General features: G+C 42.3%; 6 protein-coding genes and 5 non-coding genes across 14 annotated transcripts; 3 read left to right on the forward strand and 8 right to left on the reverse strand.

The window, feature by feature from the left end:
- Positions 1–317: 317 nt before the first annotated feature.
- cfap418 (cilia and flagella associated protein 418) lies at positions 318–7,443 on the reverse strand. 2 transcript variants are annotated; one of them, XM_067238433.1, is made up of 6 exons: positions 7,152–7,443; positions 6,840–6,942; positions 6,686–6,753; positions 4,675–4,740; positions 4,366–4,461; positions 318–602 (listed from the first exon to the last, which is right to left on the reverse strand). In XM_067238433.1, the coding sequence occupies exons 1-6, from the start codon at positions 7,292–7,294 to the stop codon at positions 443–445; spliced, it is 636 nt and encodes a 211-aa protein (XP_067094534.1). In that variant the 5' UTR covers positions 7,295–7,443; the 3' UTR covers positions 318–442. The 2 variants fall into 2 exon arrangements, with proteins under 2 accessions (XP_067094534.1, XP_067094535.1); XM_067238434.1 differs by having other exon boundaries at positions 6,686–6,750; positions 7,152–7,403.
- trnas-aga (transfer RNA serine (anticodon AGA)) lies at positions 2,566–2,647 on the reverse strand. The gene has a single exon. It is a non-coding gene; the product is annotated as a tRNA-Ser (tRNA).
- Positions 2,997–3,078, reverse strand: trnas-aga (transfer RNA serine (anticodon AGA)). Its single transcript has one exon. It is a non-coding gene; the product is annotated as a tRNA-Ser (tRNA).
- Positions 6,506–6,587, reverse strand: trnas-aga (transfer RNA serine (anticodon AGA)). The gene has a single exon. It is a non-coding gene; the product is annotated as a tRNA-Ser (tRNA).
- A 66-nt stretch (positions 7,444–7,509) lies between the features above and the next one.
- trnas-aga (transfer RNA serine (anticodon AGA)) lies at positions 7,510–7,591 on the reverse strand. The gene has a single exon. It is a non-coding gene; the product is annotated as a tRNA-Ser (tRNA).
- A 1,735-nt stretch (positions 7,592–9,326) lies between these two features.
- On the forward strand, positions 9,327–9,398 carry trnae-cuc (transfer RNA glutamic acid (anticodon CUC)). The gene has a single exon. It is a non-coding gene; the product is annotated as a tRNA-Glu (tRNA).
- A 1,664-nt stretch (positions 9,399–11,062) lies between these two features.
- cd83 (CD83 molecule) lies at positions 11,063–14,149 on the reverse strand. Of its 2 annotated transcripts, XM_067238272.1 has the most exons (6): positions 14,050–14,149; positions 13,527–13,651; positions 12,981–13,209; positions 12,739–12,842; positions 12,436–12,562; positions 11,063–12,378 (listed from the first exon to the last, which is right to left on the reverse strand). In XM_067238272.1, exons 1-6 carry the CDS (start codon positions 14,111–14,113, stop codon positions 12,293–12,295), a joined length of 735 nt encoding a protein of 244 aa, XP_067094373.1. In that variant the 5' UTR covers positions 14,114–14,149; the 3' UTR covers positions 11,063–12,292. The 2 variants fall into 2 exon arrangements, with proteins under 2 accessions (XP_067094373.1, XP_067094375.1); XM_067238274.1 differs by having other exon boundaries at positions 11,063–12,562.
- Positions 14,150–17,669: 3,520 nt separating this feature from the next.
- On the reverse strand, positions 17,670–29,928 carry zgc:113232 (uncharacterized protein LOC541546 homolog). The gene is made up of 26 exons (XM_067237424.1): positions 29,908–29,928; positions 27,876–27,960; positions 27,099–27,164; positions 26,693–26,865; positions 25,880–25,999; positions 25,579–25,632; positions 24,645–24,698; positions 24,367–24,420; positions 23,939–23,992; positions 23,192–23,245; positions 22,988–23,041; positions 22,705–22,758; positions 22,527–22,580; positions 22,342–22,386; positions 21,722–21,775; positions 21,580–21,633; positions 21,420–21,473; positions 21,007–21,078; positions 20,840–20,875; positions 20,477–20,521; positions 20,331–20,363; positions 19,998–20,144; positions 19,545–19,721; positions 19,223–19,313; positions 18,715–18,792; positions 17,670–18,359 (listed from the first exon to the last, which is right to left on the reverse strand). Exons 1-26 carry the CDS (start codon positions 29,926–29,928, stop codon positions 18,154–18,156), a joined length of 1,989 nt encoding a protein of 662 aa, XP_067093525.1. The 3' UTR covers positions 17,670–18,153.
- Positions 29,929–31,206: 1,278 nt separating this feature from the next.
- snrnp48 (small nuclear ribonucleoprotein 48 (U11/U12)) lies at positions 31,207–34,953 on the reverse strand. The gene is made up of 9 exons (XM_067237950.1): positions 34,740–34,953; positions 34,424–34,537; positions 34,256–34,316; positions 34,017–34,097; positions 32,956–33,141; positions 32,658–32,779; positions 32,389–32,495; positions 31,685–31,864; positions 31,207–31,577 (listed from the first exon to the last, which is right to left on the reverse strand). The coding sequence occupies exons 1-9, from the start codon at positions 34,899–34,901 to the stop codon at positions 31,493–31,495; spliced, it is 1,098 nt and encodes a 365-aa protein (XP_067094051.1). The 5' UTR covers positions 34,902–34,953; the 3' UTR covers positions 31,207–31,492.
- Positions 34,954–43,180: 8,227 nt separating this feature from the next.
- Positions 43,181–49,406, forward strand: sri (sorcin). Of its 2 annotated transcripts, none has more exons than XM_067237666.1 (8): positions 43,181–43,338; positions 44,509–44,604; positions 44,784–44,853; positions 45,087–45,130; positions 45,629–45,776; positions 45,939–46,052; positions 48,400–48,458; positions 48,611–49,406. In XM_067237666.1, the coding sequence occupies exons 1-8, from the start codon at positions 43,291–43,293 to the stop codon at positions 48,635–48,637; spliced, it is 606 nt and encodes a 201-aa protein (XP_067093767.1). In that variant the 5' UTR covers positions 43,181–43,290; the 3' UTR covers positions 48,638–49,406. The 2 variants fall into 2 exon arrangements, with proteins under 2 accessions (XP_067093767.1, XP_067093766.1); XM_067237665.1 differs by having other exon boundaries at positions 43,192–43,338; positions 44,512–44,604.
- Positions 49,407–50,079: 673 nt separating this feature from the next.
- Positions 50,080–54,520, forward strand: LOC136944711 (uncharacterized). Its single transcript, XM_067238582.1, has 10 exons — positions 50,080–50,575; positions 50,830–51,201; positions 51,312–51,674; positions 51,857–51,874; positions 52,488–52,551; positions 52,666–52,709; positions 52,850–53,000; positions 53,311–53,424; positions 53,510–53,577; positions 54,063–54,520. The coding sequence occupies exons 1-10, from the start codon at positions 50,177–50,179 to the stop codon at positions 54,084–54,086; spliced, it is 1,617 nt and encodes a 538-aa protein (XP_067094683.1). The 5' UTR covers positions 50,080–50,176; the 3' UTR covers positions 54,087–54,520.
- The last annotated feature ends 14,791 nt before the right edge of the window (positions 54,521–69,311 follow it).

Raw genomic sequence — 69,311 nt, forward strand, 5'->3', positions numbered from 1 at the left:
GTTCATTGGATCATTCGTCCGAGCTAAAACTGGGTCACTGATTGTCTATGAGACGGTGACTACCGTCCATGAAGGACTGAACACATTCTACTGCATACTACACATTCCCAGACTTCACTTAACATGGGAATTACATGGAAATTAAGACAATAGGTCAAACTGCAGTGCCAATATCAAGGTAATCCACTGTTTAACACAGTACAGTGTGTATTTAGCTGGCTCTGACGAACACAAGTCCTAAAACTGAGCTAGCTACAGTACGTTCTGAAGTTCAGACAAAGACCCCCTTAAATAAACTCAAACTCTTGATGAACAGGAGGCCCTTCAGCTGTGATGTTTTAGAAATAAAGCAAATATGTTTGCATATCTTTTGACGGAGGACTGATTCCTGATCACTTATGAAATAAGAAAGATAATGTTTAAGGAGGCTAATCCACGTCTGTCAGGCTGAGTGTTTCCCGCAGACCCACTTAAGCTTGGGCTGTTTGGTGACGTCGGCCAGGTCGCGAGCAGAGTGCCAGCTGCACTGACAGGCGTACGCCCGCGCCCCTTTCCTCCTCCTCAGTTTGGCGCGGAGCTTTAGACAGTCTGGCATGTTGTTCCTGTGGACGCACACACGCACAGGCTGAACAATTACAAACAGCAATGCAACAGCTCTTACAATGCGATACAGATACCTGAGGAATTAGTCTGACCATCTGGCCACACATTAGCTTAATATAATCAATGCTCATTGTTGGTGGTATATTCCTTTACATGGAACTAACGTCTATACTGTAGAAAAGCTTTCCCTTCTACATTGGTAGCAGAGAGGCTTTAATGCACAGGCTTACCTGGGCTTCAGCACAGGAGCCCAGAAGCTAGGTTCTTTAAATCTGTGCGCCAACTAATCCTAAATATGAAATAGTTACCAGAGAAACGGCATTGCCAGACTTATCGCTAGCTAGCTTTAACATTGTTACTGTCATTCTCATCATCACCTCCAATGCCCTCCTCTTCCTTGTCTGCCAAGGATAATGCTACAGTCATTGAGGCTGCATACAAAGAGCTAGGTGTTGTTGGTGAGTCGACCAGTCAATGTACAACTATCGATGCTGCTCCACCTGGCTGAGGCACCAAAGTGACACACAAAGTTAACAAAGATGTCAGGATGGCTCTCGATTTTAGCAAAGTCGCTGTTAATTGTGGTTGGTGCTGAATCGCGTTATGTCTTTTACTAGTGTTTTCTGATAGACAATAGGGATATGTTTACGGAAAGAATTCAGGAGTGTTATTTATGGTATCTTTTAATACATCTTTTTACTTGGCTGTGTGTGGCTACTCTCGCGCTCACTTGTTAAACCTCGAGAAGAGAAAATAACCATGACTCAATGCGTGAATGAGGTTGAAAATTTATTGAGTAAATGCAAATTGTGAATCAGTGTATCCATGAAAGATAGTGAAGACTGCGGGCTGTTAGCCGGCAGGCAGTAGGCCGATGAGGCCAAAATGGGCTTCTAAAAAACTTTGTAGCCCAGGGACCAAGGCAGGATTAAATCGCCTCTGATTGGTAGAGAAAAACACACCGTTGTCGGCCGGATTCGAACCTGCACGGGGAGACCCTAATGGATTTCTATTGTACTGATTGTGGTTGCTGTCCAATTCCTGGCGGTACTTGTTTCGGAATGTGTTTGGAATTGTATGGATTTTTGTTACCGTCCAAGTCCAGGCGATATGTATGTGTTCAGAATGTGTTCGGAATATGTTCGGATTCCATACAATTCTGAACACGTTCTAACCATTCCGAACGCAAGTCCTCACAGAGGCGGTGGCAAAGAGTCACCTGACGTAAAACTACAAAAGACTGCAGCAGAGCAAAAGGTCACTACATCAGTTACAGCACTGTACATTGAAAGCTGTCAACGGCGCAATAAGAAAAATCGGTATGTAAAAGCAAATTATGATATTGAAACATGCATTTTTGCGTTTTATTTTCCAGCCGAGCTTGGCTTTTAAATGTCTCGATAGATGTCCACCTATTGTCTGACGGCCACGACAACTTGGATTTGCACCACGTCATTAATCCCTTTAATGCCAATCCCATTAATCTCATGATCCCTGTATAATTAACTACTTTGTCAAAACTTCTTGCACTGGTTAATTAACCACACACAGAGCTTTTTACCACAAGTAATTGGTTCACTGCTGTCACAACAAGAGCAGAGGGGACCAGCAGCTGAAAGGCTGCCCACTCCATCTCCTACTGCAGAAACCACACGACACAGCCAAAACAACAACAGCTAACCAGATAGAAGAGAAGCCTGTGTTATGCAAGGTATAGTTCTACTGTGTTTATTCTACTGTGTTAGGGTATTGATTCATATTGTCAATTTATGCGTCCCTAGTGTCAACGGTTAGGTGGCCATATAATTAGCGTTGTTTCCATGGAAGTGACTTGGAAGCTATTGTTACCTATATAACTTCCTACCTGCTTCAAAGTGTGACTCTCTTGATTGATGAGAATCGAAGGCATGGCTGTCGTATTTGGACAGTTAATGTAAGAAGTGGGCCTGGACAAAAATCATTCGTTGTCGGCAGGATTCGAACCTGCGCGGGAAAATCCCAATGGATTTCTAGTCCATCGCCTTAACCACTCGGCCACGACAACACCTTCCAGATATACTTTATAGTGATATCCTGACAATTTACATAAACATGTACATAACATGTTCCACTTGTGTGGCGACCTTATCATCGAATAGTTTGCACTCTTTTTCTCCTGATTTTGCCTCGGACTCCTTTTCGGTCTTTGTGAATCCCTAGTGTCTAAGGTCAGGTGGCCATATAATTAGCCTTGTTTCCATGGAAGTGACTTGGTAGCTAGTGTTACCTATATAACAATTCTACCTATACCACCTCCGCTGCTTCAAAGTGTGACTCCTTCTCGATTGATGAGAATCGAAGGCATGGCTGTTGTATTTGGACAATTAATGAAGTGGGCATAGACAAAACTGAATCGTTGTCGGCAGGATTCGAACCTGCGCGGGAAGATCCCAATGGATTTCTAGTCCATCGCCTTAACCACTCGGCCACGACAACTGACGTACCATTTTCAATGGAGTATTTTTTTTTCATTTTGCTTTCTCATATGACCACGTTACATAAACAATAATAATAAAACAAACCCAGCCCGCAGTGGTGAGAGCAACGAATCTTAACCACTAGACTACCAGAGAACTGCTACTGTCATCAGGGTAAGGGATTGCATAGGTTCAAGCGCAGTGTGAACCGTACTGTGACAGCCACAAGGAATACCAGAGAGAGGCCAAGAGGCCTTTAAATATTGCTTAGCATTCTGGACAGGGGTGGCCAAATGTGCCTTGTTATTATCTACATAATTGCCAAAGGCAGAGGCGGGTGTCTATAAGCCTGCCAGCAAGTTTGAACAGCTCTGTGTGAATACAAATGTTGTTATTGAGCTGATTCTTTGAAATAGGGAAACAGCCAAAAGGATTGAAACAAATCAGCACTTCAGTGCTGTTTATAAATTGGTCCCTAAGCACCATTTACTAAGTTTTGGTCATACAATAGGACTACAATTTAATTCACCAGGGTTATGTCAAAATTAAGGTCTCTCTTTATATAACATTGCTAAAATGTTGATTCTAAATGATTAACCGCCTTTAGGACGTGCAGTTTATGATAGCCATAGTAGCACAGTGCAACAATGAATCTACAACAGTACAGCATTCAGATGATAGGATAGTGCAACAAACACAGCATACATTTCTTAAAGGCAACACAACAAACATTTTTGTAGGTGCAGACTTGTTCACGAGATGGTGCTTCAGGATGGCAATTGTAAATACCACAAAAGATTAAACACCACCATAGTTTTTAAATCAGAAGATATCAATTATCAGCATGGAGAACTGCAATACAACTCAACACTGCCATCTACTGACAAAATGAAATGACATTTTGAACATGTTCACACTGACTCAGTTAGCCTGGCATTGCCTGACCAATGTGTATTAGTCTGGGACCTCTCAGTTCAGTTTCAATTTCCAAGGGAGATTATCAACAGGCGCAGATAAAAATGCCTCTGTGTGCAACTGTTTCGAAATTGGACAGATACAACCAATCAGAGCTATGAAATGTCATCTTGATTGTTTATGAAAATGTCTCAACGACGCTCCTCTGTACATAACATTTGTACAGTCATTGTTTTTAACCTGCCCCAACAGTAAACGGTTGCTTTTGGTCCAGCACTATTTAAGCCAGGTGGAAATCTGTCTGAACAGGAGGGTGGCCAGAAATATCTACCAGAGCCAATAAAATATGAGCTTGCAGATTTATCTGGTTCCCAGACTCAGGGAGACTCACCTAAAGAAGAGGTAGTCACAAGAGGGGTCCCACTCATGGTCATCGAACATGGCTATCCGGAAATCACAGGAGGTACACCTCAACTGGTCACATGATCTAATCAACACAGTCATTAATGAGGAAAAACATTTAGGTTTAGTTAAAGGTTAGCAGTTGTGTTATGGTTGCTTAGAAACAAGTCACTGAGGATGTAGACACAGACACAGTACGTCTAGAAGCAGTCTGAATCAGGTACTGCTTTAGAAATGGGATGTGAAATTCATGTTAACCTGGCTGTCAATGAAATAATTTCAGCCCAAAAAATATTACCTTTGTGAGATAGCTGTCCCAACACCATTTGCAACCAAGCTTCCACCCAGGAAAACTGGACAGCATCTAAACACCAATTAAAAAGAATACACCTCAAACCACACGCAACAGAGCTTTTTACCACAAGTAATTGGTTCCCTGCTGTCACAAGAGCCGAGGGAAGCAGCAGCTGAAAGGCTGCCCACTCCATCTCCTACTGCAGAAACCACACGCATGCATCCTTAGTGTCTAAGGTTAGGTGGCCATAATTAACGTTGTTTCCATGGAAGTGACTTGGAAGCTAGTGTTACCTATATAACTTCTTACCTGCTTCAAAGTGTGACTCTTTCTTGATTGATAAGAATCGAAGGCATGGCTGTCGTATTTGGACAGTTACAGTTTTTCTCAATTGTTTACACACAAATACTGGTACTTGAAACACAATGACCACAACATGTAACTCATGCACCAACCCCATGAACCAATTGTGCTAAACTACAAGCACAATTCCTGCTTTACACTCAAATTGAAGTTCTAACACACACTTTTTTCAAAACACTACACACAATTCTCTGCATTTGGCACAATTTTCATGAAAATAATATTTTGTTTTCACAAAGAACACACTGCCATTCAAATACGCACACTGACTCATCGCATGGACAAACACCTGTCACACAGTTTTACAATTAGCAATCAGAGCTTTAGAATAAAAGGGCAACAGGTGACCTTTTCTGTTTTTGCAATGGATGCCAACATTGGAAACAGAGGCAGAGGAGTGAGAGTAAGAGGAGGAGGACAGGGAGGACGAGGATGAGGAGGGCCAAGGACCATAATCTCTGATGAGATCCGAGCCGCTTTGGTTGACCATGTAGTCAACCATGGTCTAACAATGAGGGAGGCTGGGCAAAGAGTACAGCCAAATTTGAGCAGGTACACTGTAGCATCCATCATCGGGACTTTCCGAAATGAGAATAGGTAAGAAATCTACTCTCACTACAAAATTGCAGTAGGCCTACAGCATATCAATACAGTACTCAATGAGTACAGTAGTAAAGTATTGCCTGTGGACTGTTCTGTAGGACTGTAAAAATAAAGTATGTTTCAAGTATTTGGAAAATGTATTCCTACTTTGTATTCCTACACAGTATTTACAGTATTTTACTATATGTTTGGCAGAACTGAAAGATTACCAACACAAGGTGGTCGGGAACGTCTTCTGTCTCCTGAACAGGAAACTGAAATCATGAACATGGTCCTAGAAAATAACGCCATAACATTACGGCAAATACAAAGAAAAATAATAATAATGTAACTGTATACACTATACAGTAAATTATTCTGTTATTTTGTATGTAAACCACTGTATGTTCAACTTTGTGTTGGTTGGGATGTACACTGTGTACATATATGTAAAATATATTTGTTACCGTGTATTTCTGTGTTCTGAGTATGAAAACAATATTCTCAAATATTTTACAACACACTTATGTATGTACTGTCTGTAGTAAATGTAACACTGAACTAAAAAAGGCCTAACTCACTTTGATGAATGAAGAAGAAGTGTTTTCCATTCATCATAGTGTTTTACATTGAGCACATCAGTGTTCAAATGGTTCTTATAAATGTCTATTGATATGATGGTTTGTGTTTGTCATTTGAAATGATTAAATAACATTGTTTTGAATGTTAAGTTTAATTTTGCAGGAGAAGTGAGGGGTTTTGCCCATTGTGTGTGTGTTTTTTTGATTTGTGTGTAGAGTTCTGAGAGTATGAGGTATGCATTCAGAAAATGTGTGTAACCAATCGAGAAAAACTGTAATGTAAGAAGTGGGCCTAGACAAAAACGATCCGTTGTCGGCAGGATTCGAACCTGCGCGGGAAGATCCCAATGGATTTCTAGTCCATCGCCTTAACCACTCGGCCACGACAACTCTTACGTAATACACTGTATAGCGATGTACTGCGAATTTACATAACATAACACGTTCCACTTGTGTGACAAACTTATCGTCGAATAGTTTGAACTCACTTTTTTTCTCCTGATTTTGCCACGGACCCCTTTTCGGTCTTTGTCACATTTGATAGCTGCTCTGTCTGCTAAAAAGACAGAGAACCAAGTTATCCAACATCGATTTGGCCAAGCGGTTCAGCTTCTATGGCTGTAAATCAGGATCGTGACTCACTTTTAGATCCAGGGAATCGTATTCGTCCTGAAATATGTCATCAATAAGGGCATTTATATCCTCGATGTCGGTTCTTCTCTGTGTTGATGTCGGTGAGGAGGAACTGATGTGAAAGATAACAGGACCACTTGTTAGCTCGCGACACTAGCTACATTCCAGGATCATTGCTAGCCTAGCAACTTGACGGCGTTTAACAACGCGTTAACATTACTGTTGACTTAGCTAGCGATAGCTCTTCAGATAGATATAGCTAGCTAGCTTAAATCAGACCATACCCGTTAGCTATAATCTGCCCCAATGTGTACAACATACCTCTTGTTTGCCTTTGTTTCTTTTATTTGCTTTGCGTGAATCTGAGCCGGGCATTCATCTGATGAAGCTCGAGGCGAAAGTGAAGTATTGCTACAAAACTTACTTTCAATCTCATCAAGAAGTTCGTCTAAATCGTCAGCCATGGTTGCGTCTATGCCCTAGTAGTGTACAGTATCTGTATAGGCCAAACAATTGGCGTCGTTGCCATGGAACCAATTTACTTCTCTGCTTGCTACTGCCTATACTTACTAGTATAATCTCCAAACCTGGATTTAAATCTGTACGGTTACGGTCTGATTGGAAGACAAAGTCTTTGCTAGTTCTACTGGGCTAAGGGTGTACGGACAAAAAGAATATCCGTTGTCGGCAGGATTCGAACCTGCGCGGGAAGATCCCAATGGATTTCTAGTCCATCGCCTTAACCACTCGGCCACGACAACTTACAACATAGGTAAGCGATAGTGATTATTTTACAGAAACACGTATCTGTCGATCAAAGAAATCATATTTGTGAAAGACAGGTTCAGAATGTGTTTGGAATATGTTCGGAATCCTTACAATTCCGAACACGTCCTAACCATTTCTAACCCAAGTCCTAACAGAGATGCGATGGCAGAATCACCTGCTGAGTAAAACAACAAAATACTTCAGCAGAGCAAACGGTCACTAAATCAGTTACAGCACTGTACATTGACAGTTATCAACGGCGCAATAAGAAAAGATACATCGGTATGTAAAAGCAAATTATGATTTTGAAATGCATTTTTGAAATGTGTTTAATTTTCCAGACGAGCTTGGAATTTAAATGTCTCATAGATGTCCACTTATGAAAAAGTGGTAAATCGTTTTGTTTTACAGTCACTCTGCCAATATTGTTTGGAGATGTCACAAAGTGTAGGCTATGTATTAGGATTTAGTTGTGGAAAACTATCGTAACTATATTTTTTGCGAAAACTTTCTGAAGTTCGCTACTGTAGCTCACGTAGTCTTAACTGTATCTACAGTAGTCGGCTAATATTACATATTTTACTTCACACAATATGTTTGTGTATAGTCTAAACACACAGCCTGTTAGAACTATTTATATTGCATACTCGTTACTAATATATTACATAACACTGTGTTATGTAATATGTTAGTAAGGTAGTAGGAGGAGGGAATGGTGCGTGCGGGAAAATAAATTAAGGACAATTAAACATTTCCTAACAACTACTATTTAGCTCATGGTCTGTATCTAGCAATCTAATAAATTATATATGGAGTATTTTACAATAAATAACCGTGTGTTTGGAGAGGGGATGAGTCTATGGAATCAAGAAGAGTAGTCGATTACTGAAGTACAGTAGCGTCCATGTAAATCAGCTGTTACATTTAGTCATTTATCATTTAGCAGACGCTCTTATCCAGAGCGACTTACAGTAAGTAAGTCTGCTATCTTCTGATGTTGCTCAATTGACATGGCTACATTATGAAGTGTTTTATGAGTAGGATACATTGGGAACTGTTGCAGAATTTTGAACTACATTAAATGTGTACCATCCCATGTGTATCAGTTTTATTACTACAGTATATTGTTAAATTGAAACAATCTAGATGAAAACATTTTTGTACCGATCAACATGAAGAAGTACAATTTTGTCAAAGGAAGTATGCTAGTGTCCTTCAGAAAAGGAAGGCAGCAGATGTGCCACCACAGGGGCTGCTGTGCAGGTTCTGCCACCTTGTCTTAAAACAAGGCCCAAATGGCCCACACATCCACACAGGATTCCCAGGATTGGCAGGGAAGTATTTATAGGCTACTACCCCTGCTAAGGTGTTCTCTCTATATCAGGCCCAATGCATGGAGAAGGGGCTGACCTGAGGGGAACTCAGCTCAGTATTTTATGAGACACAGAAATTAAAATGTATAAAGTGCTTTTTTTACTCATCTAACTTGCAATAGCTCTTTTTCGACTGTAGGTGGCAGCAAGAGATCGTGCTTTACCCCAAGGATTTGTAGTACATCGTGCTTCGCTGTTTTCTGATGTAGAGAAGGAGAATACAGCAAATTCCAGCCACGTCTCCCTGCCTCATTCTTTCCTGTTTTTCATCATACTTAAGTAAATCAAAGTAAAAAGCTTCTACTATTGAAAATAGTTTATTTTATAAATTGACAACACGGTGATCTTCGGAAGGTCCCTGGTGGTCTAGTGGTTAGGATTCGGCGCTCTCACCGCCGCGGCCCGGGTTCGATTCCCGGTCAGGGAACGTCTCTTTTGAAAATAGATTATTTGTCGACACTATGTCAGAGTTCTTATAATAAAAAATGAAAATGACCATTCACACACATTTTCGGAGTAGGAATGATACGGACCATATAAATTGTATCGGTTATCTTATTTTACAGGCCTTGTCCTTACTAAGTGTATAAATTATAATATCGGACTTGTGGTGTTATATAAAATGTTTTCAGGACAATTACTAGGTATGAACATTTTTTTGAACTAGTCTTGTTGCGGGGAGAATTAATGCAATATGCAATTTTCAACTTTTCTTTTTAAAGCAATCGTTACATTCATCAAGTCTTTCGCTGGACCTTGCTTACTCCCTTTCCCAACACCGTCCTTCTCAAAGATGGCCATGGGCCGGTGTTTCTTTACCACTGCTAGAGGAAGGCTGCGCTAAACTTGGGAATAGGTGCCTGTGCCTCTCGGTCTATTGTATACTGCCTTCTATAATTGTGAGAAATCTGTTTGCAAGTTTTATAGTGGGATTTGAGGCCTACGACTGTTTAACGATAAACTTGAGAACCGGGCACTGTGCACTGTTCTACATTTTCAGATGTTCATTTAAGAACCCAAGGACTTGCAGTGCCGCGTTTCAGCGTTGTTTGGAGGGATCCAGTTGTGTTCCAGGTGTAACACAAGTGTAACAAAACTGGAACCAAACTGTAGCACTCATAAACCGTGTTAAACATAACCAAGTGTTAAGAAAAAATAAGAAACCATCATATCGATATGCGATCATACATTTTATATTGAGTATTCAGAGTGCAGAGTGACCCTTCATGTCTTCATGTCCCACAATACTCTATCTATAATATCTCTAGTAAACAACCAACCTCACCAATTTTCGCTGAAGTCTTTCACCATCAATAATGCTCAGTATGTCAGTTCATACTGCAGAAGCTTTGATTGGTGGGAGGACGTCCTTCGGAAGTAGTGTTATTTACCTTAAGTATGTTCAGAACAGTTCTCACCCCGACACGGAAATCGGAACACATCACCCCAGTCCTGAGTCCTCCACTCCCTCCAATCAACCAAAGAATCATTTACAAAGTCCTTCTCCTAGTAGTTCACAAGGCCATAAACACTTCCGGTCCAACCTATCTCCAGGACCTCCTCACCCCTCATTTCACATCTAGGACACTTAGGTCCGGAAACTCAAACTTTGCAGTTCCCCGGACAAAATTGACTAAAATGGGCAACGACTCTGGAACAAGCTCCCGGAGATCATTAGGGCCTTAGATTCCCTCGCTGCTTTTAAATCACACCTCAAAACCCACTCATTTATTTCTGCCTTAACCTAAAGTCCTGGTTCCTGTTTTTGTTTATTTTCTGTGTTGTTTTTAGAATGCATTGTTTTAATTGCTCTGTCCGAAATTAAATATATAAAATGTATTTACTGTTTTTAAATACATATTATTCGATCTCATTACAATAGTATTAATTCTTTTAAATGTATTATCTTTTTGTATTTTATATTATCCTATTTTCTGCACTTCATAAGAACTTCTATTACTTTGTACTATTGTTGTTGTGATTGTCTATATCATGTTAAGCACCTTGAGACCTCTTTGTATTTTAAAGTGTGCTATACAAATAAAATCCATTATTATTATTATTACCAGGCATGTCTATGGTGGTTCGGGAAGGTTTGTATTGAAGTCAATGCAGCCCGAGGGGGACGGAGGCTAGCAGTCCTCCGGATGTACCATGGTTCTGTCACAGACAGTGCTGTTCGAGTTACATTACATTTACATTTATGCATTTAGCAGACGCTTTTATCCAAAGCGACTTCCAAGAGAGCTTTATAAAAGAGCATAGGTCACTGATCATAACAACGAGATAGCCCCAAACATTGCAAGCGGCCAAAACATGAAGCATACATTGTGGAAAACCAAATAAGTGCCAAAGGGAAGAACCATAAGAGCATGCAGTTAAACAAGTTACAATTGAACAACATGAAACTCCCCACAAGAGTGCAAGAGTGTACCTGTAGAAAAAACAATCAACAGTAAAATATTTCACAGCGAGTACAAGAATTTGAAACCGTTACAACTAACCAACAAGAGCAACAAGTCTCTCAATACGAGTCATTGTGATCCTGGAGGAAACTAACATCAGGTCCAGCCAAGCATTCCTAAGTGCCGTTGTACTCCCGAAACAAGTGCGTCTTGAGCCTTTTCTTGAAGGTGGGGAGACAGTCAGTGTCCTTGATGGAGGTGGGGAGTAGATTCCACCATTGGGGGGGCAGACAGAAGAAGAGCTTGTGTTGGGACCGGGCGCTCTTGAGCGGTGGGACCACCAGACGGTTGTCAGAAGAAGACCGTAGGTGGCGGGGGGGGGGGTGTAAGGCTGGAGGAGAGACTTGATGTAGTCGGGTGCAGTCCTGTTCACCGCTCGGAAGGTCAGTACCAGTGTCTTGAATCTGATACGGGCCGTGATGGGAAGCCAATGGAGGGAGATGAGGAGCGGGGTAACATGGGTTACCAAAGTTACCGAAGACCTTCAGTTCAATATTGTGTATTTTATAAATGTATCAGTGACATATTAATACATTTAGTATAGTTTTATCTAAAACATGTAACATGTTAATTTTTTTTAACCATTTTTAGTTTTACGAAATTTCACTGAGGAGCATGATCCTCCTCTTCCTCCTCTGATGAGCGTCCACTGATGAAGATTCATCAGGCCTTCGAAGAGCTGGAGCTGGGGGCTCGGGCAGTTGCCTTAGTGTTGAATCATCCCTTCTTCCTTCACGTGCCTTTTCCGGGGTTCCATCTCTGGTCCTCTGACTCAACTTGAGTCAGTTCATCACCCATCCGTGTCATTTTGGTTTCTGGCATTTCAGAGGTGTTCAGTTGTGTGTGCTTGAGTCACTCACAGATGGGCGATGTACTGAGGAGTCACAGTTACAGTGACAGTGGCTGTTAGTTCAGCCTGATCATGCCTCTGCCATGTCTGTCCTTAGACTTCTCCATCACGCAGGGCAAGGTCTCACACGCACACATGTTTCATGGAACCCTGTCTTGACCAATTAGGACCCAAAGTATAGATCAACATTAAATCATTCTTCTCCAGGGGCTTATCCAGAAGTACTTCTTGGGGGTTCCTCTTGTTTCTCTGCATTAATGTCTGTTTCAGGCAGGCCTATGGTTGTAACAGGTGGGAGAAGTCATTAGTGATACATTGCAAAGACACACAGATTTTTTAAAATATATTTCAATATTGTTCTACACAGATACCGGTAGCCTACCAATTGGAATGTTACACAACAGATTTTGTATTGACTTAAAAAATCATTTTGTACAGTAAAAACAACTTACATAGCTGATGATGTATATCAGAAGTGCTGCCACAAGCAATAAAATAGCATAAACGAGGTAGAAGTCAGTCTCTTTTAAGTGGTCTGACTTAATGTCAGGGCATCCTGGAAACGAATAAAACAATATTTTATTGTTTATTTTATTTTATTAAACACCTCTTAAATAAGTCGGAGTGTAATGTATAGATCTTATAGGTTTAGTAAGAAAATAGATCATGTCTTCAAGTATATACATTGACTCACCTGAAACTTTGAGACGAATCTGCCCTTCCTGATTCTGATTTCCAACTGGTGCAGCTAGTAAGCAAAGGTAGCTCCCACTGTCCTTGCCTGTCACATTAGGAAGGATAATATCCACTGAATTATTTAGAAGTTCCACCTCTCGCTCCAGACCTGCATACATCCTTGTTTTGTTAGGTGGAGTAAGATTTCTTGTGAGGAGGCCACTCAATTGATAGGGATCCTTGTTGATCTGGAATCAGAGTGTACAGTTACTTTTTAGTGAGTTTTGAGCAAGATTTCTGGTTAAGTGTTTTGGGTAGGATATTGTTCCTCACTATTCATTTAGCCAAGTAGGCTAAAACATTATATTGGCCAAATTATCATACACAAGTTATGACAAAACAGCACCACGAAAGGGAACATCTATGTCCCAAATTACTTCTGTTTTTGACCACTATAAGAAGAAGAGCATTGGATTTTCAACTAAGTCATAAAAAGCAACTCCTCTGCAAAAAAGCATTGAAAAAGGTATTTAAGCGTTTGGCTGTAATCCGTAAGTGTTCTTACCTTGTACCACCTAACTGCTCTGTACTGGACTCCACTTGCACTGAAAGCTGTACACCGTAGATGCGCGTCTTCTCCGCAGCTACACATACTTTCTTCAGCGTCCTCCATTATGTCTACACTGACAGCTAAGGAAAAGAAGTAACTTGTCACTCTTAGGAAAAATTGTTATGGTATTTGTATTTAACTGCTGGATGAATTGTATTTGACATCGAAGGCTGAAAGAATGGCCTTGGCGCCTTAAGAGCAAACACCATAGGCTATGCCCTCAGAAAGTGTCCTGAATTAGAGGTGGAATTAAGTAATGACTCCTTCAAGGATAAAGATGTTGGCCAATGAACGGTTTAACATTTCTATAAACAGACAAGGGCCCCGATTTCAAATATGAAGCAAGGCATGGACATGTTTTGGATCTAATATAGGCTACAACAATTTCCGTTTTAGGTGCTGGGCACGTCAAGGAACTCATATCGCCTGGTTATGTGCCGACAAAGTTAAAAACCCAATACAATCGAAAACAACTTACCTAATGCCACGATTTGGAGAACGACTAGAACAAGCATTGTTGCAAAGCTGTAGCCAATAATCATTCTCAGTTTTAATTGTCAACTGTTTATGAATATTCTGTACTTATAACGAAATTACTTTCGGTTTCACCTTGTTGCCCCGCCTACACGAGTCACATGTATGGGGCGCCGTTTGTTAAATGTGTATAATCGCTCAGTAAAACAGAGCGATTGGAAGAAAAAATGTGGGTGCGAATAACAACATGTATTTGGCTACTAATTTCGACAAGGAAAAGTGGTGAGTAGTATGAAGTGCAGAACTAATAATTCCAATGTAGACCACTTGTACTTGTTGCAAATGGATAATAGTAGTAGTAGCCTCCAAGACTATACGACCTATTCTCCGACATGTCAGAGAATAAGATAGTGATTGTGAATGGACCAAGAATGCCGGTCGGTGTAGGGCTAAAATGAACATGCTGGCTATTTTTATATTAAATGGAACATCTGATATTAACAATAATGAATACATCTAACCGTATTAATAATAGTTTAAAGCGTGATGGTTTCGATGAGTTGGGAAATCCCAGTAAAGCCCCGATCACGAGATCTATGACCCATGGGATTCCCCCAGTCAGGTGAATAACCATCTAAACTAACCATCTGTGGTTTAGCCAAATCCATATAGGCCTAGCCTACAAAAAAGAACATAGCCTACTTAAATCTAATTTAAATGTAAATGAGAGCCTAATAACATTTGGTTACAATGATCTCTTAAAATCTACAGATTCGTTATATGCAATATACATATATGAACCCCCAAAACTCCTATGTGATGAACCTATTTGACTTCTGTCTTCAATGGACACTGTTAAATGTACTTTCTTAATCTTACCACCTTTTTAGTGTCGGTTTCAGCGACTGTAGAGGAAGACTACAGGACTTATCCGTGCTGTAGGGATGGATCCACTCTTGAGTTGCCCATACAGCCAAAATGTGAACAAAGCTGGACAAAGGGGGATATGGTAATCTATTGCATACACTCAAAGGATCAGCTAACAATTTATGCTTAGGTTTCTGTCACAGTGACCATTTCTTTCACCAAATTATGTGATTTCTTCATAGTGTGAGTGATTATCCTTTTCTTTGACACAGCCCTTTGCAGAATACAACAGTGAGCCCAGGGGATGCCAGGACCCTTGCATGGAGATCTCCTCTGGAAAAATCACACTGAGCAAATGTGTCAACTTGACACTCATTGTCTTGTGTTCAAACGTGGGTCACTTAAGAATGACTAGATATACTAACTTTAATTCTTTATTTGGATTCCATCTTCAAAAAGTGTCTCTTTTTTATTCTTCCACATAGGGAGAGACTGGTATACTGCAGGAAAAAAGGATACACTACTGTGGTGAACGTTTTATATGATTTTAACATTGGTTTGTGTTTATTATTAGGATGTAATTTATCTGGATATAATACACGTTTCATATCTTCAATGTCAATTTGATCGTCCTTGTATTAATGCATTATTTTATTTAATATTGTGTAATCACACAGTCACTTGCTCTGTTTTCTTCAGCGGTAAAAGAGAACATCTGTCTCCAACAGCACAGCACTGAGACTCTTCTGACTGCTGCCAGATCAAGGAATTTGTATATTCGCTGTGGTATGATGGGGAGGGGATATGGACAATCATTCTAATCAATCTAATGGACCAATTGCAGTCACTAGACTGAATGTTTAGTAGAAAACTATAACATTATTATAATTGTATTTTATCATTGATCATAGTTTTAAGTTTTAAAATAAGTGAAGCATGCAGCAAGACATTTATTTTGTCAACCTACGATGATTTCAGCTATGGAAGATTGCAATGTACTAGTTGTCAATGTGCTTGATTCAGGGTTGGCAAATGTTTTGAGAAAATTTGTCAAAACAATGTCCTCTTCTGTTGTACTTCAGGAATTTTGGGAGGAATTTTCTCTGTCCTGCTTCTAGTCGTGCTGCTAGTCTTTTGTCGACGAAGACCCGAAGAGGCTCAGGCGCCATGCACAGTTTAGTACCTCAGACCACATTGTCTCTCAGGGCATTATTCCTGCCAAAGAAAACTGTTTTTAAGCTATGGTTCAGTTGTTTTTAAGATGCTCTGTGCTTAAAACTCTCTATAGTGATCTATCAGACTATAGATATATCAGTGCTCTCTTTATTTTGTTTACTGCACATTTATTTTCAATCACAATTATGTGTCATGTTGCATTGCACTGCTACATTTGATAGTGTTTTAAAGGTGCACTTGGTACGATAATTTATTTACTAAGGTTACCAATTGCAATTATTTATATATTTATTGTGAATTATACATAGCTTTACAGATGCCAAATTGTAGCAACTGAACAACAGTGTTTCATTATATTTCACTGCATTACTAATTTCACACGCTAGGAGCCAATCAAAGAAACAAGTAAATTACTTTCTGGGTGATAGAGCAGTCCAAGTTCAATTCATTTCAATTGTTTGCATATCTTCACTCAAAATTCTGCTCAATTCTGCAAATGTGAAGATTAACTTATTGTATAACTGTACTGTAAATACCTTTTATTTATATATATATATATATATGTATTTTATACCAATATAGTTTATAACAAAATGTATTTTTAAGAAATTGATTATTTATAATTAGATTATTCTTATATATGAATCTTTATTGGTAACCCTATCATTCTTAAAGACATCTATTACTGTTACTTATCACAATAATGCCTTTAGGCGTGCAACTATGAATTGCTTGTTTTATGTTTTCTCACTTCATAATGTAATACACAGCTTACTTCTCTGCACACTGTCATTTGTATTTGATCTAATATCAATCTACAATAATCGAATTGCAATGTAAATTAAAACCTGTATTTTACAATGTTAAATCCGAAGCAGCATTCTTAGTATTGTCACGGTTCACACGGTGTCTGAGCGCCAATCTGCGTCACCGGAATATTAGACGCACCTGTTTTGTGTTGACTCATTAGGATGGCTATATAAGCTGAGCTGTCTCTGACCTTGTTGTGAAGTCTTATTCTTAGTTTCTTTATCGATGGCCGTGTGGCGTTTGCCCTTTGTTCTGTAGCATCTTTATTTCTCAGTAAAGTTCTTGTGCACTTTCATCCCAAAATGCCGACTCCTTGCCTGCTTTATCACAAGTATGTATTATGTGTTGTTTAAACATACAGTAAGACTAACTTAAAATACATTCATTTAATTTAGCAGATGCTTTTGTTCCAAAGCCACCTTATGACTTTTGTTGAAGCAGTAGCCGCAATTATAACTCACATTTTAGGTTAATGACTACTATTGACATAAACATTGTTACACAAATGGATAAAAGGAATATGGTGATTCATAAAATGCTGTGCTTGTTTGACTGTGATGTCTATTCTGTGCTGATAAAAAGATGGAAGGGTTCATTTGGGAAGTAAATAATGACACAAAACAGACACCAAAACTGTAATGATTACTGTAATAAAGTAAGGACTCCTCTTAAGAAAAAAAAAACCTTTATCTAAAACAGTGATGTGTATTGGAACACACACAGGTCAGATACTTTACAAAATTATTTACATATCCGTATTTTATTTTTATGTACCCACAGCAATAGTTAAAAGTTATAATAACAGAACAAATAGTATGATTGAGATGAACATTTTTGCCTTAACCAATAGTTTTTTTTTACACCTTTGACATATAAAATTGGGCTTGAAAAACAAAAAGCATTAATGTAAAATCTTAGTCATTTGAGTTTACAGGAGCCTTGTGTGGCTCAGATGGCATGTCCTCGTGGTCGGTTTCCTCTCTTTGTACAGAGTCCAGCTTGTCTCACCAAACTTCATCAAATCTCGTAAGCTCCATGGGATCATGTGCTTGGACCAACTCCATTTCAATACCAGTGAACATGGAAATCGAAAAGACAAATACAGACTAATGCCATTTGATGCAATGCAATCAAAGTCAATTTCCCAGGGAGTACTGGAGTATCTATGGACTTGACCCAAACCTTGCCATGAAGCGACCCTTCAGGACGACACCCCGGCATATAGCAGCCCTCTTCCACAGCTCCTTGGCTGGGGTTAGATCATAGGGCTGAGGGGTCCCTTTACCAGGCCCTGCTCCTTGCGCACCACTGGCGCGTGAATGCTGCAGTCCCGTGCCTCACATATGCCAGGGACTCCGGCGATGCCTGCCATGCCAGGCTGGCCCACTGGGCCAGGGAACCCACGGGGGCCATGAGGACCCTCCATGCCATTCTTAGGCTCCGCTGGGTGGCCAGGTACACCTGTAAGCAAGAGATAACAACAACCAGTCAGTAAGGTTTCAGGTGACGTGGCAAAATGTCTGTAATATAATTCACTCACATCAACATCCTGAAAGGGTCATTCAAAAACTGACACTATGACCTTTAAAGACTGAACACGGTTCATTACCCCATGAATAAAAACTGGGCACAGGATAATGTTTCAGACATATTGTTAATAGAATACTATTTGTTTGCGGCTATCTGGCTTATAAGCCCGGCCACATTCTCACTCAAATTGTTCAGTGTTCAAGGAGTGTTTATGTTGCTGTAGTACAACACATATCTGGGAGCCATTAAAGATTATGTCGGTTAAAGAACAGATTCTGTATCCTACCCCTAAGGCCTTGGTGTCCATCATGTCCTGGCAGACCTTTGCCAGCATCACCTCTCGCTCCTTTGTTGCCTTTCAGACCTGTGGACGAATAGAGAGTATCAGAGATGTATTGGAACAAGGGCAGTCAGTGGGGAGCTCTGAGGTGTACAGTATGTCTTTACCAGGTTCTACCATTTCAGTACCTCATGACAAAGGCCACAATTGTGAAATGATTAACATTTGGGTGTGAATGTGTTGTTTTGTTACAGTTGTTGTTATAATTGGAAATCCCTTCAACTTTTACCAGAGATGTTTTCTATATGGTCGATGCAACGCTATAACCCAGCTGATAGAATAAGCTAACATTTTTAGGGGAAGTTTTTGCTGTAAAGTACTGTTTGGAAACCTGAATGTTTTTTTCTGACTTGAAGCCCTTTCTCGCTCGTTTTTTGCCTAAGGTTCTTCTCGTACTCCATGCGGTATGGTTCTATATCTCACCTTTTGTATGTTTGTTTTTGTGTGTACATACCTCTCTCTCCTTGTGCCCCCTTCTGCCCCTCTGCTCCTGTGTCTCCGATGATGCCTCGGCCTCCCTTGGCCCCAGCTTTGCCTGCTTTGCCCTTTGAGAAAAAGAGGAAAAAAGAAAAGACAAAGCAGATAAAGTAGAGTTCTTCGATCACCATACAACCATTTCAACAGTTGACCCAATAACAATCCATAACCTTGATTTAAAGTGAAAACTGTGATGAAGAATCATGGGATATCCTTAACCCTTAAAATTGCTGGTGTCAGTGGTGGTGGTGTAAAGCAAGGGTTTGGTTAATTGACATTTCAAGGGCCTGTTGACTCACAGGCTTGCCTGACCCTCCGGTGGGTCCTGTGGCTCCAGGTGGTCCTATGAGTGTGCGGTTGTTGATGGGGCAGCCTTGGGAACACTTGGCCCTGATGGAGGCTGCATACTGGGAGATCTGGGCAGTGACCACGCCTCTGCACAGCTGCAACACCTGCTCGTCCGTCAGACCAGGGCCCTAACGTGAATGGAAGGAATCAAATATATCAATCAACCATCATTCAACCAACTCTTAAAATCCATCTTTTTACCATCCATCCATTTATCCACCAAGCAATGTTCCTTTTGAACCCAAACTGTCAAGTTGACCCAATACTTCAATAGGGTGAAATGCTTTGATGCCTGATTTTGACAGTAATAAAACAAAAATGAAGGGCCATCACTTTCGTGTTATGAACCAGTGTGGTAGACATTGCAAGTTTCTACTTCAGCGGGACTGGCTGTTGATACGCACAGCGGCACCTGGAACTCCTTTGGGTCCTGCACGACCTTTGACCCCCAGATCACCCCCTGGGCCTGACTGTCCTCTCGGTCCTGGGATACCCGGTGGTCCGACCCGTCCAGCAAGACCATCACGTCCACGGGTGCCCCTCTCTCCTTGCTGAAGGTCAGAGGAAGGGATGAAGGGATTAAGAAATAAAGAGATACATTTGGGAAGAGATAAGATATGCATATTCATTTAAAAAATATCAAAGGCTAGAGACATCTAACTATTCTTGATAAAGTTACAATGTGACATCACATACATGGTTTTTCTATGACATACGTAACACAAAACGTAACACACCTGTCCTTTGTCACCGCGTGTGCCAAAATTTCCCTGTAGAAAATGAGGAAGTGGAGCACGTATTACAAAAACCTTTCTGGGGAAATAATGAGTGGAACTATTTTTTGAGATTAAAAGAGGAAGGTGTAGCATTAAGACAAGGTTACCTTTCCACCTTTTACTCCCTTCACTCCAGTCCTTCCAGACCCACCCTGAGAAAAAGGAAATTAATTAAATTAAATGTGGTAAAACATTTAAAACACACTTCTACTATGTGTAGGAAAATCAACAGGGAGAGTACAACCACTCACATTGTGACAACCTTGTGATTATCACCAAATGACTTATGACAGCTTTGTGTCATGAGGGAGGAAAAACACATAAACAACAACTGATCAAAGGCTGATTGATCAGCAGGTCTGATACATCCACGAGAGTTGACAAATCATTTGAGTAGAGAGTTGACTCGTCATTTTCTATCGCTGTTGATAACCAATAATGATTATTTAAGTACTTAAAATGAAGGTTACCTTCTCACCATCTGGTCCTGTCTCACCTTTGGCTCCCTAAAAATGTAACATATTTCCGACATGAAGTTAATTATTAACAGCTAATACCATGCTTATTGCGCAAGTAAATAGATCATTGTAATAATAATGAATAGTTGAGTGTTTTGGTGGGTGTGCTGTTCACATACTGGCTGGGCACGCAGGCCTTTTGGTCCTGGTTGTCCTGGTACCCCTGCGTCTCCACTCTCTCCTTGGAGTCCCTTGTAGAAAAATAAAACAAGCAGGGAATTCCTTTTTGGCTTTCATCCTTGCTTCGTGAACAAATATTACCTTGTAACCTTATATTGGACAGGTCTCCCTTGAAAAATTGATTTTTAATCTCAATGGGACCTTCCTGGTTAAATAAAGGTTAAATAAAATAAATAAAAATAAATTATCATATGACTCATGTAGATAACCTTTGGCTGTCTGCCCACACGAAACCATGACGTTTAAATACTTAGCAACAACACCAGAGGGGAAACCCCAAAGAGGGAAGCTTTTCTTCCTCTGTTAGCTTAAAATAATCACAACTAAAGGCCATACTTATAACATGTCTTACCCCGGCTCCAACTCTCCCTGGAGGTCCCCTTACACCACGAGCACCTCTGTCGCCCTGTAGGGACAAAACTGGTCATTAATGTACCATAAAGAATTCTATAGTTGCCGCATAATGCTTCACGAGAGACAGCCTAAATGAGCAGTCACTCGTTATACAGCACCTTGGCACCAAATTCTCCAGGGACACCAATCACACCAGGAACTCCTAGAGGTCCCTACAGGAGAATGGGGAAAGTACATTTGATTACTTACAGTATTTCTGTAGGATCTATTCTAAATGAGTAATGATGTTAAGTCACTCACGTCCTCTCCAGGATCACCGTCACTACCTGGGATACCACTCTGGCCTTGGGTCCCCTAGGGATGAGAGGAGATAAATGACGGGAAGAATGAAAGAGAAAGACTTATTTAAAAACAGAAACAGAAAGAGTTCAATGTGTATGCAGACAGAATTTCGACAGGGGAAGAATGAAAGTGTCTCGTTTGGTTTTTAATTATTTCTTTCTCTTTCATTTTTTCCATTCTTCCCCTGTTATAAAATCAACATTCGTAATCACGGCCAATTTGTATCTGTCCTTGTCAAAGGGTTTATCTTAAGGACAATACATCTGTTTTGTAAATGTCAGTTATGCACAGCGCAGTTATGTTATGATTTGGGGTATTTCATATGTGAAGCAGTGGCATAGACAACATTTTAATTTTGAGGGGGTCCCCATTTTAACATAAGGGGGCCACAAATCTTTTTTTATATACATAAAAAACACCTTAATCTTTCATTGTATGCTATCATAATTCTTGGGGGGCGGACATATAAATGTGTGGCCACGCTACTGATATGAAGGTGTTGTTCAGGTGTTTTCATTGATGTATACGCTGTACCTGATTTGTAAATATAAACATTGGGTTTCTTGGTGTTTTCATACCTTAGGACCAGAATCCCCTCTGCCACCTGTCTCTCCAGGATAACCCTGTAAAAGGAAAAAACGGTCAATGTTGCACAAGCAGAGGAGAGAAAAGCAACATCCACGAGTGGAGACAGAGAAGAACATGTTTTACAACTGAACGGATCGATGGAGAGAGGGATGGAGAGAGAAATCGAGCAGCTTACATTGTAGCCTCGCTCGCCGTGGTCTCCGGAGAATCCGGGAGCCCCACCCTGACCCTGTTCAGAGGAAAGTGAGACAGGGCACACGGGTGACAAGGAAGAAGTATAAGTCAATAGCTTCCATTTGTCTCAGATAAGCGTGAGGTTATTTTTTGCTACTCTCAGATAGAGATGATATTACCTTGTCTCCTTCTCGTCCCTCAGGCCCCTGTTTCCCTGTCACACCAATCGACCCCTGTAGTAACGACAAAGGAAAAGCTAAAAAAAATGCTGAAGAAGCTGCTCTAAAGTAGCATTCCCTTAAATAAAGTCCAATATCTCAGAATCGATGGGGAGCAAACAGGAGAAAAAGTCTAGAGCTGACAAGTGCATACTGTTTGACCTTTATTATGTTGTGTGTGTGAATGTACATCTTGTGGTTTCCTTCGTAAAAGTTGTCGGGCTGTTAGTTTGACCATATTTACCTTGATTCCTGTAGTTCCACCAGGACCAGTAGGCCCTGCCTTTCCCACTGGGCCCTGATATAAGAAATAGAACCAAACACGTGAGGACATTTAACAACACATAGTACAGGATTTAGAGAGCTGAACTAGTGTGTGAAGTTTTAACATTGAAGGGACGCTGTTTTGTACAGTGAGGTTAGATGGATATCGATGGACAACACTTACAGTCTCTCCTAGGGCCCCAACCCCCCCTCGGGGTCCTTCCATACCGATGTCACCCTGTGGACGAGAAGACACATAATCCGTTACATGCAAATATCATGAAAAAACAATATTTTCAGTGTCTGCTGGGACTTCATGGAGGGAATCTTACAGTGGTTCCATTTTTACATGATGGAATTATATATTGACTATGTATATATGTCAGAATAAAGTTGGATGGAAATATACTGATTCATTGTGATGTCAAACTGGTTTAGAATGGGTTTTTTTCTGCATCACTGGTCATTTTGGTGTTCTGGTGTATTTGGTTTTCGATAACATCAAACCAATTATTGTCTAGGATTCTTTTTGGAAGATCTCTGGCTTTTCTGTCAGCTCCCACTTCTACTCTGTGATGTTAGAAGTGGTTTTGGGGTTATCAATGACACGTCGATTCTTTCAACATGCATAAATTATCATTCGACTTCAAAACAGAGTTCCATTAACTTTTCAAGCTTTATAGTATATACAGTAACGGATCTCACAGGTTTGATCAATTTGACTGGACAAGTCCAAGCATTTACCTGGGTAGCAAGTCATGTTGGTTCTTCACAGTGCAATACAGTATGTCATGGGGAATTCCTTATAGCGGTGCTCATTTCCTAGTCATTTCAGTTTTGCGTGGCAAGGAGTGTAAGGGGGTTTTACGTGGAAGTGAAACCTCCACCTCCACTGTTTTGGTTGTGTGGTTATAGGGTGCCTGGTCCTCACCTTCAGCCCAGGAACGCCATCAACACCTGGATCACCTGGCACCCCAGGGACACCCTGTTGAAAAGGGGAGGGGGGAGATTCAGATAGGATGACCCTGCCAACAACACACCGTGAAATGCTTCTGATATGTAAATGAAAAAGAAAGAATGGAAGAAAAGACGAGTAAAACAGAAAGTGGAGGGAGAGTTTGTTTTTCATTTCATGCTCAAGAATTGTGGGAAATTCCCTTCAGATCTTTCTTTGTTTGACAACAAACACACTGTAGACAAACTGCAGGGAGCACCATCTAGTGGTCCTATTTAATAAAGACAGTCAATTGAGAAGCTGGAAGCCTGCACATTAAAAACATACTCTTCAAGTGCATTTGTTAACAAGAAAAGCAAAGGAAACAAATGACTGGATAATATTTGATGAGGTTCACTACTTACCATGGCTCCCGAATAACCAGAGGCACCTTCCTCCCCATCAAGCCCTGAATCACCCTGGTAAGAGGTCAAAGGTCAAACATGAGTTCTCCCAATAGGTGATGTTGTTGTTATGCATATACGGTATCAGTCAAAAGTTTGGACACACTTTCCCAATATGTCATGTGTGATCATAACATTTGAACAACTAATGTAATATGTGTAGTGAGAATCTCAGTCACTTAACAGTAGCATCAGGGTAAGCTACTGGTGTGATTGTCTTCACAACATTGATTCCTCACCACGGGGCCAGTGTCTCCTCCACGTCCTCTAACCCCTTTGAATCCTTTGTAACCCTGATGAAACAGACCTAATCAGTCAATTTCAGAGTGCTAAGTGATTATTGAGAGTGTCATAATCAGGGATTGAACTCAAAAACTTCAGATTTATGGGAAATGGGATTGGAGGTTATAGTACATTTTACTACGATAAATCACCATGAACAATGTAAATTGTAAATTAATGTATTAATAAAATGTCAACTTGCAAAAGGTAACATTGTAAAATAAATTCAAATCTGAGAAACTGCAGCCCCCATTCTTTTATGTATTCGTCCAACTCGAGTTTAATTGACAGTGGTTCCTCAAAACAAGCCAGGGAGGAAAATTCGCCTTTTCAAAGGCAATTGACTGGAACAGGATTGCTGGAACATAATTGTCTGGAAAGTAGCAGGCCGCTCCTAAATTTGAAATGAACATTCCACGGGTACTGAGCTGTCTGTGTAGCAACATCTCTCAGGGGGCCTCATTAGCGTACACAACATGTTTATTGAGGACAACCTTTTTATTTTATTTCCATAAAAATTCTTACCCAATGTATCTTTAAATGTAAACAATGTACACGTTTCATTTTCAGAAAATGTCTTTGACTGGTTTGCCCTTGCCCAGAATAATTCCATGAGGCTGACTGGAAATGCATCACTTACACAGCACAACATCTGTGTTTGCTGAAATAATATATGTATACTGTATATGTTCAAACATTCAGGTGAATAAAGGCTTTAAACGTTTTACTTACGGCACATTTAAAAGTTCATTGCCTCAGTGAAAATAATTCTGTTGTAATTCCGTGTCTCACCTATATATGGTACTATTCTATTTATAACAGGATTTATGAAATCCATTTACAGATTATATGGATTTATACAAAATTGTCTTTGTGTAATGACACACTCACCTCCCTTCCTTGAGCCCCTGGGAAACCCTGTTTTCCTTGCAGACCTCTTCCTCCCTGAATGGATAGACAAATCATTGTAAATAGTCTGTCCATCAAAAAAAAGGTCGAGATAAACGGAGTAAAAGCACAAAGCAAAAGCACAATACAAAACATACAACAAAAGGGACAATATTTCAGAGATAAAAATAAAAATAAATCAGACAACTACTATTATTTAATTTATTGCACTCTCCTAAATCAATCAGACGGTAGAGTAGTTTTAATGTGCACAGATGGTCGTCATAATTGTAGTATTGTCTACCTTGGGCCCTGCAAAGCCAGCGAAGCCAGGCTCCCCGGGCTCACAGTCGCACTCTGTAGGACCCTCCTGCCCCAGAGCAGCGTCTTCACCCGAGTCATACTCCTCTGAATCGTATGGCACCTGGAATATGTGGGAATGTGATATGTCATGTTCATGACTCAACAGCCTGTCATACTACTAGGGATACCCAAAATATTGGTAAGATTATCGGAATCGGACGATATTAGCCAAAGATATCAACATCGGCATCCGCTCTATGTTAAGTTTGACTCCAGAGTGTAAAATTATACTTTATAATAATACTCTACGTAAGTAGATGATGCCACTAACAAATGCAGGCTACACATGCAACACAGAGCTAGCCCACAATGTCTGCTGTGTGGAGGGATTTTGAAATGTCAAATGAAAATAAAAATGACCATATGCAAAAAAAAAAGACCATTTGTGCTGGTAGTATTTCCCAAGGAAACCACAAACCTGAGATGTTCAGCAATTACTTGGAACAAACACAAAAATAAAAATGTTGGTCATGTTGCTATCGGTCTCTGTATATTTATAATAATTCAGATACAAAATGTAATATAGATGCATCGCTATATTCTAATGTATTCCACTTAACACCTACTGAAACTGTGAGAAGTAATCTGGACTGACATCTCTGCTTGAATTTATAGAATATAGAATGTTTAAATCATGTGATGACCTTCCAATGGAAATAGCTGAGAAAAAATACCTACACACATCCTAACATGATCATCAAAACAACCAAAGCATTAAGGTAAAGCCCATTGCTGATTGTCACTCAAGGAGCACCTTTGAGGTTATGGTGACGTCCTTCTTGGCGTAGTGGGACTCAGTGGTGGTGGCATAGGGGTAGGACTCCTCAGTGATCATGGTGACCCCGGTGGGGGCAGGGGCATAAGGGTCGTACTCCGAGGGCTGCTGCTCCTCATAGCTGTGGGTGGGCTCTGGTGGGTACTCCACTGCTAGGGGTGGGGGTCAGGAGATTGGGGTAGGAGGGGGGGGGGGGGGGGTAGGTAGGTAAATGTCAAACTGGGGAATTTAGCCACACAAGACAGTTACATATTTTGGGATCCAATTGTTTCACAGTAGGTGGTCAAGCTTGCTCCATGGGCTGTTTGGAAACAAGCGAAAGGGAACAAACCCTAGCTTCAGTCAGGCGAGGAGGACCTGAGACATCTTTTCAGTTGCTCATTACCTGGGTGAGGGTAGCCAGACGGGTCATAGCTGTCAACCAGGGAGCCCTCATACGTGTGTTCGTCACCTGACGATAGAAAATGAGAGATGTCTGTTGGTGAGTTGAATTAAAGGGCAACACTTTACATTAAGCTTTTGTTAACTACCATGTAACTACCTGGCAATACTTACAGTAAGCATTGAGGTACATCGAAACTGCTATGGAGTTAATTTGTAACTTGTTTAACTACATGCTCTTATGGTTCTTCCCATTGGCACTTATTTGCTTTTCACAATGTATGCTTCATGTTTGGCTACCCGCAATGTTTTGGGGCTATCTCGTTGTTATGATCAGTGACCTATGCACTTTTGTAAAGCTCTCTCTTGGAAGGTACTTTGGATAAAAGTGTCTGCTAAATAATAAATGTAAATGTACTTTACAGCATACACTTCCCCCTCACACCACATTCCCATTGCCGATGTACTGTATGTACTTTTCTCCAAAGCAATGGACAGGGGAGTATTTGAACCTGTGACTTCTTGATCAGCAGTCCAATTCTTTACCACTGAACTATACCCATCCATACAATTCCATTTAATTACATAGCATTGTCTATGCACCAGCAATTTTATAAACAAATAGTGACCTGCTGATTTCACTTTATCCCTTGGAACAATATGCCTACCTTTAGGTTAATTGCAAACTTGACATCACACACAAAACAAATCACGTCATAAATAATCTTCGTAAATGTAAAATTGTTGGAATTTATAATAAGTCCAATGTTTCTCTCCTCACCTGAGTGAAAGCCAGAGTATTCATCCTGCCCGTGGGAGAAGAAGGCACAATAAAGGAGCGCGAGTAACCGGAAGGCTATGGACACCTAGCGGAGAGACAGGAATCCGGCATAGAAAACAGAATATAAAATGCAAGTCTCTACGTGCCTGTGACTTTTTGAATGACACATCATTACTAAAAGGCTTTAAAATGAAAATGCATTTCAGCATAGACCATAAAATATAATTGCAGCGTAGCTAGAACGCCCTCTTTAACGCGCTACCTCGCTACTACGACTGACTGCGCATCTCAGCACAGCACCTATTCAAACCATTCCTAACTATGAATGTCCAGACCCAAATTTGTGAATAATCTTTGAATAATGCATAAACATCTATAAAAAATCTTCTCAATTTTTTTTTATTCCCAAGCACACGACGGAGTCAGCAAAAATCATTTCAGTGCACATTGTGCAGTCCAAACAACCCCGAATGTGGGATGGAAAGCTCATGAGAAGCATAAGGTGCTTTGAAACGTGCAATTCAAACTTGAAAAGTAAACCTTTTGTAAATTTCATATTTGTAAAATATTTTCCTGGACAGACTTTTAATACATTGTATTGGATGCTGTCAGTGGGAAACATGACCACTGGGAGGAGATTTCACCTAGAGGGCCACGATCCACCCTGCTCACATAGAGGGCTGAAAACATGGGGACGAGGTCACCTGAGACTGGAGGACACAGCAGTACGTAGGAGAGCTCAAAACGCCCTTTGTCAGGATGAAACCAGAGGTGAGCTACTGCGGTTCTCAGGCTCGTTTCACATTCCAGAATGGTCCACAGTAATCCAAGTCTATGACTTCTGGAGTTTAGGTCTATTAAGCGAAGCTGTCTCTCTCTCTCTCTCTCTCTCTCTGTCTGTCTCTCTCTTTGATGTTTCAAGTACATGAATGTCTGTTAAATACATTCTAATGCAGTTTACTTGTATGTCAATTCTCTTGCCTAGAACTATGACACGAGGAACTGAGTCAGAGGCAGTGTCACAGAGGCAGGGGCATAGGTTCCTGTTCAAATGGATGCAGACAGTAAATATAATTTCCTTAATAAAACAGATTTTCAATTTTCAAAAAGTGAACATGTATAATTACACCTACACAAAGGAGTTTCATGAAGAAATACATTATTACAGTAATATATGAATATATTACTGTAACAATATTTAGAATGGTAAGACTTATAACTTTCAAAAAATCTATTCAACCCATTTTCCATCATAGGAATCACAATAATCCAAGGAAGACTCTTGGATGTAATGGTGTTAAATGATGTCTGTAATAGTACTCATACTATAAATAACGTCCTTATCCGTGGATTACCTGGACATGTTCCCACAATCCTTTTCAAAATAATGTTCACACAGTGAGTGGGAGGAGCCACTGAGCATGTGATCCCTCCTGACCTGCAGGTCCCCTGGGGCAGTGAGGAGCAATGTGATACAGTCTGCTGTGTGATCTCTATTAATGAAGACAGTTTCCCATTCCACCTAACACTCCGCAAACAGTGGGAGGCGATTTGCCTATTGGAATTACACCTTAGACTGAATAATAAAAGAACGCACTTTGTGATATGGCTTGTGGTATACACTCATAAACATTTAGTTTTTAATATTTTGTCATTTTATACTGGAATGGAGGAGCAATAAAATTACATATCCTGGACGGAGAATATTTCCATCGATTTTATCCTATGCACGACTGAAAATCCCACACTAGTGAACTCTCCAACCCAGTATAAGAATGGACCAACCAACCAAATGGCATTCAGCCTACACAGCTGAGAACCTCACAATGGTTGTACATCAAAAAATAACTTCAGTCAACAATAAATCCCAGTCCAATGCCATACAACATTTCAATATATCCTACTTTTCAAACAGCTTGCACTGACAATGGATGCAGGCCCCAAAACGACCCCCCCCCCCCCACACACACACCACAAACCCCAGATTTTCCTCCTGGACCAGCGTCGGACCTCATGCCGACTGCAGTCTTACCGTTCCCCTGGACACGACCATGGTGCTGGCTCTGTCCACTTGCTTGTTGTAACGTCCGCTCCAACCAGAGCCAGTCAGGGTACACGTACGAAAGAATAAATAACGATTAAAGGTCCAGTTTTGTCCTGTCCTGAACGGTGCTCCTCACAGCATTCTTGCTCCCGATGGTCCCCCTGCCCTCTCTCTTTCTCTCTCTCCCTCCCTCCTTCTTCCTCTCTCCTGTGGATCCCTCAGGTTCTCAGGCACTGAGTGGCTGATGTTCCCTCCCTGCTCTCCTCTCCTCGACAGGGTGAGAAATACCTGAGTCTACCCCAAACTCCAAATAAACTGGGGGATTGAGGGATTCAGACAGCGGCCATGAAGGAGAGGGATGAAAGGAGGTAGAGAGTGGGAAAGTATTGTCCAACAGGAGCTTTATAGAGGGGGAGATGACTGGGTTTGTTCACCATCAATCTACTGGAGGACTCTTTTTCGGTCAATAAACTTTTACCCAGTTAACCATAATGAAACCGTTTCCATTTCTAGCTATAAAAAAGGTTCATGCATTGAGTTAACAGAAGCTTAATGATAAACCTGGGCATGACTATGATTATACTTTATTGTTTATGGTTGAAATCAATTAGATTCTCACAGAACTGCAAATGTAACCCATGTCAATCAGGCATCAATGTCTGATGGCAGTTTTTACCTGAGTGACAATATTGGGTTATAGACATTTATTGGAAACAGACCTGACCTCCGGTGCCCTTTGACCTGCTGGTAAAAGTGTGCCAGCTCTAACACTGCTGTCCAACATTCCATAGTGTTTGTACAGTGACAGAGGAGGAAAAGGAGGACCTTTAACCTCCAGGTAGATTCAGCTCACCGTGACCGCCACAAGCATGCTCAGTAGCTATATGTCCACACTGGCGGTCAGAACCCAGCACTGGACCTTACAACGCAGAGTCTGTTGGAGTGTGAAATGATACTCTAGGGCAGAAGACTGACCTGGGGACAATATCAAGACATCCTCTCTGATTTGTGTCCCTTTCTCTCGTTCATAACTGCAGTGGTCAGGTTTGTGTCCTGAGGATTAGCTAACAGGCAGAAATCTAAACCAGATGGACTACAAGCAAAACTGTCTTTCCGAAACAGGTGTCTCAGAGAATATCAACCATCAAGCAGGTTGATATTAATGAATGTGTGGAATATAAACCAATCGAGACACTAGAAAGCAGGAAACAGAAACCACCGAGGTTGGGGTTCATCGTCTCATCAACTAGAACTACAGCCCCCTAGTGGCAAAAGACCCACACAAAGTAGGAGTCCCCTGCAGTACCCAGGGGAAGGACTTGCAGAGTCACACTTTAATCATGTTATTCCAGTTATTCTTCTGAATTGCCTTGATCTCATTTATGTACTTCACATTACCCATAAATTAGAAGTGGGATCCTGAAGTAAGAAGGCCAAATAAAATAAACATTTCATCAAATAAAAAAATTCTAATTAGTGAGTGTATGCTTTGAATTTACAAGAAATCTCTTGGTCTTTCCAAGGTAAGTTGACATCATTTTACTTGTCCTCAGAGGTGCTGAAAACGACCAAATCACTTCTCTTTCTCTTTGTCGTCCTTCTTTTTCTTCTTCTTCTTCTTCTTGTCATGATGTCTCTCGTCCGGGGAACGGGAATCCCTGTGGGCGGCATGGACAGACGATGACGAGCACAATCCAAATAGCCACAAACCGCAGCACGTAAAACACAGACATGGCGACGTTACAAGATCCGGTTCCAGTCTCACCTCTTCCTCTTCTTCTTGCTCTCCTTCTGTCTGTGCTCCTGGCTCGGCTCCCGGCTACGCTCTTTACTGCCTGCCCGGCTGCGCTCCGTACTGCGGTGGCGTTTGCTGTGTCCCTCCCTGGGGCCGACGTGAGAGTGGCGGGACTCGGTGGACGGAGAGCGCCTGTCCTCCGACCTCCTTCTGAGAGACAGTGAGAAGAATGGAAAGAGTTTAAAGGGTCCCATGGCATTTCATCATTCTGGAATTCTAGATTACTTTCGGCTATAAAAATAAGCCTACAGAGCATATCAACGCATGCAAATCAGGTTACATATCACATTTATTTGAGAGTCTCTGTCTTAATATAATGGTTTTGAAAAGTGTTCAAAAAGGTACGTTTCTTTCAGTACAAATAAATGAAAAAGTTGTCCCTTTAAGCATGTTGCGTAAGCTAATGAGGCCGTCTGAGAGAAGATTTGCAACACAGTTCAGTGCAGCTCAGTACCAGTGGAATGTCAATATCTAATGGAACGGCCCGCTACTTTCCAACCAATTATGTTCCAGCAATCCTGTTCCAGCCAATCAGCTTAGCAGTGACTGAGGCATGATGTTCAGTGATTGGGAGTTTTTTCCCTCCTCATTTTTATTCCTATACATCATCTTCTTCTATATTTTGATATTCTGAATATGTTTGCAGCGAGGGCTACAGGGGAATATCACCTTACCTATGAGAGTTACGTTTTGTTTCCCCAAGCTTCTCCACTTCTTTCTGCTCGTCTTTCCACTGTCTGGCCAGCTCCCCAGAGTGAACCTCAATCACTTCACGGACCACCTGGACGCAACATTTAGAATCTTATACACACACTGACGACGGAGATCTTCGGAGCCATGAGAGCCGATGAAGGTCTCACCATCGTTGAAGCTCTCTAACAGACATACATTAGCTCACTGCTATAGTGTGGCCATTCTGAGGTGATTCCATGGCAGTACACACCTCAGTGTAGGACTTCTTGGTGATGTGGACATTCTTGGCTCGGTAGGACTGCCGTCGCCGCTTGTAGTCCCTCATCTCAGCCATCAGCTCCAGGTGAGACTTGGGCCCATTCTGATCATCACCTGTACACAACCGCAAACAGAAAGAGCACCCACTGACTTGACTGGAGCTTACAGGAGTGAAGAAAAGTGATAGATCTCATCCGTGAGGGAGATTTTAATCAAGCTCATCAGGTTGTCCATGCGGTGTAAACAAGTAAATGTTTGTAGTTTGTCTTGTTTGAAATACACAGACGTACCCTTTTTGAGTTTGGCGACCAAATCTATGTAGAGGTCCTCATTGTTGGATGCCTCAGCCTGCTCTTTTTGTTGGCTGGTTACTCTCGTCACATGATCGTAAAGAGCCAATCGGTCAGCCACGGTGAGGTCAGAAGTTGCACGCTTGTGGTTCTGAGGAACATCTGGAGGGTCTTTGGAGAACTCACCTGCAGCACATTGGCAAGGTCTTTACACACATCCATACACACACATCCATAATCACACAAGGCATATACGACTGACAACAGGTGTGTGGGAACACGCATTCAGAACAACACTTTCATTCTTTGTTCAGCAAAAACACCTATAAAACACACACAAAAAAAATCTGCCTTTCCCCAAAGATTCAAGAGGCAAGTGTGTGTTTGCACCAGTGAGTGCGATTACCCGTGTGTGTGTGTGTGTGTGTGTGTATGGAGTATCTAAATGGAGCACTTTTAAAAGGATATGCCACAAAAGGATACTGCACGAAATCAGGCAAGCCTGAAGCAGAGCAGAACTGTTTAGGGCACACCTCCCCTCTAATACTCACCCCTGTCACTGCAAACAAAACACACATTGCACAAATGTAATAACTACACTCCAAGGACATCTATTATATGCACCTGCTAAACCATTACAGACACTGTAAAACAACATACAGATATCTGTTTGAACTTGTGAACGAAATTGAATGGTAAGGAATATGGCACAAACAGACACCATGTATGACAAAATGATAGGCCACGTCCCACTGACTTATGCCAATTATCCTGCACGTGCTGTCTTCAAATGTTTGTTGTGATTTATGTTGGTTTCATATTGTTAAAAAGTCAGTTAAGATCTGTCTGTGGCGCTGCTTTGCTTATGACATGATTTCACACACTCACTGGCAACAAACCACTGCATAATCATTGTAAGACAGCTGCACCTTGAACGCCAGCTAACTAGCATGAACAGCTTGTTGTTAGTCAGCTAGCATGGAGTATTAGCAGGAGGAAATGTAGGAGTCTTCTGTTTTAGGGCTGGTTAGAGGTCAGAGGTTGAAGTTCCCTGAGCATACCTTGGCTGTAGAGTCCCTCCATCCTCAATGGAGGTGCATTTGCTCTTGCCTGGAGGATCACCTGCTGCTGTGTGTGTCTGTCTGTAGAAGGAGGCATCAAGTCAGACTTCCCATCATCATCTCACCAACCAAAACTACCAAGTGAAAATGAACACCCTCACAGGTTACACGCAAATGGTTCTTACGCTTTTTTCAAACACTACTACACGTTGGTGCCAATTTGAAAAAGTGACACTCACCCATATTAAAGCAAGTGATGTTGGATTTCTCATAGTACACGAAAGGGTCCAACATCTCGGCCTACGGGAAACATTCAGGCAAATAATTGCATATCTGGTTAACATAAGGAACATTGGAGACCATGTGAGGTCACAATTGTGCGTCTTTTTCCAACAACTGCATCCTACCTGCTCCTCTTGGCTATAGCCCATCTTGCTGAGCTGACAGGAAGCTTTGTGTTTCTCCATGCGCCTACTGGGAACTCTGTGGTTGGGGTCGTACGGACACACTTCCATTGATTCCTTCAAAAAACACAATAAATATGATGTCAACGCCTGCCAAGTTGTAGTTTCACTACCTGGAGCTGTGCGGACTGTTTTCTATCGCTTTGTCTGTTGCAGCTCAGATCATGTAGCTAGCTAGTTAACTAATTCGGTCGAAAATCGTTTGTGACCAAATGTAGCACCACATCCTCAGCAGACTGCTAGCTAAAAGATAGATTACCTGAGACTGGGCCTTTTCTCGAGTCCATCCCAGCGTCTCGATCAGCTCGTCCAACTGATTCTTGCAGTTAGCGGTAAATTCGGTCAACTCTTCCAAGCAGCGCAATCTATCCTGACATTTTTGCATCTCTAATACTTCACACTCGACTGGCGAGTCATTCATTTTTTATAATTGTATCTCAAATTGATCCCACAGAGTACACTCCGCAACGCAATTTTATTTTAACTGGCGTAGGATGATGACGTAATCGTATCGCGAGAAAGTGCATTCTGGTATTTGAAGTTTCTCTGTTTTGCAGAGTCGAAATAATAATAATAATAATAAGACTTTTATTATATAGCACATTTCATACAAGAATTGCAGCTCAATGTGCTTTACATAAAATACATAGCAATAACAATAATACAAGTGATAAAAGTATTAAAATGTTATTAAAATTTAAATGTAACTCGACAAAATACAAGCCAAAGTCTTTGCGGGAATCAAAACACATTAACCGCAGTCTTAGCGGTATCTCGAATCTGTCTTAGACTCAAACTGCCTTTGCAGTTTCCAAAACATATAACAACCCAGACTAGCCGCAATCTATCTCCGGTCTCTCGAATCCGTCTTAAATAGATACAAATCTATGTTTTCCCTTTTAAATTAGAATTGTAGCTCTATCTGTTTATGAAAAATAAGATCACAGGTAGTCAGTCATTTTGTTTCATTTTATTCTCCATTTACTAAACTAAATACATTGAAATGTTAACAGTTAAAAAGACTATTACCAAGTAACATTTGAACAACTTGATGTCCAATTGATAAAATAGCATAATATACAGGTAAACATACTACAAGGCAGATAATCTAAGTCATTTTAATTTGTGATTGGATGCTGGTTTATGAAAGGAACAACTGGTCACTGTGCACTAACATGGGTGCCTCTATATCATTAGGAAGCATTCCCTCTGGCCTGAAAAGAAAGAAAAAATCAAATAAAAATTTGAATCACATTATTCAGTGTGCTTTAAAAAGATTTAAATTTATTTTCAATCTACATACATTACTTCAAGCATTTCTGTGTCTTCGAAGGCTACCTCTTCAACAATGTCCACCTCAAGTCCAACAACAAATGTCTTCTTCACTGAAAGATTGAAACAACTGATTTGTGGAACAGATCACATAGCAGCCTATAAGCTGGAATAAAAAAACAAGACTTACGTCCATGACTGAAAAGAGGGTACCCTCCCCACCTTCCAGGCAGGCTTGGTCCGGGAAAACACACACAGCCATAACCCTGTACTCCTTGGTCCCCAAAATAATTGTTAAACGAGTGATAAAAGGAGTTTCCCCTCACGGGCTGATGTGGGGGATTGTCAACCATCCATATTCCAGTAAACTCCTGCCCTATATCAAGTTGGTTCTGGGTATTCACTATCTGATGATGGAAGGCCACCGATTGAGAGTCAGTGACAGCCCATTGCCAGCTACTCTCATCCTGAGAGCTTTCTGTAATGATGTAATTTGGGACATCATGGCACCCTAGTGACAAAAAGAACAACAAAGGCAAGAGAAAACATGACACTTTTAATAAAGGTATTTGTGCCTATATATTTGATAGTATTTCCAATTGTGCAGGATGAGATATAAGTATACATTATAGAAAAGAAAGAATAGAATAAGGAAGAACATAAGCAAGGAGGGCAAGGTTGATGTTGTTCTGCTGCAGTCTGTCACATGATTAGTTCTAGTTATGTATTCTGGGCCTGCCAAAAGGCATGCTGTGTTTGGGCAAGGCTCTTGGTCACAAGTCATCTGCACATATGGTCAAGCAAGAAGGGAGTGGTAGGTAAGGAAAGCAATAATATTATCGAAGACCTTCATGTCTGTATATACCAGCACAAATCGTCATCGCTGACAAGTTGACACCAATGTAAATATCAAGACAAAATTATCTGAGCAAAGACAATGTAAAATACCATACTTGCTCAATTCTGTGAAATGTAGTGTTGAAATATCCTCTGGTACTAACTCACATTATGACACCTCCATAGAAACAACAGATCATACCTCTAGAGCAGCAACTAAAAGTGGAATGTTCTGCAGACCATGTAACATGCTCTTCTTCCTCCTCATCCTCATCCTCCCATTGCCTCAGAATGGCAGTGCCAAGTGTGCCCAAGTGCCTATGGTGGCAATACGAGGTCCCTCTATGTTGGGTTTGTCCGTACATCCTTTGGAAAGCTGTGTCCAAAGCCACTAATGACAGTCTTGCTATGAATGAGAGATGAGCCAGGTACTCCTAAGCACCAGAGCAGAGCACCGCAGTTGTCCGCATGCTTTGAGTCCAAACACAGGATTTGGTGACACACGATTAAGGGCTTCCTGTTTAGACAGGAAGTCCACACAATTGGTATAGTAATGATACCATGGTGTCTTCCTTCTGTGGTTTTAAATTGTAAATACAAAGATGACAAATAATAATGTAATAAGGAGTAAAAAAGAAAAGAAAGACAAAGGCATTACGGAAGGAAGATTTACAGTTTAAATGTGCACAATGTAACATTGTAATTTTTATAAATGGACAAATATCGACAGTCGCAGGGTTGGTAAGTGTCAAATGTTGTCTTTACCATAAATGTTATGATGATATAGCAGTGTCCCTGAGAGCTAACTTGAGACCTTGTATAGCTGTTAAACCTAGAGCTAATTTGCTATTTTGTTAGTCTTCTGTTCCAGACCGCTTCGGGGAGGTACTGTACAATATACCGACAAGAGGCAGGTATAACGGCAAGTTTAGTCTTGCTGTTAAACCCCGGTTAACTAATGGTTGCTCTCCTGGAATAGTAACCAGATAACGGGGCTAGTTGACCAACAACCTACACAATTTTTCTTTGCTGTCTAAAACCGATGTAAAAACACACTGAAGGGTTGATCAGTAAACACCAGGAAACTATGGGCAGCTGGGGCAGCCGCAAGTACACCCTCACCATTTCCCCAGAAATTGTATCCTCTATAGTTTTTAATGCAGTGCTGAGCCACAAGATAAAGGAACCAAATGACACAACATTAACACACACTTAAGAATCAGAAGCAGCTTTATTTGCCAAGTTAGTGTCCAGTGTAATTTACTATGGCGGGCCAGTACATACAAGAAATCAGGTGTATTTAGAAAAATGGCTCCACACAGGAATCGAACACTCCCACATATATTTAACACCCCCATCCAGCCATGTCCTGGTTCCATGGAATCAGAAAGTTCTTATCTGAAACTAGAAGTCTTGAATATACACAGAGCACACGCCTACTATTACTTACCAGGCAGATGAGTGTGTTTATGTGTGTGTGTGTGTCATACCTCTCAACATTTGAGTACCAAAATCCGGGAGACCACAGAAAGGGGGGGGATCAGAGACAAAGGATGCCAGAGGCAGGCTGAATACGCATAAATAAATACATAATTATTACAAATGATTACCGTATTTTTCGGAAAATAAGCCGCATTTTCTATAAGCCGCACCCCACCAGAATGGGAGCTTCGTGTTTGTAAATCGTAGTACAGGCCGCACTGGAATATAGGCCGCTCTTTAAACGGGAACAACGATACAGTAGCGCCGGCTAACGTTGAGCGTAACAATGCTCACGACAATGTTAACATACTATACACTACAACAAAAACAGACACTAGTCACCATATTCCCTCACGCCTACATCTCATTTTTATTCACTATCCATAAAAATAATCAAATAATTTGAATAAAAGGATAACTTGCAGATTTTGTAAGGGGAAGCGTTCTTTGTTGCATCATGCTAATGACATGCTGGATCCAATGTGGCTCAGGAGGGGTTGTATTTTCAATCCAGGCTCTGAATCAAAGTAAAGTTTAAAATGGCAATGGGAACCTGCACTGGATGCAAGGCAGGGGCTAGGAGCCCGGGGCCAGTGCAGGGCTGGAGGGTGCTGGGGCCAGTGCAGGGCTGGAGGATGCTGGGGCCAGTGCAGGGCTGGAAGGTGCTGGGGTCAGTGCAGGGCTGGAGGCTGCTGGGGTCAGTGCAGGGCTGGAGGATGCTGGGGCCAGTGCAGTGCTGGAGGATGCTCGGGCCAGTGCAGGGCTGGAGGATGCTGGGGCCAGTGCAGGGCTGGAGGGGGCTGGGACCAGAGCTTGGTTGTGACTGTTGAATATTTCACACTTTCACACCAAAAGGTGGAGATGTGAAAGTACACTGGTGAAAACATGCCTCCAAACATCAAATGCTCAGACTAGTAGGTTGGGCACACGGAGAAATGATGTTTGATAATTGAAAGCTTTGGTTTTCCCTGTCAATAATAGGCCTGCTCATACATGCTTAAAAGTCTCTGTTAGGTAAATGTCTTTATCAAGTAGTGCACAGCGTCGATGAAGTCAAGGAAGTTTATTACTTGCAGCATGGAGCATGTGGAGGCGGATGTCTGTCACCTTTGAATGTCAGCTAGTCAGTCTAAAGCTTGTGGAAAGTTTCATGCTTTGTTTGCAACAGTTTTTGACGCCATGCTCTTCAAACATGCAATGCAAAGACCGGACAATCAGCATATTTAAGCAAGGCATGAACGAACTGGAACCTTCCTTGGGTTCCCTAAACCCACCTTTCCTACCCACTCACCCTCTATGACTGACCCAACTAAATGTCTAACGGCGTTCTCTCCCCTGTCCAAGGCAGAGATCTCTGACCTCATTCTCTCTCATCGCCCCACCTCCTGTCCCCTTGATCCAGTCCCCTCCCCTCTCTTTCAAACCATCTCTCCCTCCATCATAACTTTTCTTCTCCATGTCCTTAACTCTTCTCTTACTTCCGGCACTTTCCCCTCTGCCTTCAAACAGGCCAGAGTTAGCCCTCTACTCAAAAAACCCTCCATTAACCCAGCTGTCCTCCAGAACTACAGACCGGTATCACTACTACCCTTCTTTTCTAAAACAATTGAACGCGCTGTATCTAACCAACTGTCAAACTTCCTCTCTCAGAACAACCTGCTTGACCCCAACCAATCGGGCTTCAAGACTGGCCACTCCACAGAAACTGCCCTCCTGTCAGTCACCACTGCCCTCCAGTCTGCCAGAGTGGCTTTGAGGTCATCCGTCATCATTCTGCTGGACCTTTCTGCAGCGTTTGATACGGTTAACCATCAAATCCTGCTGGCCAGACTTTCTGAGATGGGCATCACTGGCACTGCACTTCAGTGGATCTCATCCTACCTGTCGGGAAGATCCTACCAGGTCTCCTGGGGAAGCAAAGTGTCAGGCCCCCGCCAGCTCTCCACTGGTGTCCACAGGGATCCGTCCTTGGACCCCTCCTCTTCTCCCTCTACACCACCTCGCTTGGACAAATCATCACCTCCCATGGCTTTTCCTACCACTGCTATGCTGACGACACGCAGCTGTACCTGTCGTTCCCCCCGACTGATCCGGGGATCTCAGCTAGGATCGAGGCCTGCCTCACAGACATCTCCGCCTGGATGACCGAGCACCACCTCCAGCTGAACCTCGCCAAAACAGAACTTCTCATCATCCCGGCCAAACCCTCCATCTCCCACGATCTCTCAATCACCCTGGGATCGGTGACGGTGACCCCTTCATCCTCTGCCAGGAACCTCAGGGTGACCATGGATGACGAGCTCTCCCTCACAGCCCACATTGCTGCGGTCTCCCGGTCGTGTAGATTCACCCTCTACAACATCCGGAAGATCAGGAGATACCTATCTGAGCATTCCACCCAGCTGCTAGTCCAAGCACTTGTCCTCTCAAAGTTGGACTACTGCAACTCGCTGCTCGCCGGTCTCCCAGCATGCTCAACCCGCCCTCTCCAGAGGATTCAGAACGCGGTGGCCCGTCTGGTCTTCAATCTACCCAGACGCTCCCATGTTACCCCGCTCCTCATCTCCCTCCACTGGCTTCCCATCACGGCCCGTATCAGATTCAAGACTCTGGTACTGACCTTCCGAGCGGTAAACGGGACTGCACCCGACTACATCAAGTCTCTCCTCCCGCCTTACACCCCCCCCCCCCCCCCCCCTCCAGCCTTAAGGCCCCCCCCCCCCCCCCCCCCCCCCCCCCGCCACCTACGGTCTTCTTCTTCTGAAGAGCGCCCGGTTCCAACACAAGCTCTTCTCCTGTCTGGCCCCCCAATGGTGGAATCAACTCCCCACCTCCATCAGGGACACCGACTGTCTCCCCACCTACAAGAAAAGGCTCAAGACGCACTTGTTCCGGGAGTACAACGGCACTTAGGAATGCTTGGCTGGACCTGATGTTCCCTCCAGGATCACAATGACTGGTATTGAGAGACTTGTTGCTCTTGTTGGTTAGTTGGAACGGTTTCAAATTCTTGTACTCGCCGTGAAATATTTTACTGTTGATTGTTTTTTTTTCTACAGGTACACTCTTGCATTCTTGTGGGGAGTTTCATATTGTTCAATTGTAACTTGTTTAGGTAAAATTGTTTCTACTAGATGATGTAAGATGGGTCTGTAAACCTCTCCCCACTCTGCCTCTAATTGGCTGTGAGGTTAAGGCATTAGGAGTGACGATTGGTTCCAGAGCCAGTTGTAAAGTTAGGAAGCAAAGAATGTCCCTTTCTTCATGAACTATCAGCATCAAATTATAATAAACTATAATAATGTTATTTTTTTATTATTATTTTTTTTAGGGGTGCTGAGATTAAATTTAGGGGTGCTTGAGCACTCCTAAAAAGGGTCTAAAATCGCCAATGGCACAAACCAGTCAAGCACACCCGGTTTCAACACTAAAGTAATTACCCTGCAACAATGGAGCCAAGCAGTAGTGAGAGTCAGAGTCATGTTATTTCAGTCTTGGAAAAACAAAATGAGAGAGCCTTGTGAGTTTAACAGTCTCTTTTATTTTTGCCTAGGAGAGACATTCAGGTATTCGACAATGACCCTGCAATATCACACATTCATAATGGCTTTTGAGCACAGCATTGAAGAGAAGACTGACAACCCGAGCGACTACTTATATTTTCTCTAACAATACACAAGGGGGTAGCCTAGGAACCTTGTCAGAAGCTGTCAGCATATTCCCTCTGCAGTGTTTTTGAGAGGAGGTTGCAATGGCATGGAAGAGGTTGAATAATGAATGAGTTGAACTTGCCTGGCAATATGTGGAACATATGTAAATAAGTACTGTTTGATAGAATTACACAATGTTCAAGTATGCCTGATGTGTATATGTGTGTCTTTCCCTTTAATATTCTGTCGCAATGTACCAGTCATTTTATTTCCTGCTTTGGCTCCTCCTCTTCCCTTTTGGCATGTGCCTGCATGGGAAAGGCATGGGAAGGTGCCTGTATGCATTTACATTTACATTTAGTCATTTAGCAGACGCTCTTATCCAGAGCGACTTACAGTAAGTACAGGGACATTCTCCCGAGGCAAGTAGGGTGAAGTGCCTTGCCCAAGGACACAACGTCATTGGCAGAGCCGGGGATCGAACCAGCAACCTTCTGATTACCAGCCTGATTCTTTAACCGCTCAGCCACCTGACTCCCCTATGCAAAGTAAAAATAATCCACCGTCCATCACTACCTGGCGTCCAGTCATATACACACAAGAATTCTAACACAACACAGACTACCGGTACACCGGTCACATCCTAAACATTATTCAAAAGTTGCCCTACAAACACAGGGACAAATGGAGAACTGTGGTCCGTGAGTTGCAGGAGAGGCGTGGTCAGAGCTATGTTTACTGATATTGTTCAGTTTTTTTTTCAGGGGGGGCGGTAGACTTACATTTAGCCTCCCATTCATTTTCAAATGAATGGGAGGCCCTTATCTCTGTCCCTGTTCTACAGCAGTATGGAGGTACCCCAGGAGCTCCAGGTTATGGAGGATTTCCTGGCCAGCAACAGGACCCCCTCTTTGGATACTTTACTGGAGTTGCTGGAAACGTAATACACAACCTTATGCAACATAATGAACAACTTTTTGGTCAACAACTTTTTGGGATTGTCCTCCTTTTTGGACCCAAGTGTCCTCCTTTTCAGGGTCATGCTTTGGGTCACCCTATCCGTGGCACACCTAATAATGACAGAAATGATTGGGGATCCTTTAAATGGTGTTGAGCACCTACGCTTAAAATGACATGTAATCAAGTTTATGCAAAGTTTTATTTGTGAATTCATTTCCACGTCTGTAGTTTGACTTCTTTGATTCAGTCAGAATAAATGTTCATGACAGTTGTCCTATTTTCTCAACTGTGTGCCATTGGTACAGTAGCTGTCACGTGATCAAATAATCTCACTGTGTGTATTACCCAGATGCCATCTCTTTACATGGCTCTGGTATATGGCTCTATAACAATAATGAACATGCAGATTTATAAAATGATACATTCAACCTTTGAGCTACAAATAACTTATATTTTAAACAACAGACTCCTCCCACATTCATCCTGGTGAAAGCTGACACACCCTCTCGACAAAAAAAAGGCAGGTCAGCAAGCAGAGCTAGCTACTTGACTTCATCAACCGCGACAGGATTTAAGATTACAACGTTCAATTCCTTTTTGTTCTTAAAAATGGCTTATCCAGGATATGGTGCTCCACCCGGTGGCTATCCAGGAGGGGTAAGTTATTGATGCAAACAGTTTATCAGATGTAATTGCGCATAAAAAGGGATAAGATCAATGGGTTAGGTGATGTCGGTGTCCGGAAATTGACTTGTTAGAGACAAGGTTGACTAAAACCGTTTCAAACCATACAATTGAATAGGTAAAGCTACGCATAAAAACGCGACACTTGTTTTGAAAAGTTGTCATGCCCACAAGCAGCGATCCATTTGCTTTAATTACTTATCTCTATTACTAGTATGGGGGTCGTGGGACGACTCGAATGTGTTACGACAAAGCATACGGAAGTTATTCTATCCACATAGTAGGCCTATGGCGTAAATTGATGCATGTCCAAGATGAGGCATCTACAATAGAATAGCCTACGTTTGGTGTATTTCCTGTGAGGCAGCGTCTTTCGCAAGAATGTGCCCTGGTATTTTCCGGATTTAACGTTACTAAATAAGAGGAGGCGTGGTCAGTACCCTCCCACGATAGTGACAGAATCTTTTTAATCTACAAATGTAGGCCCTACACTGTAGATGGCAAAGTCGTAAACCTTTCTACTACCACCCATAATTGTATCAGAAACAAATGCAAAATAATTATACTCCTTCTACACATCCTACTACTCTGTACGTAACAACGCTGCAGAGTTAGACAGGAAATAACTGAAAAAGTGGACTTCAAACTGATTAACTACACTCATGGTAACAAGTCTCCATAAAAGACATGGATATGGTAAATGATTCAAATTATGAACTTTGGGCTGTGTTGCAATGCTGTCATCTACGCACTCTTTTTCCGATGACTATCCTTTCTATAGCCTGGCTATTGTCATTTGCACCATAATATACAGCTAATACAGTAGGCTACACAGTCAATGAAACAATGTTCCCTAGGACCATGGTGCTACATAGAACAACACAGAGCTACACAAGACTGCACAGAACAAGACTACACAGAACTACATAAAGTGCACGTGTGCAAGCAGTGTACAAACAACGCAAGACAGTACAACATTTGTGAAACAGGACAGGCTCAGTAAAGGATAGTGCTGTGCCGTACAGTAGACAGTTTTGGGTGCACTATGTGCCATCACACGTTTAGCGAAAAAATATATAACAACATAATGGTGAAAACTGCTGTATCCCTAGCCCCAGTCTTATCTCTGCTCCTGTTCTACAGCAGTATGGAGGTGCCCCAGGAGCTCCAGGTTATGGAGGATTTCCTGGCCAGCAACAGGACCCCCTCTTTGGATACTTTACTGGAGTTGCTGGAAACGTAATACACAACCTTATGTAACATAGTGAATCAACATCAATTCATTGGCATATTCTACAGACTGCCACCATTTATTTTAAGACAACACACAGACATTCTCTTATGAATAATATTGTGTTGTAGATCACTTTGCATGTTTGATAAATGACTGATTTATCTTTGTCTGCTGGCAATGGTAGGATGGACACATATCAGCAGAGGAGCTTCAGGCCTGCCTCACACAGGCTGGCTTCTCTGGAGGTTACAGACGTAAGAAATACACTCACGGGGATCAATGTGTGATGTTAATAAGTTGAATATTGATCTGGGGATCATGTCTTGACAGATACTTTGTAAGAGATGAGTTCTTCATTACTGAATGTGGTCACATTTTTCCACCCTCATCCAGAAATACATATTTTTGTTGTTGTTAAATTCTGTTTAGGTCCAGGACTTCAAAATATGGGCTACTGTATAGGTTATAAATTGTCTTATTTTGACAGCTTTTAACCTGGAGACTTGCCGTCTGATGATCAACATGTTGGATGTATCCTTGGCAAACCAGCCTATCAAAAAATGTCTTAAATAATTGATGCAGCCAATTAAGCGGAACCTGCTAGCAAAATATTTCTCAAATATTTTACAAATATTGTCTGTTGTCCGCATATTACCGTTTGTCATTGGTTTGCAGCCAGTGTATGTTTATTCTGTTGGTAAGGCTTTTTAAACAAGAGGGAATTCACAGTAGCTGCAACCACACACGCGCATGCATCCACACGTTTGGAGACCTAAAAGCTGACTGATGAGCTGTGGAGCTACTGGTCACAGCTGAAAATAGTATGAAACCAAGCGATGAACAATGTCACCTCAGGCTATGAACAATGCCAGATGTCTACCATGTGTTTGTCAGACCACTATGTTTTGCCACATTAGGCTGCTAGAATTAATGTCAGAAACGTACACAGTGTCAACAAATGACTTGGAGAAATAATGTACAAAATAACAGCTGTTACGGTTTTTTCCTCAACCAAAGTACTTCCTGTAGAGAGACATGTCCTGCACCATGGGTTTCAACGAGTTCAAGGAGTTGTGGGCTGTGCTCAACGGTTGGAAGCAGCACTTCATGTCCATCGACCGTGATCGAAGTGGGACTGTGGACCCTCAGGAGATGCATCAGGCCGTCTCCACGATGGGTATGAACATCACACAAGGAGGCGTGATTTTATTGGTGTAGCTAACTGCTAACACAATACAGTGAGAAACAATAGGACAGCAGAAGGCCCCGACTGAGGGGATGCCTGGTGGAATGAGAGAGAAATGGTGATGAGCTGTGGCTTTTCCTTGTTTGATCGCAGGCTACAGTTTGAGCCCACAAGCCATGAACTGTGTCATCAAACGTTACAGTACTCAAGGGAAGATAACGTTTGACGACTATGTGGCTTGTTGTGTGAAACTCAGGACGCTGACTGGTGAGTAGACTTTTGTGTTTCTGTTATCACTGCTCATGGTTGTATTGTACACACAGTCAAAACCCTAAACCTGGCCATAAAATGCTCACTTAAACAATACAAGGAGTATTAGGTACCAGTACTGTAGTTATACAGGTATGAAGGGAAGTTGTTGAAATATGTGATGAATGCATAAGATAAAAGTAGGCTCATTGTTTGAACTGTTTGCCTATTTAGGCGGCTGCATATATGAAAAACCAAACACCTAACCCCAAAAAAATTCTAACAAAAGGTTTCTCAGCTGTTTTTTTGGTAGTATTAGGTGTCCTTAATAACATACTAAAAGTTTGACCACTAGAAAGGTGTAATTTTCAAGATGGCGTCCAAGATGGGCTGGAAACCCTTAAAATATCCAAAATCCTTGACTACTTAAAACACCCCCCCCCCACCCCTCCTCCCTGGGAACAGTTATTTTCCTGCAGTCTTGCAACATTGATCCTGCTTTGCTGTTCCAACGGTTCCTGATCATGTCGAAAACTGGAAAATGTAATGAGCTCATTTCCTGAAGCCCTGTTCGAAGGAAAGGAAATCTTCCGTAAAGCCAACAAGCCCCAACTAACGCAGGCAGTCACTGAGTTCTCATGCAAGAAATCTAACGAAACTGTCCTGGATTCCATCCCACCAACTGAGCATTATGTCCTTGACGGTGGCTCCCTGGTTCACCGCTTGGCATGGAAAAAGGGTGACAGTTACGGTCAAATGCAGACTTTACCATACGCTATTATGGTAAAGCAACAGTTGTTTTTGAAGTTATAGCGAAGGTCCTTTCATCAAAGACAATACGCATCAGAGACGTGGTGAAAACACTCACCCCATCGTTAACTTCAATGAAGAGACTGAGTTTTTGGTAAGAAAGAAGGATTTCCTTTCCAGATCTTGCAACAAACAAGGACTTATCAATCTTATGACCGAGGAGCTGGAGAAGAAGGGCTGCACTGTTATCAATGCATCAGGCGATGCTGACGTGGACATTGTCAAAGCTGCAGTCAACGCCTCAGAACATCAGCCCACAATCTCCAGTGTTTCACCTAGGTTTACAGCTTCGAGGGGGGGGGGGGGGGGGGGGACATGCTGTCGTGTAAATAAGATAAATAACATAAGGCCATTTTAGTTTGTTTAATAAAATAGCAAGCTATAGACCTGTTTTATAGGAAAGGTAACCAGAAATGACTTATTTTGTGATCGGGCGCTATATATATAGTTTTTTTTCATTAACTTGACATTCCAGGGGGGGGGGCGGGGGGTGCCCTTGGTGGGGCGGGGTGCCCCCTAATATCTCTACAAAGCTACTAAAGTGTACAACATCAGTGAGATGAAACAAATCCTGGGTAGTGACTTGTGTTCCCAGTTGCTGTTTATTCACGCCTGATACAACTTCACACATTTTTTGAGTTGGCAAACAGACAGCATTCCAGAAACTTGTGAATGGCGAATCAACCATCCAGTCCTGTGCGTGCAAATGTGTTTCTGCTCATCAAGCAAGGAATGTCATAGAGGACAATGGGACCAACGCAATGGCAGTGTTGTTTGGCGGAAAGAGTACCGATTCACTTGCCTCTTTGCGCTACAACCTTTTTTTTAAAGAAAATCGTTACCGCCAAATCATTTGTTACCCCAGAACGTCTGCCTCCAACTGAGTCCTCAACCAAATACCACTGCCAAAGACTTCACTCCCAGATCATGGTGTGGATTGGAAAGGTGGCAGCCCTGTTTTGACTAATTTTACAGTACCAGACAGTTCTAATGAATGTATTCTTTATTGGAATCAAAACAATGGTTATGAACCACAGAAACCACCAACTCTAGGCAAAACAATATGAGAAAGGAGAAATATGCAATTACTAAAGGGAAATTGTACTTACTTTCGCATAAATATGCTTGTAACCAATGGCTTTAATATATAATTGTACTTGTAATCACTTATCTATCATGTAAATATGCTCATTAGAATATTACATGGCCAAAACATGTATCAGGCACCAGTATTCCTGGTCTAGGAAGAATACAAAGGAGTAATGGTCATTTTAAGGACCTGATGGCCGCCATTGAAAATGGGGCCTTTCTTGGAGTCAAATTTTGGTAAACTTTTAGGATGTTTTTAAGTACATCTGATACTACTGTAAACCACTGAGAAACCACCTGAGGTTTTTGGGTGCGTCAATCCATATTTGCAGCTGACAAATTGTTGAACATGAATGTAACCTGGTCATAGCTTTTTTTCTTCTGTAAATTAGATCAAACCTGTAAAGAAGTCTGCAAGAAATACTAGTGTTTCAGTGCTTCATGTTTTTATTAATTTATTTTTTAGATGTATTCAGAAAAAGGGACACAACTGGACAAGGTTCTGCCGCATTTCAATATGATGACGTAAGTCTTGCATATTACTATTCATAAGCTGGTCAAAAACAAAACAAAAATAATGGCAATCTTTGATCTGAGTCAATGTATTAAATCATGTTAAACGTTTAGAGAAAGACCCTTTGTGTTTTCACAGTCTTCCTCTTTCCCTCTCTCATCAGTTCATCCAGTGCACTATGAGCTGTTAAAGAAGAAACACGGAAGAATGCAATTTAGATGGTCTGTCTATAATGCTAATAAATCTGCATGAGTTCATGTTTCCCCAATGTATGTATTTTATACTCACATACCTCTTTTCATAAATGATTGTTTTTATATTAACATGAATTAATCCTCATTAATCCACTATCCCTGTTAATAGAAAATAGTTTTTGTTTTGTTACTGTGTCACACGCCATGTTAAAAAGTAACTAAAATCTCTGAGTGAAAGCTATCCTAATACTCACACACGACTAAAAGCTGTCTCAATTGCAATTATTTTTACAAAAGCTTTCAAGTTGGTAAATGCTAGCTCTCTCAAAAAAAATATATGATTTTTTTTATGTGGAGTTGCTTTTTCAGGGTACCATTTTGTCATCAAAGGGAAGGATTGTGTAAGAAGTACCCTACCCCCCCAGACCTATCTATACTGTAGTGTACACAATTGGCCATGTTTAGTATCTGTATCCATTTTAGCATTTCATTAAGGAAGACAGTAAATTATTTCTGTATTTTCTGAAAATATGATGGGATGGGCTAAGGCTTAACCTGGGTATTTTGTTACTCTTTAACATTAAGATATTGGAAGTTATTTTAGAACTCCCATTATAACCAATGAAGATATAGGAATGATGCACATAACTAAATGTTGACCACTTCTGTGCCTATGTACTGAATAAACAGGTATAACTTTTGTGTCATATATAGTAAGTCCTCTCATGTTATCTGTTTCCATCATATTAAAGGCAGGGAAGGTAATGTTGTTGAGAAGCACTTTTTGTCATATATGCTGAAATAAATTTCACATCCTGATAGCAACCAATACAATCTAAAATCAGTCAAATTAAATAAATCCGATATCTGTGGGTGTTGCAGGACTGTAATAAACATGACCAATCATTAAGGTAGGACCTGCACAAATTATAGGATGGCATTCAGACTGAATGGAATGATTGTACGGGCTACTCGTCTATCTACCGAGTGCCAGTCGTGTTTTTTGGAGGAGTGGCTTTTAAGGGAGTGGGATGTTTTGGTTTGAATCCTTTCAAACTTGAGCAAAAATTGCTATTTTGCAAAAGTTACTGCAACCCATCCTGCCTTTATTTTTTTATTTTATTTCAGCTAATATGACAAAAAGTGTCATATTACACATCACCGTATCAGTACCATTTACCGGATGCGCATGGTCCAAATTTGTGTTGCCTACTACATTCTGATAGGCTACTGTACAAGAGTTGTGAAACATCTGTGTTCTGATAGGTCATACGCATCCATTCGGACCCCACATTTAAATTCCGTAAACATTATATAATAACAGTGTTTCTATTTTTTGCTTTCAATGTTTAAACCTCGCCCTTCGCCGATTTTAACGTCAAACGCAGTTGTAGAAAGGCACAGTCTGTAAAAACAATAGGCACGCAGTTTCGTCCTTTTAGCAGCACAGCATATGAATTGCATTGCAAAGGGATTACGTTTAAACCTGAAGCTCTGAAATTATTGATACAGCATCACTGCACAGACTCAGAGTCATGGGCATCTGGGCCATTTTCGTTTTGGGGACGGTAGGCCTACTCCTGGTCCAAGTGTCAAAAAGCGACCGAAGTGGAAGCGCGGATTCTTGCAAGCCCGTGGCGGTGGATTTTTGTCAAGACGTGAGCTACATGACCCGTCATCCAACTGGAAAGAGACGGTACAACCTTGATCAGCTTCGCCAGATTGTGGACATGGGCTGCTCCGCGGAGGTCACAACATTCCTATGCCATGTTGTTTCTCCTGAGTGTGTCCCTGACAAGCAATCAACTCTACACCCGTGTCAAACGCTGTGTAAGAGAGTGAGGCGTGACTGCCAGCCTGTCCTGGAAGGTAAAGGTCTAACCTGGCCAGAAGATCTTAATTGTGAGCAATACCCAGAACGATCATGTGCCAATGTAAGTAAAATAAGAATAATCATCATTATCAATCAGAATAGGCTTTTTCATTTAGAATTTGGATTTGTGTATTAAATAAAATCCAGGATAACTAACTCAGTAGTCCTGCTTCGAGATACACCCCTCACCTTACATTAGGGTGATTCATGATTTGTTGGCTGTGACTTAATTACAAAGTTGTTGTTCTATATTCAAATATTAATATTTTATTCAGTAGATTCAGAAAACACTGACCTCCTTGTCCTCAATTTCAGAGTCGAGGGTCTGTCCCCACAGCTCCTTCAGAAACCTGTGAGCCCATCACCATTCCTCTTTGCAAAAACCTGCAATACTCACAGACTAAGAGGCCAAACATACTTCCACAGACCAGCCGGAAATGGCAGGAAATGGCTGCTTTGGAGTTGGACCAACATCAGCCCCTTATGAAAATCAAGTGTTCTCCAACACTCCAGCTATTCCTTTGCTCTGTCTATACCCCTGTCTGTGTGTCGGGAAAATCGCTGCCGCCATGTAAGGCTCTCTGTGAGGAAGCCAAAGCGGGCTGTGAAAGTCTTATGAACAAATTTGGCATGAACTGGCCTCGTGAACTGGAGTGTGATTCATTTACAAACGAATCCTGTGAACATGTATGTGTCCCTGTGCTAAATGCCTACCCAGAATTAACCATGCACAGTTACGTTATGATAGACACGGACATCAATATTAATTATTGTGTTTTTGTGTGTTTTTTGTATAGCTTGGTGTGGTCAGCATTCCTGCACAACAGGAGCCGTGCGAGCTAATCACAGTTCCAATGTGCCAAAACCTGTTCTACAACCAGACAACCATGCCAAACACTCTTGGACACAAAAGTCAAAGCGAAGTGACTGTTCAGATTGCCGCTTTAGAGCCTTTAGTGAAGAGTGTCTGTTCAGCCGATATACGCTTCTTCCTATGCTCTGTCCATACCCCTCGGTGTGGGGGAGGTGTAGTACAGCATCCTTGCAGATCTCTCTGTGAGCGTGTCAAACGGCAATGTCAGAGTCTGTTGGAAAAACTTGGCTTGTCATGGCCGCATCAACTGGCTTGTGACTCCTTTCCTGAGGAGTCATGTATAAGTGTAAGTATCAAATCAACATGTATTATCAAAATGTAACTTCTACTGTTTTATGAAGGATTAGGCCTGATATCACTTTATATTTAGACACTGACGTTGACCAACAAATAATCATAAACCAAATTCCTTCAACCATTCCATGTTATCCCTTGAATTTTGAATTATTTCCTTAATTTTGTCCACAGGAAGATAGCAAAACTGAGGTGTGTTTCCTTCATTGTTATTCATATGCATTCACAACATGTACACAGATGCCTCTTTACATATACTTTACATGGGTCACTACTACACATACCTAGACACAGAGCCGACCCAAGGCATAAGAGAACTAAGCGGGTGCTTAGGGCCCCCATGGCCACCAGAGGGCCTCCAAGAGCACATAAAATTACAGCTTAACCCTCGTGTTGCCTTCGGGTCACATGACCCAAAGGTTCATAACGAACCATCATTGTGTTTACCCAATTTTACCCAATACAAAAACAAATAAAAATAATTTTCTTTTAACCATTCCAATGTGGGGGGTCTGAGACAACCCGACAGTTAAAAGAAAATGCTTCACTTTGTTTTTGTATGAGGTAAATGTGTCGCAATACGACGGTGGGTCACAATGACTGATGGGTCAGAATGACCCGAAGATAACACAAGGGTTAATTAAAAATATAGATATATTATGTTATTGGTAATTATACAAATTCGGAGGGGCTCCCAAATCAATTCTGCTTAAGGCCCCATAAAGGCTTGGGCCGGCCCTGCCTAGACATGTTGGAAGTAAAAATAAATAAATAAAAAAAGTGTAAGTATTGTGTGGTTTAACAGGAACTCACAGCCGAAGAAGTTCTTGCCAAGCTGAATAAGCTTGGCTATTACATCAGGGATCAAGGTTGGAAAAGTTTTGCACATACACATTTTTGTTTCTTCATACAAGTACAAACATGCAGACTGTGGTTGATGTGGTGTATGACCTCCAAATAACGGTCGATCCTTCTTCCTCCAGAAATAAGTCTTCAGACTGCCCGTACATTTTTGGCTTTTATGGATGTATCCTTTACAGCTTAAAAATTATTGTGTACATCCTAGCACATTTTGGACTATTGACATATAGAATATGTATATGAAACAAATAATACTTATGTTTTTACTTGTTCCTCAGTTTTGAATTCTTAACCAGTTTTTTGTAGAAAGATAAATCGGGTAAACTGGATGTAGCAGAGTTTTCTGAGCTGGAACATTATGTGTCAACTATGAAGACGGAATTCATAGACTCTTATGAGTTGAAGAATCTTGGTTTTGTCACAAAACTGCAAATGAAAAATGCCCTTACTGTCCGTGGTAAGATGTTGTTCCACCCGTTGTCATGTTTTAAGGGCAAGCAAGCACTTCATGATCATTTTTATCAAAATAGCACAATTCATTGCTAAAGAACTGAAATACTTCTTGTTATTATGTTTTCAATTTGAAATACCCATACTATGTATTGCCATAGTAGGCTACTCTTCTGTGTCTCAATGTTATATTAGGGCAAAAAATAAAATAAATAAGGATATTACTTCTCATTATTTATATAATGGTTGTAAAAACCATAATGCAGATTTGTTTAACGCATGAAACAAAAATTCTATGTAATATTCTGTATTTTTAGACTTAATCCTGGATGATGAAACCTTCAAAGCGATGTGGGACAGATACACTACAGGTGACGGGATTAGATATGACGACTTTATGGCCATTCTGACCAAACTCAAGATTTTAAAAGGTAATTCCGACCGTCATGACCGAACGCCGACACATTAATGTCGATCATTGTTATGTCTCATCATTTTGGACTGTTTATCTTCTAGATGGCTTCAAATCCAATCTTCTCAGTCTGCCATGTGAGTGTGAGGTTGCGAGCTTCCACTTCAATCGGGTGAGTTGACAAGTTAGCAAAAAAAAATTACTTAACATTTTATAATTACACATAATTATAAACATTAATATCAATTTTTTTAATGAACAAAAAAGGACATTTTATTTAATGGTCTTAATGACAAAACACATATCAAGAGGCTTGTGAAACATCCATGCAATCTATTTTGAATTCCATTAAAAGTTTGGAGAATATTAGTTCTAGGGAGTCAGGTGGCTGAGCGGTGAGGGAATCGGGCTAGTAATCCGAAGGTTGCCAGTTCGATTCCCGGTCATGCCAACTGACGTTGTGTCCTTGGGCAAGGCACTTCACCCTACTTGCCTCGGGGGAATGTCCCTGTACTTACTGTAAGTCGCTCTGGATAAGAGCGTCTGCTAAATGACTAAATGTAAATGTAGTTCTAAATGAGTTCTAATTGTTGCCCTTTTTATGATAAAAGATAATGTTGACAATGCAACTTTTCCATCTCTATTTACTTGTTCCAGTTCATTCAGGTAACTTTTGTGTGAACCAGTCTGGGATGCAAGCTTTGTCCTCAAACATTTCAAGTTTGGACTGCAATGAAAATTACACTTATGAAATGTGCTGGGTGTTACCTCTTAGGAGCTCTTGTTAAAGGATGATTGTCAAACTGAGACAATTGTGAGTGAAAAGATTCACAATCCTTAACATCAAACCAATTATGTTGAAGTTATAGGCTACTGCCGAAAATGCTGATTGATCATTTTAGATGAGAAACACAAAACCTTTTCATGGAGCAAGATTAATATATCCTCCTGTGTACTGGGTGGAGTGTTTAAAGCTCTCTAACAACAATGAAAACATTACTATTCTATATTAACTGTGATATCATGTTCTCAAACCTACACATAACATATCAAAACTAACTCCTTATATCAAAACTAACTCCTTCCAATAAAGAATATGTTTGTACTTGTTCGTCAAATAATTGTCTTGTGGAAGTATATTAGTATCGACATGGAATACACTTTACATTTCTTTGAATTACAAGTTAGCCTTTTGTCCTGCTAGTGTACAGCATGTGTGTACAGCATTTCCTAGGCTAGGCGATACATGTATGTATTGGTGATGGGTGGTGGACTCAAAAGCACAACTCTTACTGTGGTTCACAAAAAGATACAAAAGATGAGGCTGGGACGATTGACTCCAAAGTACAAAGACGAACTAACAACAAGAGACAGAAACACAAGGGGTATATACACAGGGGCTTGATTGGCAACAGGTGATGTTGATCAGGGCCGTGGCGGTTAATCACACAGGTAGGGGACAGCCTGAGTACCCGCACATAAACACCACAATTGACAAAAACAGAACTCCGGGAACTATGAAACTGCACTGCAAACCCAGTTCACAGAACCCCTTAAGACCCTTATATTAATGCATATACAACTACCATGGTTTGAAACAATGCACATTGTTTTGTATTTACCTTTGTGATAATTCTTTACATCCTATTCCTTTTAGTATTATTTTCTAAAGTATCTAAAAGTGCTTTTCTCATATACTGTATCTACATCTTGAACAATTCAGAACAACAGAGACTCAATGCTATCCCTGTAGCTATACATTGTGTGAACTCAAATTTCTCTTGGTTTTCAATCACAATTTATTTTTGTCATTTTTTTATGACATCAATATATGCAGTAAACTCGGTGTAATGTTGGAATTAACCAGAAGAGGGAGTCAGAGATCTAAGTTGAGGAGACATCGTCCCAAGGACTAGTGGGGGGGGGGGGGGGGGGGGGAAGGGGGGGGGGGGCAATGTCCCTGTGATATCAAGCTTGCCCCCCCAAATGCCACTACAAACCACACCTAAATTAAAGAATACAATTAATCTAACTGCCAATGAAAATGTAATGCAAATGTTTAAACTGAATTTAAAGAATAAATTGTAGAATTATGTTCAACAAGGTATTTTGCCTATTAATTCCTGCAATGCACTGAAATATATATATAGGAGAATGGTAATGTCTAATGTAACTAGCCCCCCAACAGTATAACTGGCCCTAGCATGCCCCCCCCCCCCCCCCCCCCCCCAATGGTCTAGAACTAGAAAACAACAGTGTGGTTTTGTGTTTTAGTACTAATGTTCAGTACATGGTAAACCTATATAGGAAAGACTGTTGTAAATATTTGCAGATATTCTGTCATACATCAAACATCATGTGATAAAAAAGAATAATCTGCTCCTGGTTGTATGTTGTAAATTTAAGGAATTTCAATTTGAATTTGAAAAGGTAATTTCAGTTGGCCAAATTCACAGTTGGTCACAAGCCTGTCTTGAATACTGTGTACCTACATTCATGTATGATCAACTTAGTCAGCAGACACTTAAAGATCCACACAACATCAGACCAGATTAAACAGGATTCAATTTCCTGTGGCTTTGTTTTTAACATTGTTCATGTGTTTGTCGTGTGTTCACTGGTGTACGGTTTGGCCCATGTTTCAGACGTCAGTGTAATAAAGTGGTATTTGTGGAGCCGTATCTGAAGTTGACCCTGACTCGTCAGTCTCACCAAACAGAACCATCGTAAATGTCTGCGCACCCCGCTACATATTAACCACCTCTGTTGTGCATTAGTGTGTGCATGGAACAATTCTTGCTGATCATGAAATGCTCTTTAAAGTCTATTCATTGATTGTTAAATGTTATCCAGGTATTGAACAGGGTGTGTAATGTGTTATTATTGCTTTTGTGTTTTGTCAGTGGAAGACTAAACTAGGCGGGTGTGTCGTTGCGGTTTGTCGCCCACTGGCAGAACCATAACGGTTGTTTGTTTTTGCTTGTGTGAGACTTGCTTCACTCTAATGGGGTGTCAATAAGGCACGAGGGGGTCAGAGTCTGTCCTGATCGCCACTGGCGTGAAACACTCTGACCCTCTAGGTGAGGTCAACAGGTCATCGGTAGGCCAGTACCCACAATTCACTGCAAAATGAAACAACCATTGTTGGATCTGTAATAAGAAATGTGCATTATATGAAGAGAAATCGAATCTATTGCAGGATTTAGATAGAATGTAGATTTGTTCTTGTGATAGTTCAGGGGTCATTGAATTGGCTAGGCCGCAGTTGCTAGGTAGATAATCTTTCTGATAAGGTTTAACAAGCTGAGAGTTGTTTAATAGATTTAATTAGGAGAATTACACTCTGCTCTTGAGTTTTGTCGTAGTCCCTGGTCTCCCAGACAACTGCATAAAACTGTGCAAGTGTGTTTGTTTGGATGTGTGTGTGTGCGTGCGTGTCACTGTGTGTATTTGTACGTGTGTGAGTGTGTGTAAACAGTTACCCATTAACAAGCCAGGTCATCTTGGATTACTGTGCCTTTCTTTATTTGAAGTAAACCTTCTTGTTTTAATGACTCCCTCCTTCCCTCTCTCTCTCAGAGGATCTGTAAGACGTGATTAGAGACAGGGTCTGTTTGTCTAGTTTTCCCAGTGAAAGATGGACACCGCCAAGCACAGATAGGCGCCAGGTGAATATTTACTTCTCACCTTATCAGACGCAGAGTTTTTGTCGTCAACACTGGACCCTTCGCTCTCCCTTTTTTTCCTCTCATTCTCTTTTCCAGTTAACGAGAAAGGCGCTTTACCGACCCACAGTTAAATGTCTAATAAACAGGCGGTTGAACGTGTCTGTAAAAGCTTCACATGTATGCTGACGGCTACTCGTACTTGTACATTACATTTGTTTTCAAATGAACTCTGCTGTGTTCTTCCATTTGGGACTTATTTGGTTTTCACAATGTATGCTTCATGTTTGGCTACCCGCAATGTTTGGGGCTATCTCGTTGTTATGATCAGTGACCTATGCGCTCGTGTAAAACTCTCTCTTGGAAGTCGCTTTGGATAAAAGCGTCTGCTAAATACATACATGTAAGTGTAAATGCTTTTATTAAGGTGGTGCTGTGTGCGTTTGTGGGAGTGTGCATGTGTGTGCCCGTGTCCTTCAAGGTGTGTTGGACAGAAACAATTGAATCCCAAACTTTTTCCAACAAGTTTGTTTTTCTGACTTGGTGAGAAGACACTAACACACACACACGTCTTCATCCTCCTTGACGTTTTTCCTCTGTCTCATTATTGGCGCGACCCTTCTCTGATCTCCTGACAGGTCAGAGATCACCGGGCATGCTCCGTTTGTCTCTTCATCTTCCTCCATTGCTCAATCATGACCCCCCTTCCCCCACACCCTTCCCGCGGCTGCAATCCGTCGTTCAATCTCTTTCTCTTTCAATATGGTCTCCGCTGCCCCTCCCCCCGTCCCCCGCCCCTCGCCCCTCTCTCTGTCATCACTGAGATTTTGGTCTCCCCCCTCTGACCTCCTGAAGCCTCCTATTGCCCCCCCCTCAACCCTTGTCCTCCTTCTCCCCCCTCTGACCCTCCCCCTGTCCTCCCTCTCCCCACTCTCCTCTTCCTCCCCTCCTTTTCCTCCCCCCTTCCTACCCTTTCCTCCCTCCCAAACCCTTCCTGTCCCCTCTCTTCCCTCCCTCCTCTCCTCCCCTCCCTGTGCCCTCCCTCCCTCTCTCTCTCTCTCTCTCTCTCTCTCTCTCTCTCTCTCTCTCTCTCTCTCTCTCTCTCTCTCTCTCTCCCTCCCTCCCTCCTCCCCTCCCTGTCCCCTCTCTTCCCTCCCACCTCCCCTCCCTGTCCCCTCTCTTCCCTCCCCTCCCTGTCCCCCGTCAGGGATCCGTCATCACACCTCTCTGTCAACTCATCCATTCATCAGAAGATTCCAAACAACGACAATACCATTCCTCCACCAATCACCTCTCTTGGCTCTGGGTTTACTCTGCCGTCATGCTCCATTTGCTCCAATCACCTTCCCAGGACTGTCACTCTGCAGCTTGGTGTCCACCTATCATGTCTCTGGTCGGCAATTATATTAGTTTGAGCATCAATCACTCCTCGTTAGAACCTTTAATGGCAATACACAGCCAGCAACATACAGAACACTCACACTCACTCTATAGCGTAAGATAGTTCAATACTGTCCCCACATTGGTTGGTATTTCGTAGTAAAAGTCCCATTGAGTACATTTTACATGTGAGCCTTGTATATAGTACCAGAGATACTATATGTAATTTTGTTTGTGTACATGTCAGAGAGAGAGAGAGAGAGATAGGAAAAGATAGGACAGCGAGACAGCCATAGACTGTATGTTAGATTGTGTGTGTGCGTGTGTCCCAGTCCAGCTCCAGCATGTCTTCCCCGTATAACAACAGACAGAGCGTCTGGGAAGAGGGAGCAGAGAGAGAGAGAGAGCAGTGATAAATTGACCTCATCAAACTGTCTCCCAGAGACAGAAACAAGACATACATGAGTCATTACGAAAGACAGGAAAGAATAGGAGGAGGAGTAGAAAGGAAGGGCAGGATTGTTGGGAAACGTCCAACGTTTCCCAACATACTTCAGACAATCAGACCGTGTATTAGTGTCTGGTGTGCGTGCGCCATTGGAATACGTGTTCTGTTCTTATTTCCTTGAAATGGCGACATCTCCGTTATTATGCAAGTGGATGCGTTTCTTGGGAAGTGGAATGCAGCCTCTGCCGGTGTGACCGGCAGCGCTCCACCGCACCACTCAGAGCTCCACGGTGGAACATCACAGGACAGTCTGGTTAACATTCAGATTCCTTCAAAAGGACGACATAGCAACTCATAGCAACTTTGAGCCATTTGCATCACTCATCCCTCCCCCTCTTCCCAATTCCGCTGCTTAATACCAACTCGGAGGGTCACACTGCGGGTGAGTGTGTGTGTATGTGTGTGTGTGTGTGTGTGTGTGGGGGGGGGGTGGTCAATGGAGGGGTATTGAAGGGACCTTACCTCCCCTGAGGGTGATGGGTCAGGGACTGAAGACTGATGGTCGCTGTTATCTGCAAGTTTCCCCACCCAACACACCTTACGTGGGGTACGACCCCTTAAATGTGGGGGTGATTGGGGATGGTTTTGGGGGGGTCATAATGGATGACCTCTGAACCCAGAAATTGGATATGGTCATAGGAAGTTGAGAGGTGAGGTGAATAGGGGAGATGGAGGTTAGAGAGAGAGAGACAAAAAGAGAGGCACAAGTCTCTCTGTTTGAATCAACATTTGCTCACTTGTACATTATGCTCAAGGGCACTGTGTGAATTTGAAGATGCCTAAAGTTCCCAATGAGTGCCCAATGGTGGTGTGTTCAATGTTTCATCTATGTATGTGTAACTGGGTGTTTAACAGTGAGCAGACAGTGTCACCTGTCCCCAATCACAGCAAAACTCCTCCAACCCACACACACACAAATCTTGGGTCCCGCCTCAAATATGGTCATAGGACCACCAACCTTTGCAATTGGCTAAAACTCTGAGGGCCTCAGTCTGCCTGACCTTTTGGGCAGAGGTTTAATCTCCCTGGCAGGGTCAAGGCTGGGTCGCCACAGCAACTAAATGACTTCCTACTAATAAAGGTTTGATGTATGGCCCCAGTGATAGGCCCCTGTGCTGACCACTGGGTAACCCCTCTACTGGTTCCGGAGTCTAATGTCTATCCTAAGAGGAGGCCAGAGCCAGTATCTGTCTGATTGCTCAGCCATAGAGGGAGACACATGCACACACACACACACACACACACACACGCACGCACAGACACACACACACACACACACACACACACACACACACACACACACACACACACACAGAGAGAAAGAAGATTAAGCATATACTCTGATTCATGGAATGGTATTGTACATAGATTCACTTGCAGTCACAAAACCAACACATTCAGAGCAAAAGGATCAGGGTTTACGCCTCACACTTAATGGAGAGCAAAGTAGTCAGGGTTCAGTGTTGCCCAGTCTCTGTCTTTCTATGACACACACACTCACAAGTACACACGTGAGACATATATATATACAAGCACGTCACCGGGTATTAGGCACACATAAACACACTCAGGTTTACACACAGCTCTGTTATGCCGTCAGGCGTGGTGATAAAGTTGGATCTGCTTTGTCTTTGGCTTGTCCCACATTGTGCGAGAGAAAGAGATGCCTCTGTACTGGTACAGTACAGAGGCATGGAATCCAAACTGCTAACCTCACAATTTACCGTAATTCTATATAACGGGGAAAGATGTAGAAGGGAGACAGAAAGAGACAGAGACAGAGAGGGAAAGAGAAAGACGCAAACGATTGGAGTAAAATGTATATTTTGTTGGCTTAGCAATGTCCAGTAGGTGGCGACACACTGTCATGCATGCAGCCCGAGGGCCCAAAAAATTACGTTGGCAGCACAGCAAGACCGTGGCTGACAATAACAAGCTGACAGTGTCTGCGCTGGCTTTGGTGTCAGCCCTGTGCAGAAGTGCCCGACCAGCTTTCTGCGCCACATCATTCTACCTTTGTCTAGATTCTGCTGAAATACATTACATGACTATTGTGGCGTAGCACACACGCGTATATACACAGCATGGGGGAGAGAAAACAGGCAACATCCTCCTCCATCCGGCAACAATGGACACTTTGCTACAATAAAAAGGGGTGGGAACCCCAAGGAGGACAGGTGCCCTGAGCAGCTGCATCAGGAGGAGGAAGAGCGATAGTATGAAGGCCAGAAAGAGAGAGAGAGAGAGAGAGAGAGAGAGAATGACAGAGAGAGAGAATGAGAGGAATATGGAGATCAAGAGAGAGATAGCGAGAGAACGGGAAGGAGAGCGAGGGTAGAATGGAAGGGTGATGGAGAGAGAGAAAGAGAGAGAGAGAGAGAGGGGTGGGATGGAGGGAAGGAGGAAGAGAGAAAGAGAGGAGAACGAAGGGAGACCAGGAAGAGGAAAAGGGAGACGGAGAAAGGGCATCTGTTTCCCTTCTGCGACCCAGCTGGACGGAGAACAAACAAGGTGGAGAAGGGGACCAGCACCAGGCCACCAGGGAGAAGAGAGGAACCTGTCACTCGAACTTCCTGGGAAAAAAATAATACTACTTCCTGTTTCTTCTCCTCTCTCTCTCTCTCTTTCTCTCTTGCTTGCTCTATTTGGGACTTGGAAAATCACAAGCGGTGGATTTGTCACAGTGGTCACAGCAGTGTGTGTCACACCTGTCCCATTACGGTACCACCAGTTTGTGTGAGTGATCACTCACAGTGTGTGTGTGTGTTTCAATCGAGTGTGTCCCTGAATATGCAGTGTGTCTGTCTGTTTGGGGGCGCGCGTCCCTTTGTGGCAAGTGTGTACAGTGCAGCCCGCGTGTGAAATGGCACAAGAAGTAGCAGCCACCCAAAGAAGGAAGACACCGGAACAACAAAGGGCAAGGACGACGGCAAGACGGAGGGAAAAGATGGAGGGGGGGATGGATGAAGGTGAGGCCTGAAGGGACAGAACAGGAGAGAAGCAAGTGCAAAATGATGAGAGGAAGTAAACAAGGCAAAGCGAGTGAGTTCGGGGGGGGGAGGGGACAAGGGAGGAGGGGAGAGGAGGATTTCCTGACGTGTTTGCTTCTCTAACACACTTTTCTTCCTGGCTGCATTTAGACTTCCTTCTTTCTATTCTCAGACAGTTCACTCATTGCTCCCCCCCCTCCCTCCCCCCTCAGCTTCATAGTCAGATCTGATTACCCATACAGACGTGGTGTGTGTGTGTGTGTGTGTGTGTGTGGTGGGGGTGGGGGGGGGGCATGCAACAAAGAAGGGGTGTGTGAATGTGTTCAGATGAATTGTTCGAGCCACAATCCGAGATGCGTTTGACAAAAGACGTTGAAGTGTGAGTGTGTTACTGTGACGTTGTGTGTGTGTGTGTGTGTGGCAAAGGCGGGGGGAGTGGAGAGAAAGAAAGGATACAGGAAGAATGACAGCACATGTATCAAAAAACAATACCCACATCACAGGTGCCATAAAAAAGGAACACACACACACGCACACACTTTTGGCTCCGATTTTGGTGGGAAAATGGAAGAGACCACAGAACGGAATGCAGGTGCACAAGGCCCTGAGAAACGGCTATTGCCTCTCACACACAGGCCACGGATGCACAATCATAGGATGTGCAACACAGCGCTCTCTCTTTCACAAACAGACACACTTGTGCAAACGCACATACAATACAAAATACAATACAAAAGATTTATCATGTTGAGAAAACTTTCCAAATCATGAATGTGTGTGTGTGTGTTCACTTGTCCCAGAGCCAGGATTTTTAAACCCCTCTCTTCCTGTTTATCACAATGGCCCTCGAGGCCTCCACACTCCTTGCAACACTGAACCATCTCCCTCCTTCACTCTCTCTCTCTCTCTCTCTCTCTCTCTCTCTCTCTCTCTCTCTCTCTCTCTCTCTCTCTCTCTCTCTCTCTCTCTCTCTCTCATGAATAAATGACATACAGTATAGCTATAGAGGTTCAAAAATCAGATATGAATCCTGACAAGGTAATGTGAGATTTTACATTTATTCATTTTAGCAGACGCTCTTATCCAGAGCGACTTACAGTAAGTACAGGGACATTCCCCCCGAGGCAAGTAGGGTGAAGTGCCTTGCCCAAGGACACAACGTCATTTTGCACGGCCGGGAATCGAACTGGCAACCTTCAGATTACTAGCCCGACTCCCTCACCGCTCAACCACCTGACTCTCTCTAGATAAAGTAAATTGACAGATGCTTCTTCCTCCTGTTAGACAGGAGGAAGCACATGGCTGTAAGTTGAGTTGAAAGCAGAAGTTTGTGAGTTTGCAGACTGAGTTCCTTGATGATGCTCACATTTTCCTGGCCTGGCTTCTGCTTGGAGGAGGGGAGGAGGGGTGGGTTGTGTCCATCTGTGTGTGTGTCTTTTTGTGGAGAAAAATGTACAAAGACACAATCTCAATTTTGGATGGTTTTTTAATAAATTTTTATGCCAAGCAAACTCAATCAAATGTTGAATTTCACTCAAGTGTAGAATTAGAGGGCCTATTTGACAAGATGTTCAGTGTCACTTCATCAGTGGTAATAACGTTAGAATGAAAGCAAAGGTTTTAAGGCCATCGAGACCAGTCATTTCTAACAGAGACAGAGAGAGAGAGAAAAGCACGCCATGTTGCGGTGTTGAGGCCTTGCACGGCCACTGACTTTTATATGAGTGGCCAACCAAACACTTCCCCTGGGTTTGCATTCCCTCTCAGACACCAACGAGAGGGAAAGCAGATGGGCCAGAACAGATGTTCAAGTTAACAATGGCTCCTCAACAGTTTTGTCAGAGAATCAAACGGCGTGAAAAAAAGAATAATAATCATGTCAGTGAAGGAGAAAATAATCTCCTCGCCATGTCTGGAACGTTCCAGTTCGTCCCAAAATGTCTGTGGCTTTGAAAAGCCGACCCTTGCTTTGGTCTCCCACACAAACATTCACACAGAAAGTAGCTTTTTTCACCCATTTCTGTAAACGAGTTCTTGGTCTGACCAGCTGTATGTGCAGAAGATTGATTCTTGCTGATCCCGAATCTGATTTCCGACCCCAAACCCTCAATTGACTATCAATGGGCTGCAAAAACACAAAACTGACCCCAAACCAGTGACTTTCTCAATCTCCAACTTACTCTGAAGGGGTTCGGTTCAAATGTCATGAGGCACGGGGCTTAGCTCGTAACTCTTGCTCCAGATTGGCTGAAAGAGACTTGTCAGTCGTCAGTAGTCACAGAGACAGTAATTACTGTTCTGGATGTTTGTGTGTCGGCAGGATCCTCCAGCGACAAAACAAAAAACCACAACAGACACTTCTCCCCTGTTTGCCTTCTCTTCTGATGTTATTTATAGACCTGTTTATTAGACAGACCCAAAGCCAGTGTGTGTGTGTGTGTGTGTGTGTGCGTGTGTGTTATAGTTCTAAAGAATCCAACAAGGCAGAGAGACAGCTTAGTTTTGATGAAGCATCAAATCGGAAGTTATATGGCTGAAGGATACAATAACACGTTTAACAGGAAGGTTGACTAGACTGTGGACCTGCCCGGAACTTTTCGATACTTGTCTGAACGTAAACGAAAGACAAATCAGATGATTCAGAAGAATGGGATGAATGCCAAGGACTGAACATGAGTAGTTTTTTTTTTCAAATAAATCTGCAACAGTAAATTAAAATGTTTCCACACACACACAGACGCACATTGACTCCATTAGCACACACGCACACACACTCCATTCCAGTTTGCATGCTAAGAGCAGAGGAGAGTAATACTTTATTGATCCTGGCACAGAGTTTTTCACAGACACACAGGATGACTCAAAAGGTTTGATTGATGAGCGTGCCTGGATGTAGAAGATACCTGTGGTTGGGTCACGACATCTCTGTTTGGGAAACACTGACCTGCTGTAACACTGTAATTACTGTCATCAGTTGTCTGTCATCCGTGTGTGTGTGTGTGTGTATCCTTCAGCAGTTGACATCTGATTCTGATAGTCCAGTGTTGGATAAGTCTTTCACTGTTCTTGCAACACTATCTATACCTGGTAGCAATGGACTGAGGCAAGAACCACAGGGCAGGGCCTTAAAGTCTGGGGCTTGAGTTGTGGTCACTGATAGGAGAAGGGACTTAGGTCTGGGGCTAGGAGTGGCCTGTGGTGGGTGAGTGTCCAGGGTGTGGTGAATGGGTTAGCTTTGAACCTTGAACCAGGTAAACTGAAGTCAATGTTTTCAAAATGTCAAAATAACTTTTGGAGTTCCTTACTGTATGCGGTTGTGTGTTGTCCATGCAGCTGGGGTACCCTCATTCAAGCATCTAACTCTGCACAAGCAAGTGGGTGTATGGGTGTATGAGTGTGGATGTGTCTATGTTCTTATGTATAAGTGTGGATGTGTCTATGTTCTTATGTATAAGTGTGGATGTGTCTATGTTTGTGTGGATGTGTGTGTTACGTGTGCATGAGCCCGTGCATGTCGGCGTATTTCTGCCTCGTCGTTTTATTTTGGCCGCTCAAGGCTGTGGCGAAAGATCCAGGTGCCTTCATTCAAAACGGCGCTTTCATTCGGAAAAATAGAGGGGGGGAAACAACAGGAAGGATGTCCAGCGCTGGAAGAGGAAGAATGGACACATTGTGTCGGCGGGCCGTAACCCTCAGCGCTCGCCGTTCTCACACTTTTCATCCAGAGCTGTTTTGTCACGTCACGAGAAAACGATACGGTCGCCGGTCAAGACAGTCGTTTGTTGCCCTGGGTCAAAACGCTTTTCCGCACTTAAAACAAATATCAAACAAACACTTCCTGTTAACTGTTTCACATTTCAGGGTGGAATTTGGTAAAGGGACTTATATGCACCGCTCCATCCGCTTGGAACACTTTCCAAATCAGTTTCAAATGTGAGGATCTCCAGATTGGTGTTTTTAAATCATTGATGAAGGATTTTGAGATTGACTCTCTGACCAGTAAAAGTTTTTTATGATTTAATTATACTCCATTGATAATGTTATTCTTTTACTAGATTATTATTAGTATTTGAATTTTCAAGTTGTAATGGCTGCCTCTCTTGACCAGGACACTCTTGGAAACGAGATTTAGTTTACTTTTTAAGTAAAAAGTACAAAACAAACCAAAAAACTATTCTGCTACAGCTCAGCAGCTACAGCTCAGCTGAGACAACATGGCCACCATTCTGAAGTAGGTGAGGAAAAAACATTAGTAAGTAAGTCAGGTGGCTGGGCGGTGAGGGAGTCGGACTAGTAGTCCGAAGGTTGCCAGTTCGATTCCCGGTCATGCCAACTGACGTTGTGTCCTTGGGCAAGGCACTTCACCCTACTTGCCTCGGGGGAATGTCCCTGTACTTACTGTAAGTTGCTCTGGATAAGAGCGTCTGCTAAATGTAAGTGGTCTGTGGATCCTGTCAGGTCACTCTGCTGTCTTGTAGGATGAACGGTTGCTTCTGTGGAGCAAAACATGTTTGTTTTCATTTTTCATCAAGCACAGGTTGCAACTGTCTTTCAGGAACCAAAAAGGGTTATAGGCGGTATCTTAAAATGTTCTCCCAACAGTTGAATCTGAACGGAATGTTTTTGTACTGAGAACGAAACAAACGTCTGTGTTCATGTTAATGAAGACGGTGATTCATCAGAAGGACATGTTGTGTCAGTGATAATTTGTACGGCGTGGCCCCTATTCTAATGGTGTGTGTGTGTCTGTGTGTGTATGCGTGCACATGCATGTGAGCTTGAGTGTGTGTCTCAGTCATAGAGGCCTGTGACTAATACTGGTGGACCAACAGTATTTACACCCATGGGACACTTACCTAAATGCAAACATGGTATTCCCCAAACTTGTTGCCTCAACCTCCACCACATTGGAATTTCTCAAACATAAAGGATTTTCACAAATATTCCCTCTGAAGCAGACGGCAAGTTACCGTAAACGTCCATTCCTGTTAACCAGGAAAGACACAGAAAGAGAAAGAGAAAGGGAGAGCACTGGAGATAGTAAGAGGCATACGCAGAGAGAGAGGCAGTGACAGAAAGAGGTAGAGAGAGAGAGAGAGAGAGACAAAGAGATTTGGAGGCAGAGAAGAAAAAAATGAGTGAGCGATTGAGAAAGAGGTATAGACAGCGAGAGAGAGAGAGCGAGAGCGAGGGAGGGTTCATGGGACAACACATGTTTGTGCCGTCTGCTGTTTTATTTTTCTGTTTGTATCCTAGTTGACATCAGATGCTTTTCCTGTTAATCAAGGAGCCTTCCCCTGAGAACGTGACTTAGGATGGGGACACAGAGGGGACAGTGGGCACACGCATGTGTGTGCGTGTGTGAGCTGGTGTGTGTACGGACTGCTCCACACACTAAACAGTACAATTCTGTGCATCCCATAATCACGTCTCCTGCTTTTTGTCTTCTTGCTCATCTGTCTCCTTTTCCTCTCTCTCTCTCTCTCTCTCTCTCTCTCTCTCTCTCTCTCTCTCTCTCTCTCTCTCTCTCTCTCTCTCTCTCTCTCTCTGTTTCCCAATTCAGTATTTCTTTCTATGTCTCCTGCTCACTTCTCCTTCCGTGCCTTTTAGGATCCAATCTTCTGCTTGTGGATTGTTTGACTGCGACAATGAAGAGAGAGAGTGAGATTTCATCTAATCTGGCAACCTTAGGTCAGCTTTGCCATGACCCTTCAGGGTGTGGAGTGGACATGGGAGTGATTTAAGGGTTGCCACACCTGAGGATTGGGCTAAAAATCTCCCCTTTTCAACAACTCATCTCAGACCAAGGACAATGTGACACGGGCCAACGGCTGGACACTCATAACTCTCCACTCTCAACGAGCACACAGACACAACTCAATCTAACAAGGAGGCACACACACACACGCACATGCAGGTACACACGCAGTGACGAAGCCAAATGTATTGGCCTTTATCACAAACCTGTGAAAGGACACACACACAGATGCTCCCAGACACACCCACATTCACACTTGTACGCAGACACACACATGAACCCCCCCCCCCCCACACACACACACACACACAAACACACACACATCAAATTACACTCACAAGCCTTAAGCACACACAGACTCAAACATGCATTGTTGCACATTCATGCAATTAGTCAAAACTAAAATTAGAAACTGACAGTCTGGAGAAGTTTCAACACAGAGAGTTTAATCCCAGCTATGACACACACTCACATCGTCAGTGGGAAACCTGTCTGGAAAAAGTGAAAAGCCAGGCGTGGAGGGAAAGGCGTGGAAAAGCCAAGGCTTTTGGATTAGGTTTGTCAAAACATCAGAGTCCCTGGCAGGCCCACGCATAGTTACCAAGTCAGATAGAATAGAATCAAATCCAATCCAACAGAACAGAACACAATTTAACAGGAGCGAATAGTATTTTAGCTTTGCGGTAATCCCACAAAGCTAAAGTCAGGAAGACAGGCTAACAAAATTGTAGCAGTTATTTGCTCGGGCTAGAGAGAGAGAGATGAGGAGAAAGAGAGACACACAGAGAGAGAGACGGACAGAAACCCAGACAGAGATGAGGAGAAAGAGAGACAGAGAGAGAGAGACACAGACAAAGAGACAGACAGAAACCCAGAGAGAGATGAGGAGAAAGAGAGACAGAGAGAGAGAGAGACAGACAGAGAGACAGACAGGAACCCAGAGAGAGATGAGGAGAAAGAGAGACAGAGAGAGAGAGACGGACAAAGAGACAGACATAAACCCAGAGAGAGATTAGGAGAACGGGGCAGAGCCCTGTAATTTTCAGGTGAGTCTGGCCCTCATCACAAGGTGTCATACACACAAAAACACAGCCACAAATATGCACAAACACACACACACACACACACAAAGACATGTACACACACACACAAACACACGGAGGCTAATGACAGGAGAAGTGACAGAGACACCGTGATTGACAGGCGTCAGCGCCGAGTGGCACACAAGAGCAGGCCAGACTCGGTGGCACCCGCCACCCAGCGCATTGTCCCCAACGGCCGGTGACTCACTCAAGACATCACACCCGGACCATAAATGTGCTTTTAGTGAATTCCAGAACCCTCCCTGAGATGAAACAGAAACTCATGGCTGGGGGGAAGGGGTGGCGGGTGGGAGGGCAACATTCTGTTTATTCGTGTTTATTAGACTGGCCTATCAGCACGCAGTGATCTGCCTCAGAGCTTGTTTTCCGGAAACAATCAGTGACCAAATGTGCGAGAAAAATACAGACAAGGGCATGACGTGTGTGTGTTTAAGTGTAATTGGATGCATGTCTTTGGGGCAAGTAGTATTTGTTTGTCTGTGTGTGTATGTATGTATCCCAG

This window comes from Osmerus mordax, chromosome 6, assembly GCF_038355195.1.
Source record: "Osmerus mordax isolate fOsmMor3 chromosome 6, fOsmMor3.pri, whole genome shotgun sequence".
NCBI lineage: Eukaryota > Metazoa > Chordata > Actinopteri > Osmeriformes > Osmeridae > Osmerus > Osmerus mordax.

What these genes read in the sequence shown, in the direction of transcription:
- cfap418 (XM_067238433.1), bottom strand. Translation starts at nt 7,294, where the DNA reads ATGGCTGACGATTTAGACGAACTTCTTGATGAGATTGAAAGTAAGTTT. An exon ending in ACGATTCCCTGGATCTAAAA is followed by an intron (nt 6,754 to 6,839) that starts GTGAGTCACGAT and finishes CTGTCTTTTTAG; the next exon opens with CAGACAGAGCAGCTATCAAA. An exon ending in GGGACAGCTATCTCACAAAG is followed by an intron (nt 4,462 to 4,674) that starts GTAATATTTTTT and finishes TGTGTTGATTAG; the next exon opens with ATCATGTGACCAGTTGAGGT.
- cd83 (XM_067238272.1), bottom strand. Translation starts at nt 14,113, where the DNA reads ATGATTATTGGCTACAGCTTTGCAACAATGCTTGTTCTAGTCGTTCTC. An exon ending in TCTCCAAATCGTGGCATTAG is followed by an intron (nt 13,652 to 14,049) that starts GTAAGTTGTTTT and finishes TCTTTTCCTTAG; the next exon opens with CTGTCAGTGTAGACATAATG. An exon ending in GAGCAGTTAGGTGGTACAAG is followed by an intron (nt 13,210 to 13,526) that starts GTAAGAACACTT and finishes CTCTGATTCCAG; the next exon opens with ATCAACAAGGATCCCTATCA.
- zgc:113232 (XM_067237424.1), bottom strand. Translation starts at nt 29,928, where the DNA reads ATGGTCGTGTCCAGGGGAACG. An exon ending in GAGGAGACACTGGCCCCGTG is followed by an intron (nt 24,421 to 24,644) that starts GTGAGGAATCAA and finishes ACCTCTTACCAG; the next exon opens with GGTGATTCAGGGCTTGATGG. An exon ending in AGGGACGAGAAGGAGACAAG is followed by an intron (nt 22,581 to 22,704) that starts GTAATATCATCT and finishes TCCTCTGAACAG; the next exon opens with GGTCAGGGTGGGGCTCCCGG.
- snrnp48 (XM_067237950.1), bottom strand. Translation starts at nt 34,901, where the DNA reads ATGAATGACTCGCCAGTCGAGTGTGAAGTATTAGAGATGCAAAAATGT. An exon ending in GCTATAGCCAAGAGGAGCAG is followed by an intron (nt 34,317 to 34,423) that starts GTAGGATGCAGT and finishes TGTTTCCCGTAG; the next exon opens with GCCGAGATGTTGGACCCTTT. An exon ending in AGCAAGAAGAAGAGGAAGAG is followed by an intron (nt 31,578 to 31,684) that starts GTGAGACTGGAA and finishes TGCCGCCCACAG; the next exon opens with GGATTCCCGTTCCCCGGACG.
- sri (XM_067237666.1), top strand. Translation starts at nt 43,291, where the DNA reads ATGGCTTATCCAGGATATGGTGCTCCACCCGGTGGCTATCCAGGAGGG. An exon ending in CTTCTCTGGAGGTTACAGAC is followed by an intron (nt 44,854 to 45,086) that starts GTAAGAAATACA and finishes TTATTTTGACAG; the next exon opens with CTTTTAACCTGGAGACTTGC. An exon ending in TCAGGCCGTCTCCACGATGG is followed by an intron (nt 45,777 to 45,938) that starts GTATGAACATCA and finishes GTTTGATCGCAG; the next exon opens with GCTACAGTTTGAGCCCACAA.
- LOC136944711 (XM_067238582.1), top strand. Translation starts at nt 50,177, where the DNA reads ATGGGCATCTGGGCCATTTTCGTTTTGGGGACGGTAGGCCTACTCCTG. An exon ending in CAAACGAATCCTGTGAACAT is followed by an intron (nt 51,202 to 51,311) that starts GTATGTGTCCCT and finishes TTTTTTGTATAG; the next exon opens with CTTGGTGTGGTCAGCATTCC. An exon ending in AAATGCCCTTACTGTCCGTG is followed by an intron (nt 53,001 to 53,310) that starts GTAAGATGTTGT and finishes CTGTATTTTTAG; the next exon opens with ACTTAATCCTGGATGATGAA.